The 71391-nt window shown below is 42.4% G+C and overlaps 2 protein-coding genes across 12 annotated transcripts; both read left to right on the plus strand.

The window, feature by feature from the left end:
- The first annotated feature begins 13661 nt into the window (after positions 1-13661).
- RNPC3 (RNA binding region (RNP1, RRM) containing 3) lies at positions 13662-49383 on the plus strand. 10 transcript variants are annotated; one of them, XR_006656853.3, is made up of 17 exons: positions 13662-14009; positions 15877-15924; positions 19830-19948; positions 20831-20914; positions 21311-21422; positions 22485-22553; positions 23633-23775; positions 26592-26717; positions 27773-27924; positions 29849-30010; positions 31069-31163; positions 31262-31320; positions 33136-33268; positions 33966-34037; positions 34901-34944; positions 35533-35615; positions 36386-40152. XR_006656853.3 is itself a non-coding variant. In XM_053914771.2 (15 exons), exons 1-14 carry the CDS (start codon positions 13818-13820, stop codon positions 34023-34025), a joined length of 1554 nt encoding a protein of 517 aa, XP_053770746.1. In that variant the 5' UTR covers positions 13662-13817; the 3' UTR covers positions 34026-34037; positions 34901-40152. The 10 variants fall into 10 exon arrangements, 4 of the variants coding, with proteins under 4 accessions (XP_053770746.1, XP_045059629.2, XP_045059632.2 ...); XR_008425669.2 differs by adding an exon at positions 43009-49383 and having other exon boundaries at positions 34901-37392; XR_008425668.2 differs by having other exon boundaries at positions 34901-37392; positions 37533-40152.
- A 190-nt stretch (positions 49384-49573) lies between these two features.
- LOC112313523 (pancreatic alpha-amylase) lies at positions 49574-58942 on the plus strand. 2 transcript variants are annotated; one of them, XM_024570087.4, is made up of 11 exons: positions 49574-49740; positions 51079-51292; positions 51627-51773; positions 52564-52761; positions 53165-53395; positions 54079-54212; positions 55087-55209; positions 55304-55403; positions 57036-57154; positions 57349-57474; positions 58700-58942. In XM_024570087.4, exons 2-11 carry the CDS (start codon positions 51125-51127, stop codon positions 58902-58904), a joined length of 1551 nt encoding a protein of 516 aa, XP_024425855.2. In that variant the 5' UTR covers positions 49574-49740; positions 51079-51124; the 3' UTR covers positions 58905-58942. The 2 variants fall into 2 exon arrangements, with proteins under 2 accessions (XP_024425855.2, XP_071076079.1); XM_071219978.1 differs by lacking the exon at positions 49574-49740 and adding an exon at positions 49868-49977.
- Positions 58943-71391: the final 12449 nt, after the last annotated feature.

Below are 71391 nucleotides of genomic sequence, written 5' to 3' on the forward strand. Positions count from 1 at the left end.
ACTCTTTAGTTATGCCCTAGTATTAGGGTTCTCCAGAGAAACAGAACCAGTCGGTTGTGTATACAGACAGAGATTTAAGAAATTTGCATTCCTGATTATGGAGGCAGGCAAGCCCCAAATCTGCAGGGTCAGGGTGGGCTGGTAGGCAGGAGGCCCAGGGAAAGCAATGAAGGCTTCTGCTGAAGGGTTCCCTTTTACTCAGGGGAGGTCTGTCTTTTGTTCTAGTCAGCCCTTCCCTTGATTAGATGAGGCCCACCCGCATTATGGAGGGCAATCTGCTTTACTCAGATTTCACCAATTTAAATATTAATCTCACCCCCAAACACCCTCACAGATACACCTAGATTAATGTTCGATCACAAAGCTGGGTGCCACAGCCCAGCCAAACTGACGCATAAAATTAGTCATTGTATCCTTTCTCAGTTGTAACCCACTTTACTGCAACTTATAGTGGCTGGAAGGAGACACCTGGGAGAAAGAGAGTTGAGTGCAATGAGTCACCACCAGGAAGAGACCTGCAGATGCCTGTCCCTGCCTCGACAGCTTCTGCCACGTGGGACAAACTGCGTTCCGGGAACCCCCCCCCACCCCCTTCTCCTACCCTTTAGTCTAGGTGATCTTGTGTTTGGTGCCATTAAGAAGGCAGGGGAGACCGATGGGAGAACCAAGATGGCGGCGTAGGTAGACACACTGCGCCTCCTCGCACAACCAGAACTGACAGAGAATCGAACAGCAAGGGGGACCAACACCAAGGAAACAGAAAATAATCATTCATCCAGACTGGTAGGAGGGGCGGAGACGGCACTGGGGTGGAGAGGACTCGCGTGGCTGTGGCGGGACTGAGACTGGCGGAGTGTGGGACAAATGGCTCAGGCAGTCCGAGCACTAGCAGACCCTGCGGTCCCACATTTGCACAGATAAACCCAGAGGGCCGGACTCAGAGTGGCGGAGAGTGGGGCAGGCAGAGTAGCGGGTAGCACCCCGCGGCACCACATTCGCCCACAGATAAACCGGACGAACGGCGGGCAGAGAAGCAGACCGCTGCGCAACCCAGGGCTCCAGCTCGGGGAAATAAAGCCTCAAACCTCTGATTGAAAGCGCCCCTGGGGGTTGGGGCGGCAGGAGAGACTCCCAGCCTCACAGGAGAGGTTGTTGGAGAGACCCACAGGGGCCTAGAGTCTGCACAGGCCCACTTACTCGGGAACCAGCACCAGAGGGGCCCAGTTTGATTGTGGGTAGCGGAGTGAAAGACTGAAATCCGGAGGAGAGTGAAGCGGGCGCCATTGCTCCCTCTCGGCCCCGCCCCCACGTACAGCATCACAGCGCAGCGACCAGCATTACCCCGCCCTGGTGAACACCTAAGGCTCCGCCCCTTAAAGTAACAGATGCGCCAAGACAAACAAACAAAAAAAATGGCCCAAATGACAGAACACTTCAAAGCTCCAGAAAAAATACAACTAAGCGACGAAGAGATAGCCAACCTATCGGATGCACAGTTCAAAGCACTGGTTATCAATATGCTCACAGACTTGGTTGAATCTATTCGAAAAACAGATGAAAAAATGAAGCCTATGCTAAGAGAAACAAAGGAAAATGTACAGGGAACCAATAGTGATGAGAAGGAAACTGGGACTCAAATCAATGGTATGGACCAGAAGGAAGAAACAAACATTCAACCAGAAAAGAATGAAGAAACAAGAACTTGGAAAAATGAGGAGAGGCTTAGGAACCTCCAGGACACCTTGAAACGTTCCAACATCTGAATTATAGGGGTGCCAGAAGGAGAAGAGGAAGAACAAAAAATTGAAAACTTATTTGAACAAATAATGGAGAACTTCCCCGATCTGGCAAAGGAAATAGACTTCCGGGAAGTCCAGGAAGCTCAGAGAGTCCCAAAGAAGCTGGACCCAAGGAGGAACACAACAAGACACATCATAATTACATTACCCAAGATTAAACGCAAGGACCTACGTCCAAGATTACTATATCCAGCAAAGCTATCATTTAGAATGGAAGGGAGGATAAAGTGCTTCTCAGATAAGGTCAAGTTGAAGAGGCTCATCATCACCAAGCCCTTATTATATGAAATGTTAAAGGGAGTTACCTAAGAAAAAGATCAAAAATAGGAACAGTAAAAATGACACCAAACTCACAGTTATTAACGACCACACATAAAACAAAAACGAGAGCAAACTAGGCAAACAACTAGAACATGAGGGTTGTCAATAAGGGAGTGGGAGGGGGAGAGGGGGGTAAAGGTACAGAGAATAAGTAGCATAGATGATAGGTGGAAAATAGACAGGGGGAGGGTAAAAATAGTGTAGGAAATGTAGAAGCCAAAGAACTTATAAGTATGACCCATGGACATGAACTATGGGTGGGGAATGTGGGAGGGAGGGGGGTGGGCAGGATGGAGTGGAGTGGGGGGGGAAATGGGACAACTGTAATAGCATAATCAATAAATATATTTAAAAAAAAAAAAAAAAAAGAAGGCAGGGGAAATTGGATGATGGGCATAAGTAACCAGCAGTGTTGACGATATGTCTAAACTTCAGTTTCACAATTAATTAGATATGTATGTATGTGTGTGTGATTTTGTGTGCCTGTGCTTGTAGACATGAATAACATATTTAAAAGAAATAATAGTATATGTCATAGCTTAAAATCAATTACTATTGTAACAATCCTTCTGCTATTGTGATATAATACATCTCACTCAAGAATTATTTGCTTTATGTAATAAGGTATACTAGATTCATTCTGATTAAATTTGTAAGCCCTGGAAAATTTCTCTGTGGATATTAAGTAAACCATGTGGTTTATTCATTAATTAGTCACATGAAAACCATCTCTTCACAGATAAGGACCAGCTATTCCTGCAATTGTGCTTGTAACAAACCACCCCACAACTCTGAGGCACAAGTGATTGGCAGCTATCATTTGTCCTTGCTCACACGGCTGTGTGCTGGCTGGAGGCCATCTGATTTAGGTTGAACTTGGCTCTAAGCTATTGGCTATGTCCAAGTCTGCTCTCTCTGCCTGTCCCGGATCAGTGGGAGGACTGGGCTACCTGGGGTGTGCTCTTCTTGCGACAATAACAGAAACACAGGAGGGCAGACTCGACTTCTCCATTACTGTCTAGACCTTCACTCGTGTCATGGCTGCCAACAGTGCACAGACCGTTGCAGACAAATGGCCAAGCCCCAAGCTGAGGGCGCCTTTCCCACCCGGCCCACAGCAAGGGCGTGAATATACATGACTGGTCCAAGGAGGTGACAATTGGGGCCGCTATATCAATCTACCCTGAACTCACATTGCCCCGCTCCAAAGCGAACCTAATTTCACATTGTGTATTAGACTCATTCCTATAAATTGATTCATTTACTCTGTATTTACTTGGCTCTGATTACATGTGAGGCACAGATCTTTTTTATTTCAAAAATTTTTAAGATACATCTCCTGCTCTATGGAAAAGAAAAGTTGTTTGGTGAAAGATTACAGTGAAGTCAAAAGCAGTTATATGATAACAGGGTGAATTCAGCCATAAAGATATGGAGAGCTGAACGGAGATAAGAAGAGGCATCTATTTCAGCTTAGAGAAAAGGGGAGAGTATTGGGAAGACCTCGTGGAAGAAATGTTTTGAAAAGCTCTGAAATAAAACGGGGCGGGGGGCGGGGGCAGATTAAATTGTAAAAGTTATCTTCGATGCGTTAAAATTGCCCAAACAATCCTCAGAGGAATTGTACTCACGTGTCTTCGGGTTTGCTGGGGAGGCTCGCAGTCTCACCCTGGAGCCCGCAGCTGGGCAGGGTCTGTGCTTCTCGTGGGGACCACAGTGGGCTAGAGGGAGCGTCTTCATGAACAAGCACAGGTGTTCTAGCTCCTAAAATCCTATTGGCCGAGGCAAGTCACATGGTGGAGCTCAATATCAAGGAGTAGGGCAGGAAATAGACTCCTTTGCACGTGTGCGGGTAGAATTAAAGGGTTGCAGGGCAATTGATTAGGGAGGCGGGGGGAAAAGTTGAAGCAAATAATTCAGCCTACCTTACAAGCAAAAACACCCCCCAAACCTAATTTCCTACAAATACCAATCTATGTATCTACACTAATATACCTGTGTTGCCATAAATGAAAAAATAAATTAAAAAGATATACACATACGATGTGTATTGAGTCCATACCGTGTGATTCAGTCCATGTTGTGTGATTGGCACTATGGTGTTTGGATACATTAACAAATACGCATTATTAATATACACCCCACTAGTTCTTAGAGCTATGGGGATGGTCACTGATGCCCTGGTCCTTCACGATGACAATGGCAACATTTGTTTAGTCTTTACTTAGCATTGTTATGCCATTTTCTATATTACCACGGAATTAATTTGTGATATAAATATTTGAGTATAGCAAACCATTTCTTAAATTCTCAGTACCAGATTCGGCGGGTTATTTTTTATTGCATTGAACGTAGTCCCATAGGACTCAGTTTTGGCCGGCTTTATTAAAATACAGTGAGCATTCACAGCAACTAATGGGTTTGGTGTCTGTGTGTGATTTAAGTCCCACCAAGAATTAAGGCTTTGCCTTTACATCACAAAGGCAATGTTTCTTTTAATGAGGTGGATTTCTAGGTCTCTCTTCAACAGTCTGATGGTGTATAGGCTGGGTATGGGCTTGAAAACACCTAATAGAAATAAGTAGAGTCATTCCAACAATATTGTTAAATAGTAGTCAGGTGATACAGCTAGTACTGGGACACACTTTGAGAAATATTGATTGTGGGTTTAGCTCAATGGGAAAGAAATCAAAATAGCAGGAAACAGTGGACCAAAAAAAAAAAATAGTGCTCAATTGTTGGCTATTTATTTTTCTGACACGCACTTCGAAGATAAGATTTTTTAAAATAAGGCGCTAAGTGGGTATGTGTAAAGCACCATGGAAATGAGTCAATTAAAATGCAGGATGTTTTTATTTCATTAAAATTTGCGATGACTGTGGATATGTAGTAGAATTTTCCAATTGGAAAAGTCGTAAGTGAGATGCTGTTCAGGCTCTCCTTGGTTTCTACTTAGCACAAGAAAAGACTTCCAATAATTTGCTTTCTCACTCTCCCATCATTAAAATGTTCTTGGGTCTCATGACTGATACCTCTAATTCTAATTCTTTTCCAATGTATCTAATCTGCCCTAAAGAATTAGTACAATAGGATAAGCCAGGAAGGATATCCGGCTTCCTCACTGCCCGCATTCTATGGAAGTGGCCGCCAGCAACATTCTTAAATTGAAACACCTGATGTGAAAATCTGATAAGTGATTACTTGATGAAATATATAAATCCAAACTTGACTGGATATGTCAAATTTAACTACAGGGTTTAGCTTCCAGCAACATTTAAAAGTTACCACAACACAGTAATAACCAAATATTATTTAATTATGGCAAAGTAGATCATTCATTACGATAGTAGTAGCTAGCATTGCTTCAGCTCCCACTAGCTCTTCACATACATTATTTCATTAAATCCTCCCAGAAATTCTTGAGCTTGATATCATAATCATTTTACAGATGAGTGCAGAGAAGTGATTTCTCACGACCACAGAACTAATAAGAGATTTTATGAAATACAATAGCTATTTTCTCTGACTTAATAAACTGTAGTACATGATCTGGCTTAAAATATCCAAGAATAGTTAAAAGCTTTTAGAAACTTCAGAGATAGAAGCAAAAGAAACCTTTCAGCTAGCCTTTCCTTTTGGCTAGAAGTGCAGGAAAAATTACTTTAACGGGCCTTTTGATTATAAGAAGGTAAAGCAGACATCCTCTTCTGGAAGGAAAAGTCTAGAAAGATGAAGAGTTGGGTGTTTTGTATAATATTGCAAATGCTTCCTTTACTGGGACAGGAGGTGCATTAATGTCGAGTGTGTCCTTTAGGAAAGCGGACCTTTGCTACATCTGGATGCTGACGATGTCTCTGAAAACTACTTATTGGGAAGAGATATGATATCTATATGTCTTCCCATTCAAACAGTAACTCCTAAGGGACAGATCAAAACAAGACACTGGACAAAGGCAAGAAGGGAAAACTTGACCTCAGACAGACTGAGAGTGTCTCTGAATGCTGGAGACCAACCTGGGTCGTTTGGCTGGAACTTCCCCATGTGGCTTTGACAGTGGGGACTTGACCAATGGCGATTGACCACTGTGAGGCAGTGCTTCAGTTTGGAAGTGAGGTGGGGGGTCCTGTGTGTTCTTTTTATTATCATTAGGCTCTCGGACATTTATGTTCCATATATTCTTTTGTATCAAGTACTGTGTTTTAAGATATCCTAAATAAGAATAGTAAAGGAATTAATTAAATTCATGCATTGGGATTCCATAAAATATGACATGAAGAGTAATGCATAATCACACAAAAATGTTTGCAATACATTACTAAAAATTACAAACTAATATGAATGATAATACTCAATTTTTATAAATATATGTATAAAATATAGGTAGTATAAGTAATAGATGATCACCTTTCTTACTAAGCAAAGAATAAGAAGGAAAAAAAAGCCTTCAGAGATGAAAAAAATTAACCAAGTTTCTCACTTTTAGCCAATAATATAGTATTTCAAGGCACAAAGGGAAAAATAATATAAAGAAATGCATCACTGTTTTTTAATCTATATTTTTAGTAGTTATTTTCAAAAAATAAGATAATTATACTTTCTAAAAATTAGTATAATAAAACTATTATCGCTGTCTTAAAGAACTATTATTCATTTTTACATGTCCACATTTTGAATATATTTTGGTGAATTTAATTTATCAAAGCATATGCATATATTTAATCAATTTTAATTGATATTTACAAAATTAATTTTCAAAATCCAAAAAGTGTGATCGCTTAGAGGCGATCTAATTTGTAGACTCTTCAACACTTTCATTTCTTCCTGTTATGCCAGGTGCCTGTAGGTAATTTTGCTAAAAAAGGTGAAGCTACTCCAGCACGACAGCATTCAACGTAACCTGTTCTTTTCCCAAAATGGTACATGGCGTGTTGGAAGAGAAGGAAAACGACAGGTGCTTTCCATCCGTGAGTGCCCCGTAATCAGAAAACAGACAAAGTATTGTTCAAGAAGGAAGAATGGAGGGTATAAGATAGAGAGTAATGTGTTCCAGCCAAAATCATAATAGATATTGTGAAGGGGACCCTGTCCCACCTCGTCCCCTGGAGTTGCGTTTGGAATGAGACTACCAAAGCAAGATCTGCTAGGGGAGACAGAGATCTCAGAGGAGGAGAGCCCGAGGTCCTTTCTCCTGGGGCTTTTATTGAGAACAATATGTGCAGGCGTATACAGCATGCATGCAAAGCTCATCAATCAATGTCCAAAGGCCAAAGTTACAGAACACAGATATTATCTATAGATAACAATTGAGGAAACACAGAGATCTGCCTCAGGTCAGGGTCTGTTAGACGTGCTGATGCCAGATGGTCATTAAGGCAGGGCTCGGAGTCTTCTTCCCTGCCTTGAAGTCAAACACCTGGTTATTCATGACCAGGGCTGCCGCAGAGCAAGCTTCAGTGGATGCAATGCATCCTTTAGGCCAGATTTCCCCGGGGAACCCTCAGTGCTAGCGTGGGGTCCTGCCTGCCTCCAGCACTCCCAGTATTCTGGTCAAGAACTTCCAGGCCCTTTTCCAAGGCCTGGCTTGCACAGGGGCTATGATTCCCGATACCACACAAAGTGGTCCCCAACAATTTTGGAAGAGGCAGGTAAAGGGTTTGAGGTTGAAAGTTAGGAAAACTCCCGTTAGTAGTAAATACTAGAAGAGATCTCTCTAAACCTTGTTTTTACTTATCCATAGAAATGACAAATAGCATAACAAGGTGTTAGTGGGGCGACAGAAATGCTGCGTCCTGTGTAAAACAGGAGCGGCTGACCCCCGACAGTGCCCTGCCTGCTCTGGGCGCTCTGCTCTGCCTTGGAGGTGCCTCTGCTGCGCAGCTGCACTCCCTCACTGGGTCCTGCACCAGGTACTGGGGGGAGGCAGAGGAACGGAGCTGTTGCTGTCCTCCTGGGGCTTCTGACCCAGTCTGGGAGCCAGCAAACATTTTTTCTGGAGGCCCTGACTTTCGGTTGGTGCCCACATGGAGCTTCAGGCTCTGGAATCCTGAAACCAAACATCGCCAGGCGGCTTGAGTTTGGCTTCAGCTTGGATGCTCAAGGGATCTTAAGAGCTCTGCAAACATGGAATTGTGTAACTCTCTTTAGCTGTCCCCGTTTGGAAAAATGTTCTGAGGGGAGGAAGGGACAGTTGCAATGGTTGGCCCTTAAGTAAATAGAAGTAAATGAGGAATTTCCAGAAATGAAAGAGCTGAAACTTCAGCGTACCCAGGTGTATGCCTCTCGCCGGTTTTGGTGTTAATGTTTCCAAGATTTGACCCCTAATAAGGAAATGTCAAGGACGAGAGGTGAACGTGTCCAGGCCTCGGGTCTGCCCTTGCTGTGGGTCAGGGGGAGGGCTGGGGAGCCACCTCAGGGTACGCAGGCGACACTCATAGCAGCCCGGCAGTGTTCATTCAGTGTCTGTGGGTGGCTAATTACAAATTTTTAAAAAATAAATAATAAATAAATGAGATAAAAGATGAGCTCCTCAGAAGGGTAGAGCACAGACCGGAATGAAACAGAATAAAACTCAGGGGATTTTTCTTGTTTATGATTGAGCTGTCATATCCCTAGCATTCTACCAGCCTAAACATATTTATATAATATGATATATGATATTGTATATTATATTACTATATCATATATTACATATGACATTTCCCTCATCTTCAGTTGTGGAGGGCCTAGAGCCAGCAACACTTGCCTTGCCTAGGACGCGGCTGCCACCTAGTGGCCGATGCTGGTAACTGCAGAACATGGGACGGCGTCCCGTGCACGCGTACAGGCAGCAATTCCTAGAGTTCCCATTGCGCGCCGGCCCTGGAGGTGCGAGGGTGGGAAACAGCAACATGGTTCCTAAAAATCTGGTGGGGAAGACAAAGACGGACATTACTCGAATAATCACCGATTAAATGTAAAAATAACAAATACAACAGCTCTGTGCCAGGTTAATTCACTTAATACTCATAAGAAGCCTGTGAGGGAGACGGTCTCTTCATTTCACTGGTCAGAAAACCTGGGCACTCCTGCGCGCCAAACTGAAACTTTGGTATAGGCAAACAGGAGAATATAAGATTGGACACTCGCTCGACAGATATTTACTGACATCCTAAAAGGCGCCGGGCGCTGTTGGCCTGCGGATAAAGAAGCATGCCGCGAGACACGAGGAGCACTCTAACCTCCTGGGGCTTATCTCACAAACGCACGCGTGCCCGCAGACACGCATGCACACGTTAGCATTAATGTCACCTCTGGGCTGTTTCAGGCTGAGGGACCAATCAGGCAGGGCGAGTGACCGGGTAAGGCAGGGTGAGGAGGTGCACTACATCATGAGCAGCCCAGGCGGGCTCTCAGGGGGAGGGACCCCGCTTTTCCATCTGGTCTTCACCCCACCTCCCTCCCCCTGCAGCCAGAACCACTGCTGCGAGTGGGCAAGAATCGAAGTAGCAGGTCAAGAGGCCACAGAAGACCCTGGAAAGGTGCTAGACAACAGGATAGGCGTTCAGATTTTATTTCTCCAAGTGTGGTGGGAAACCGATGAACGTTTCAAACAGGGGAGTAACCTGGTCAGATGGAGGTGTTTTAAAGACAGCAGGAATTGCTGGAGGAGAGTGGACGGTGCGGGGTTGGGGAGAGTGGAAGGGAAGGATAGTTATTGGAGGGCTCTTGCAACATTCCAGGTAGGAGAAATATGATGAAGTGTAACAATCTAGCAAATCCACCTTACAGACAACTCAAATACAAAGGAAACTGTGCAGGCCACAACAGAAGGTACAAAGTACACAGGAAATCAAAGGGAAGGTCCCATGTGGATGACAATCAAGATGATCATCATTTAGGCCCTAAATGTCAAACTCATTGTCACTGGGGGCCACATCAGCCTCACGGTTGCGTTCAAAGGGCCGAATGTAATTTTAGGACTGTATACATGTAACTCCTCCTTAACAGTTAAGCAAGAACTCGGCTTTGCTGCCAGGTAGAAACACGGTGCTGGGCCAGATAAAACAAGGTGGAGGGCTGGATTCGGCCCACTGGCCTTGTGTTTGCTGCCTCTGCTTTAGGGAGACGTAGGTGGCAAACCTAAGTGTTCAGGAGCAAGAACAAGGGAGTGTCTGCAAGAAAGAGGAAACAGTTCAACTTCACTATCACAGAAGGCGAGTGGAAGGGTGAAGCATGGATTAGAGCCAAATAGTGGGGGACTCAGTGGATTCGGGAGATAAAACTAACTAACCATTATTTTTTCTTTCTCTCTGCTTTCTTACCCAGCTTCCCGGGAGTCTTCACAACACCCGGGGCCAGGCTGCTTTCTGTCTGTCAAGCTGGTTGATGGGTCCTTTTAAATGTCCTCGAGAATGTGGGGGACAGAAAGTGTTAATCAAAAATGATTAATAAACCTGTGCAAAGAGTACCAAACTGTGGTCCGTCCATAGTCTGACCAACTGAGGCTTATTAATTTGCTACAAGAAGAGCTTCCGTAGCTGCAGAACGGTGGGGTTTTTCACCCAAAGGCAGAGCCAAGATTCTTATTCGTTTGGGGGCAAGGTGGAGTTTAAGTGAAATTTAAATGAAGAGTTCTTTGATAGAGTGAAACAAAAGCAGGGGTGGATTGAGAAGTGGGCTTAAGGTTCCATTCCCTTGGAAACTACAAAGTTAGGACAAATGTGGAGTCTGGTGTCTGAAACCATTATCTGAAACTTAGCAGCTGGGGAGGGAATCGAGGCTGCTTCCCGCTGTGGAAGCTGCCGCATGGCTCAGCTCCCCAGGCGTGTCGAGACATTCCCACTAACACGACTCCAGAAAGCAAAGCTTCTCATAGTCTCTGATTTTAGGGAAAAGTCTTCTCAGTGCTTTGCCACTGGAGCCAATTAACAAAAGAAATTTATTTTTTTGTAGTTTTAAACCACTATAGCTTTTAACATTAATCTTTGATTGATTTTTTATTTTTAAATAATTTATTATAGTTTGTGAAATGAAGAGAGAAAAAAACAACAAAGATCTTTAAGAATCCACAGAATACTACCATTGAATTAAAATACTAATTTAAACATGCTTAAAACACCAAACGTGTGCAATTATGAGTATCCCATCTCTTTTCAAAAATACAAATATATTTAGTCATAGGTCAAGGAAATCAGTTGGATTAGTTTTTGGTACAAGCAAAGCACTGACGGAAGGAGACTGGACTGAGTGGTGAGCGCACAACGGAATATGCAGGTGATGTATCATAAAATTGCGCACCTGAAACGTACATAATGTTATGTGACCGTTACCCCAATAAATATTGAATTTACTAAAACACAATTTTAACACACTAGCTTTGACTAATACAGCGAAGCTGAACTTAAGAAGGCTGTGAAGGAGCTCACCGGTCTTGGGAAGGCATGAGGAGGAGAGCAGAGGAGCTCAGGGAGCTAGAAGTGAGGTTCCTCTACCCTGTCTCTACTTTATTATTATTTTTTTAACCAAAGCACTTTACAAAAGGAAACATTTTATTATCTACGTGTTTTGGTCTGTCTTTACTACTAGAGTGAAGAGTCAAGAGAGAAAGAGTTAATCAACTTGTTCTTCCTCCTCTCCTCAATTCTCAGTATTGGCATGGCCCACGGGTCAATACTGGGTGCCCTTCTCTACCTACAGTATCTCCCAACCCTTGGATATATAGGAAACATTGTATGCATTGATGCTACATATGTATCCAGTGTTGACATTTCTCTACTATGACATACTTACATATTCAACTGCCTACTAGAAACATCGATGCTGTATAGGTACTTGAAGTTCAATATGTGTCCCTCTCCCCCCCGCCCCCAGTCCCTAACCTAGTTTCATACTAGTCACTCTTCTCATGTTGAGCAAGTGCCATCATAATCCACCTGGATGGTGGACAGTTCAGGGCACAAGTCAAAAACCCAGGATTTATCCTTGATCACTCGTCTTCACCTGCGAGCCTAGCATTTCTATTTCCTAAATATACCTCAGTTCTAGTTCCTCCTCTCCACGTCTACTGTGCCCAAACTATTCCAGCAGTGTCCTTTGACTGGGCTACTGCAGAAGCCCAACTGGCCTTCCTGCTTCTGCCCTATTTTTCACACTGCCACCAAGGACAAATTTTCGGACCTAACATTGAGTCATCACACACACATACATACACACACGACCCTTCTAAAAGCAATCCATCCGTTTCCAATGGCGCCTCAGGTAACCAAGGCTCCAAACCAGCCTGCAGGGCTCTCGCGTCTGGCTCTGCACGCCTGACATTTCGTGGGTTGCCCCCACGTTTTCTCCAGTTTTTTTTTCATGCCTTTCTCTCCCCTGCACTCCAACTAACGCTCCCTGAGTGTGGAAATTTGATTTACTGTTTATCGCTATATCTTTAACACCGAATCAAGTAGCCAGTACAGTCATGCATTGCATAATATTTCCATCAGTGGCAGATCCCATATACGACAGTGGAGCCATGATATTATAATGGAGCTGAAAGATTCCTATCATCTAGTTACGTCTTAGCCATCCTAACGTCCTAACGCCCTAGCGCAATGCGTGACTCAGGTGTTTGTGGTGCTGCTGGTGTAAACGCATCTACTGTGCAATCGGTTGGATAAAAGCATAGCACATGCAATTATGTATAGTCCTTGACAATGGTAAGAAATGACTGTGTCACTGGTTTATGTGTTTACTCTACTTTTTTATTATAAAAGCCTCTCTAGGACCCTGGAGGCTTTCCCTGTGCCCAGTGGGGGAGGCCCCTCTGCCTCCTGTTGGGCTGATCTGTTTCACTGCACCCAGAAACTACACGGAGCGGTGGCTCAGAGTGGAAAGAGTCACAGGAGCAGGATCAAGTCCCAGCTCCCCATTTACTGGCTGTGTGCCTTGCACAGTAAAATGGAAAGGTGCACTTACGGTTGTTACGCGGCTACACGTGTGAAGGGCACGTGTGTGTTTGTGTAAATTTATATATATACATATTAGGCTCTCTCTCCCAAAAGGCCAATTCTGTGAAATGAACACTGGCCTGAGCACCTCCCAGGCTGAAGTGGGCAGGATGATTCCAGAACTCAGGTCTGTGTCAGCGCTTCGTTCCTTAAACTGAGTTCCCTGGCCCACGCGGACCCCTCTGAGTTGAAGAGCCTGCTACCTTTAGCTTTACCACCCCACAGTGAGCCCACACCCCTACACGGCACCCCGCTCTCCTTCCAGGGGGCAGAAGGGTTTGGGGAGCCGGGCCCAGAAGGAACCCAGCGGGGGCAGCAGAGGGCGCTCCAGACCGCACCCGCTCGCACATGCGCAGCAGAGACTCCCTCTGTCCCTTGGCTCGCACCCTCTCTCACGGTTGCGGTCTCTCTTATCTGCTGCTCTTTGACGAGGTTTAAAATCCTCTCTCGTGCAAACTTTTGCTTCTAATCCCTTCAGCATCTGCCTGGAATTTTAACCACGTTACTTTCCTATCCCTGCAGATCCGCGTCCTTGAGTCCCAGGTACTGGCCTCCCAAGAAGTGTCACTGGTTCCCGGGGTAAGTCTCGCGAGAAGGCGACCGTGCCGCGCGGTATTTCCGTGTCACCAGAATCCTTAGCGCGAGGCGGAAACCTACTTCTTTATCCCAGTCGGTGTTTCCGTGCAGCTTCTGCACTTGGCGTCCCGGTCGCTGCGCGTCCCAGGCGATGGCGGGCCCCGAACAGCCGCTGCCGATGGCCAGAGGATGCCAGAGCTCGGCTTCACTGTCTCCGCCGCGGGGCGACCGAACCCTTCTCGTAAGGCACCTGCCAGCCGAGCTGACCGCGGAGGAGAAAGAGGACTTGCTCAAGTATTTCGGGGCGCAGTCCGTGCGCGTGCTGTCCGATAAGGGGCGACTGGTAAGGGCGCGCCCGTCCTCAGCCGCCCGCGAGGCGCTGGGCTGCGGAGCCGCTGAGCCGGGGAGGAGCGGTGGGGGCGTCCCTCCTTCTCACCCGCGGCGCCGGCGTGCCGAGGGGACTTGAAGCTGGCTGGCGCCCGGGTTAGTGACAGCTCAGCGACGGGGCGCGGGAGAAAGGCGGGGCGCGAGAGCCGAGCGTGCCTTAGTTCCGTCCCCTTCTCCGACCCAGCTTGGCAATCTCCAAACTACTCCGATTTGGGGGTGGAGGGGGTCGTTTCCTCTTAGACACCGTATCTCAGGAATAGGGAACAAAGGACTTGTGAAAAATCTTTCTGCATTTACAAGCCCGTGTTAACACAGTCCATTCAAGTAGAGCAGAAACTACGATGGTAACTTTGAGTAAACTCGTTACAGTGTTTCTACTTCACTTCTTTTATACCTGAAGATGTTTTAGATGGATTTGTCTGCATTGAAAGAGTCAAGGCGCTGTGAAGTTTCTGCAAGATGGTTTTTCGTGGGGCAAAACATTAATGGTTCTAAAGTCTCCCCAGTGATTCTAATAGGCAGTGAGGATCGAGACTTACTGAAAAAATACCGATTTTGATCCAAGGTGTTTGTACAGTAAGTCCTCAGTGTCGTTGATAGGTTCTGCAACTGTAAGAAAATAACATACAAGGAACGCAGTTTTACCGTAGGCTGATTGATATGAGGAAAGTCCGTATAAGGAAAGGACTTTGAACAAAATGACATTATTCCCAGCAAATATAAACATTCCACGTGATTCAGTTTAAGTACACTTAGTTAGGTCATCTTGGATCAAATTAGACAAAAGTACAATTGTGATACAATTACTCAAGCAATTTTATTCTTTTGAATTTTTATTGCCTTTTTTCCAGTACCATTTAGTCCCCATATACTCCGTCCGCCCTGTCATCACCACACTGTTGTCCATGTCCGTGAGTCCTTTTTCCTTTTTGCTCAGTCTCTGCACCCCCCTACTCCCCCCCATTCCCCTTAGCTGTCATCCTGCTCGCTCTCTCTGAGTCTGTCTCTATTTTCAAGCAACTTTAAATGCTTTGGTAAGTATTGACAACTTTTCCTTGGCATAATAATTCATTTAGTTTTGACTTATGTTTTTCTGACAGTTCTAAAAATATTTACAATTTATATTCAAAAATGGATTTCCCCCATGGAACTCTTGTTACAAAGATAAAGCCCAAAGGAAATATGCTCTCAAGGAATGTTTTTTGTTGTTGTTGAACATTTTAAACTCAGCATTTGGCTCTCTAGAGGAAAGTGTAAGATCTTTAGATGTGTTACAAAATGGGAGATATTTTATATTTTTGGATGGTTAAGGGTGGTCCATTGTGTATAGTAACAGGGTTATTTTTTTAATTTTTATTTTTATTAATTTTGGAGAGAGAGAGGAAGGGAGAAAGAGAGAGAGACATTGATTTGTTGTTCCACTTATATATGCATTCACTGGCTGTTTCTTGTATGTGCCCTGAACGGAGAGCGAACCCACAACCTTGACCTGTCGGAATGATGCTCTAACCAAGTAGGCTGCCCAGCTGGGCCATAGTGGCAGTTTTTAAACTGGAGGTGAAAGTATATGTAAAACGTGCTGTGCGTATAGGTACCTTCATGTGAAAAAGGCTACATAGCTTTTGTCGCAAAGAAGTCTGATCAAAGAAAGATTCAACACCACTGTAATGAAATTAGTAGTAATCAGTTAAAATCATCCAGATTTTTCATCCTTTTCCAAGATTCGTGAATGTGTCAAATACTATTAAGTGGTAAAAGAGCAGACTTCCTTATGAAAAACTGAAATTATATTGGAAATAATTTGTATCTTAATTCTTTTTCAGAAACATACAGCTTTTGCTACTTTTCCTAATGAAAAAACAGCTATAAAGGTATGACTTCTTCTTTACTATTAAAGTTATCACCAATTTTCTATTTAATCAAGGTTCAAAAATAAAACATAATGTTAAACTGTAGCTTTTAAAAGCAAAGGGGTTTTATTTCAAGATTTTGCCTCACAGGCTGTGTTTCGTTTGTCAGTTGGCAGATCTTAACCCAAAGCTTGAAGTGTTTGGACATAAGAATAGTAGATTAACTGGAAATAAAATGAAAATTGAATTGTAATCTCATGTATTTAAAAATAAATTCTAAAGGATATAAAGATTGATAACTTTGTAACTGTTGCAAGGCAAGGTGTGTTAAGTATCAAAGGGAGCGTGGTGTGTTTGTGTTATGTTAAGTCCTGGGGAAGTGAGGGTTTGCAGGGGCCTTTAAAAGTTAGTTGGATTTTGAGAAGGAAGCAAATGGAGCCGACCTTCTAGGTCTGAGATGTGGGGCGTGGGAAGTTGTGAGTAGTTGGAGTTTGAGAAGGAAGCAGAGGGAGCGGGCCTTCCAGGTCTGAGATGTGGGGTGTGGGAAGTTGTAAGTGAGGCAGTAGCTGTGAGCTGAAAGGGAAACAGGGCCACAGAGACCCTGTCTAAATTTGGGAAAGAGAGATCGAATTTCGTCTGGTAGCTGTTCCAAAGGCACTTGATACTTTTGGGCGGCCAATCGTGTGGCCAGGCCTGTGAGAGAGGTCTGGAAGAGTTCCTGTGATGGGTTGGAGGTGGAAAAAGTTCGGAGGCAGAAAGAGCAGGTGGGAAGCCAGATGAGAGAAGTAGTGGCCCAGGCAGGAGGAAGGGCCTGCATGAGCTGGGGAGAGGACAAAGGAAGAAGCAGGGGTGAACTTGGCAGAGGCTGAGCTTGTAGGTCTGTGACCCCTGCAGGTGCAGAGGCTGAAGGAGTGGGAATGCTTTGAGATGTTTGAACTGCGCTACTGGGTTATTATGCCAGCCGACAGGAGGGGCAGGGTTCAGAGCGTGTTTGTAAAGGTGGATAAGGAATTCAAATGCAATTAACTTTGGGGAGATATTTTTAAAACAGTTAAAAATATGGCTCTAGAGCTGAGGTAGGGTCAGAAATGGAGTTTCTTCAACCACATGAAGGGATGTGGGTGCCCAGAAGACTAGCCAGCAGAGGAGGTGAGCTAACCTACTTTTGTCCCACCTGCCTGTTAGTTTATGCACAGAAAAAATTATAGCAGAACTGTGTACCAAATTGTTAGTAAATATCTTTATCTGAGGGTGGGATTATAGAAGACTTTCACGTACGTATTTTTTGATATATAGGAATATTTTGCAGAAACATGTTTTATGTAGCATAAAAATCGTAAGTAAAATATGGCGATAAAAAGCACATCATGTTAGGCCCACGATTCCCTCGGAGGAGAGGACAGGAGCCAGGCAGTGTGTGTGGGAACTGTTTGTAGCAAAGGGAGAAATGAGAAGGTAGGGGGCAGTGATAGGTCTTTAAGCTGGAGTGCATTTGACTGGTTGATTAAAAGAAAGGGAGAGAAATGTTTAAGAGTAAAGTAAATAGCTGAAAGAGATAGGGAATGAGTTAACTTTGAAAATGAAAGACCGTAACTCCTTGAAGAGAAGAGCGTGCGTGATGCCCGTTCTGAGAGGAGGGGAGACGGAGCAGCTAGCTTACACACCTGGCTTCCAGGTGATGAACAGTTAACTGACTGTGAAGACGTTGATTTAGGGGCTTGAAAATCATTGAAACATTTCAAAACTGTGTTTGTGTAATGAAGGAGTCCATTAAGGATGCATAAAGATGGTCGAACAAGATGTAGTCCCAGCTAAGGCCTACGGTTCCATTGTTCCACACTCTTGAGTGCCTGCTGTGCGCTGGGTGCTGCGTAGGTCCTGGGCCGCCCAGTGAGCGGCAGTTTCATGCCCTCGTGGGGGACCACACTCCCAAAGGGAGACGGACCTGAATGGTAAATCGTGTGCCGTTGCAGAGAATGACACACGCTGTGAAAAGAAGAGGAAGGCAGTGGGGTCGGAGGGCTGGTGGGGGCTGGGTGCACCCCATGTCGTTAGGGTCAGGGTCACGTTCAGGCAGCAGGGCCTGTCTGGGAAAGTGCGTTCCCAGCAGGGGGGCAGCCAGGACCGTGTGGCTGAAGCAGACAGAAGGAGGGAGGTCACTGGGTTGGAGGTCACAGAGGAAATGTGTGTCATGTACGTAGGTACAATCGTGGCTCTGGCGCTCACTCCGAGTGAAATGGGAAGTCCCTGGGTTGTTTTGAGGGAGCAGTAATGCAGTAGGACATGAGGATTTAGCAGGACCACTTTGGCTGTGGAGCTGAGACCAGACAGGAAGTAGAAACAGGGACCTCTGTTACAGGATTGTTGAGTAATTCAGTCCTGAGATAATGAGTGGTTGTAGCAGCGGATACGGGGAGAAGTGGTTAGATGCAGGATGTTTGAGGAAGGTAGAGGCAGGCAGGATTTCTCTGTGCTTGAATGTGCAACCTGCAGAGCTGTTAAAGGTGACTCCAAGACTTTAGGCATGAGTAAGTGGAAGAATGGAGTTCTAGCGACTGAAGTGGGGAAGGTTCCGGTGGAGAACCTTTGGGGGGCAGGGAGAGAAGGTGAGCTGTTCCATTTCAGAAGATTTCATTTTCAGGTGTCTGCCAGGTGATGGGTCAGGGGGAGCTATGCAGCAGTTCACATGTATGTTCCTGGACTTCAGGACAGGTTTGGGCTGAAGTTATGAATGGATCATCAGTGTAGGCAGGGTGTTTAAATTGAAGGTGCTGATTTAGGTCACCAAGAAATTGGGTAGAGGACCAGTAACAGAGCTCTGGAGTATGCCAATATTAAGAGTTTGAGAAGGCACAAGCCAGAGAATTTGAGGAGTAGAAACCGGTGAAAGAAAACTGTAGGAAAGTATGGTGTTTAGGCAGCAAATGAAGAACATGTAGCAGGAGGGAGACATCAGCTGTGTTAAATGCAGTAAAATGAAGGCTGACCATTGACCGCTTACTAGGCAGTGCAGAATTCGTGTTGTCTGTGACAGGCAGTGTCAGTGGGCTGACGGGTTACGCCTGAGCCAGAGTGGGATGAGTTTGCGACTGGGTGGGCGGAGAGGGGTTTTTTTCGATAGAGGGCTTGGCGATGCTTCAGGGGGAGCGGTGGTAAATAGGGTCACTAGCTGACGAAAAGAACAGAATGGGGGCCACTGGAGCGTGTTGTACACTGATGTGGCTGATCCCGTGGAGGACAGAGGATTAGCAGTGGAGGTAAGAATAGCCCCGCACCGTCCTAGAAAGTAGAGGAGAGACTCCTGAGTGGGTGACAGAGGGTGGGATTTAGTATCCATGTCAAGCCACTGGATAAAGAAAAAAAACATGGAGAGTTAATATCGCGGTCACAGCTGGAAGGTAGAACGTGTGGATGCAAATGCTGGTAGATGGGGGTTAGGGTGAGAATCAGAAGTTCTCATCGCTCACTTGAGTTTTCTCAAAGCAGGAAGCAAGGCCCTAGGCTAAAAGAGCGGGGCAGGGGTATGGTGAGGCTGAGGAACGCAGAGAGATGGGTAGAAAAAGTGAACTAAGAATGCCCGTGTAACATGTAATTGTGTGGCCTCGTTCAGGTCCACCCCCAGATTTGTGGTTCTGGTTGTGAGTTTAAAGTGAGACTCAGCAGATTCATCGTGCTCATTTTTCTAACCATCTTCAGCTGCCTGGGAATAGGCAGAGTTGGACTGAACCCAATTTCAGTTTTGCTCAGTGGCAGGAAGCAGTGCTCAGTAAGCAGTACAGGCCTGGCAGCCTGAGGTTAGGAATGGGTGGGAAATGGCCCAGGAAGCTGTGACAACCTTGGCAGCGCCCGTGTGTAATGCAGACGGTCTCTAACCAGTACTTTGTGGTGCAGTTACCGAATTTTTCACTCTCTTATTCCAACTGAAGGCACTGACGAGACTCCACCAGCTGAAACTTTTAGGTCATACTTTAGTTGTTGAATTTGCAAAAGAGCAAGATCAAGTTCATTCCCCGTGTCCCTCTTCAGGCACTGAAAAAAAGAAAAGGTAAGTAGATGTTAGGCTTTTCTAACATTTCAAAGTGTTTTTTAATCAGTTGTGTTGCTATTGGATTGTTTTCAGACTAACAAGTAAAACATTTGAAACAATGCTAGATCTCTCTCTAATTGAATCTAGTACATTAAGACAGTGTATTTATTTTTGTTACTAATTGTGCATTAGGAGTTGATTTAATAATAGGAATCAATGTGAAGTGGAAAGAAAATGGGGTTAAAAGCATTGAACTTGAAGTGGGGGAAGGTCACCGGTATAAAGCCTGTGCTGTGTTACAGAGAGCGGGTGTCACGAGAAGGCCGGCCTTTGAAACCAAAGGCTGGAGTTTGGTTCCCAGCTGTAACTCTCGGTAGTTACAGAACCTTTACAAACTCGCTTTATACCCACGGTTTGCGAGGACTAGTCGCTGGACCAGCTGCATCCTCCAGGGTCTTGACTGGGGTACAAATTCTTGGGCCTTAACCCAGTCCTGCAGCTTTAGAAATTGGGGGGGGGGGTAGGGGGTGGGTAGGGCCCCAGAAGCCTGAGCTTTAACCGACGCTTTAGGTAATTTCGGGGCACATAAAGCCTTGCGAGTACAACTGCTGGGTGCGAAGTAAACCTCAGGGGTCCCTAGGGTCTGAGATCTCTCACACCACCTTCCGAGGGTGGCAGGGAGAGCACGTGAAAACGCTGCGTGCCTTGTACAGTGTCTGCCGTAGAGTGGCGTCCAGTGCAGTCGGTTCTCCCGTCCTTTTTATCACTGGTGTGTGCTTGACGTTTTGTTTGTTACGGCGCTGTTTCCTTAAGGCCAGGTGTGAAAAGAGCATGTTTTCTCGGTTCCCACTTTTTCTCCCTACTTCTAATGATAAGGTGAACTTGGACTCTGTGTTCTAGGCCTGATGACCCTGAGGAGGAAGAAAAAGAAAAGAGGGAACTTGGTTGTTTAACTGTAGAAAATGGAATTGCACCAAGCCACGGGTGAGCCTTTGTTGTTCCTATTTTATTGTTCTTTTGGTGTGTGGCACCGGTGGGTTTATGTGTGTGTGTTGCAAATAATATACTTTTAAAGGGATATGTTGTTGTGTATATTATTAATTTGTTGGTTAAACATTTTGAGCTACAAGAATTTGTCACTGAATTTGCCTCCGTTAAAATATTCAGAGCTGTAAGATGTGGCCTGATAAGAAGTATCTTGTTTTTCTTTAATGGAGTCAGAAGGCAAGTTTCTTTTTAAATCTCCTTACTTGGGTCTATTCTGTACAAAGCAGATCTAGAGTACTGAATCATTGGAGCAACTTTACATGTTATCAGATGACCTAAAACAAGTTGTTGATATGAAACTCGGTAAAACATTATCATTTTAAATATTTTTAGGCTGACCTTTCCCCTAAATTCATGCCTCAAGTACATGTACCCCCCGCCGTCAAGCACGATCCTCGCAAACATAGTGAACGCCTTGGCCAGCGTGCCCAAGTTCTACGTGCAGGTGAGAGAGCAAAGCTGGCGTCGTCGGGCTCAATGCTCGTGTGCCGTGGTGTGCTGTTTTTCATGCCGACCCTGCTGCTTTTTCAGGTGGTATTACATTCATTAGACTAACTCCTACAGGCAGTGATACTACGGTATTTTAAAGGTGTCGTAGTCGTTTCACGCTCCTGTAACTAAGTCCGTAGACCAGGTGGCTTACAGACAACAGGAGGTTGTTTCTCACAGGGCCGCAGTCTGGAAGTTCGAGTCCCGGGGGCCAGCATGGCTGGGTTCGGGGCCTCTTCTGGCTGCAGACGGCCTTTTCGCTTTGTGTCCTCACACGGCCAGAAAGGGGTGAGAGGGTCCTCAGGGGTCCCTTTCATGAGGGACACTAATCCCATTCCTGGGGCTCTACCATATGACCTAATTTCTTCCCAAAGACCCCTGTCTCCTAACCAGCCCATGGGGGGTCAGGGTTTAATATATGAGTTTGGGCGGAGGGTCACACATTCCATCTATCTCCAGTGATAATGAAATGTTGCTACATCCAAGTGAAGGCTTTTATGACTACAGCATAAGCAAACCATTATGTTTAGTGTTAATACTAATCAACATAAGGTAACTTGGGAAATGTAATTTCTGGTCATTCTTTGTTACTTTAGCACACACCTTTAGGTGGCGGTTCTTCCGTAAAGGAAAGACACAGTGGGCTCCTGGCAAGTGCTGGGAGGTGTGGATTGCAACAGGATACCTTTTGAAGGGCAGCATATAGATACTATTTGTTTTCTTATTTTACTTCTCTGTATTTACACATTCACAGTAATCAAGGGGAAAATGATATTTCAGAAGACTTTACATTTAATAAGGGGGGTGACATCTGGAGAGGTGACAAACATTTTGGGAAGGCCAGTTCCCCGAGAGGCCCGGGGCCTTGTCCCAGCCCGGGCCTGGGCAGTGAAGGAGCGCGGTCCACAGCCGCCACGCTGAAGTGATCAGCAGTGTGATGGGGGCGTTTTTAAGTACACAGTTGTGTGAGGTGAATCACCACTTTTCTAAGTGATTTTAAACGTTTTCTCACTTTAAGGTGCTTCATCTTATGAATAAAATGAATTTGCCCACACCTTTCGGACCAATCACTGCGAGACCTCCCATGGTAAGAAAGCTCTTAGAATTTTCAAGACTCAAAATGTCTCTGCCACAGGCGGGGTTACTGAGGCTACACCTTACAAATGCTGTTCCAGAGACTGGTAGTGTGCCCTGAAAACAGGGTGCGTGCGTAAGGTTAGTGTGACAGCGTAACGGTGGACTGGAGACCCGGGAGGGAGGCAGGGAGGGAGCCAGAGCGAGGCCCCAGCCCCGCCTGCGCTGTGTGGCCCTCTCACCCAGACACGGTGACGTCCTGTGAGGTAGGCACGTGGGAGAAACGCAAGATCTGAACTTCCCCTTGTTCCAGTTTCCTTGCCTGGAGAGCCTCACTTGCAGAAGAAGGTTGCTAGTTTTTTATTAGACTTCACTGTGCAGACTTACCAGTTATTTAGATAACAGGCTTTGTCTGCTCTTGAGTAATCTAGTTGTTGTTTGCCATAGTACGTTTTTAGGTAATACCCGTGAAGCAGTAGCTGAGAGCTAACGTGTGAATAGAAAACGTGCCCTCCCGTTGAGTGTTGTGGGTCGGCTGCTTCTCTCACGTGTGTACCTTCAGCTTCCTAACTGTGCCCTGCACCCCCAGCACCGCAGCGCCCGCACACTGCGGGGGCAGGAGGGAAGATGAGGCTGGCTGCAGGAACAAGTGAACGCAAGGCTCGGGCACTTCGCACAAAGTGTTAGCTCTTGCTCATGTCAAGTCCATTCCAGAAACAGGGCAAGGGCAGAACGGTGTCCTGCTCTACTGAGTCACTGGGGGAGCCCTAAGCTGGCCCACTGCGTGCATTCCCAGGTTGAAGGGCTCATTGCCACGCAGCCTGCAGATCCAGAAGGGAGAGAATTATGTGCACCCCCGGCTGACACCCAGGTCCCCTGTGCACTCTAACTGCCAGGGACGTTCGGGGAGTTCATCTGTCCAGGGCCCGGGGGAGGAAACCCATGTCTGCCTCAGCTGGTCGTCCGCCACTGCGGGGGCCACACGTGTGGAAGGGTGTCCCGAGGTGCAGAGATGAGAGTCCTGCGTCCGAACAAAGTGGCCTTCCTATGCTGCAGACATCACGGGGCGTTTCTGTTGTTGTTGTTGTTCAGTATGAAGACTACATGCCGTTGCACGCCCCTCTGCCCCCGGCCTCTCCCCGGCCACCGGAGGAGCCCCCTTTGCCAGACGAGGACGAGGAGCTGTCTAGCATGGAGTCGGAGTACGAGAGCAGCGACGAGGAAGACCGGCAGAGGTCCGCAATTTCAAGTATTTGTGTAGATTCCAAAAAGCACAAACTATTGGAAAGAAATTTTCTTGCTCCTCTTAATTTTACGAGAATTCTTTGTAACTCAACATTAGAGTTTGTGCACCCAGCCCCAGCCCCCCCAGCATGTAGTAGTGATAGATTAAGGCCTGAGACTAGGTATCAAGATACAAGGAAACATTGTTGGATTATGAGTGGTTTTCAGATTTATGACTATGGTATCAGAAAGTGCAATTGGTCCTCGTTGTTTGTGGATTTGCCCACTCGCTAACATCTATCTGTGACTCCAAAGTCAATGGTTGCGGTGCTTTTCTGGTCTTTGGAGGACGTGGGCGGGCACAGAACGGTGGCAGTTTTGAGTTGTCTGACGCTCACTTTCCTAGATGAGGTAGAACAGCTGGCCCTCTGCCTTCCTGCCTCAGCTCTCGTTCTGTAAACAAGGGTCCTTCTCATGGTCTGTCTAGTACCATGTGTTCCCCACCTTTGTGCTGCTGGTTTGGTGACGTTGCCATTTAAAACGGTCCCCAAGCGTAGTGTTGAAGTGCTGCCTAATGTTTCCAAGATCAAGGATGCTGTGACGGGCCCTGTGGAGAGAAGGTGTGTTAGGTTAGTGTGTTCAGGCAGCAGGTGCTGGTGCCTGAGAGGTCAGTGGCAGAGCATTAACCATCTGTGTTAAGCAAGGTGTGTTTGCACAGAACATGCATCACACAGGGCGTGTGTGGGTCAGCTGATGAAACGCCAGGAGCAGAGGCTTGCAGGGACCTAACCCTGAACTTCCCTAGGGCCGGCGAGTCATCGTTTGTGGAGATTTCGTAGAATATAAACATATCAAATAGCAAGAGTAAGAATACTAGACCAGAAAGAGGATACATACAATATTCACATTTTTTCAGCTTATTCCCCTGGAGTTTATTCACCTCAGAAAATTTTCTAGAACAATTCTGTAGGATTTCATTTAAAGAACTATTACAAAACTACTGCAAATGAATTATTTTTTAGTTAGCGCTCTAGATGACCTACATGTGTCATTTAGGGTTCTGGTCAAGAGCAATAGGTTGTTCATACGCTCAGCTATGTAATCCATGGCATAGCCTGGAAAAGGGGTCGCCAGCATTTTCTTTCTAGGGCCAGAGAGCTCCGTCATGGTGGGAAGGCAGCCACAGACATGTCCCGAACGAGTGAACGGGCCTCTGCTCCAGAGCACTTCCTGCTCACAGAAACGGGCCGCTTGGCTTGGTTTGGTCCTGGGGCCGTAATGCGCCAGCCCCTGGCCTGGAGGCCTGGGCAGGGGGGCAGGAGATGGGGATGTCAGGGCGCTCCACACAGAAGGCAGGTGCAGGAGTAGTGGCTGGCCTGCGTCAGAACCCACGCAGGAGTCTGGGCGACACAGACAATCAGCAGTTTCATTATGATTGCGTCAACTTTCACCAAGTAGCAGCTCAGTATGTGTCCTCTTTCTAGGGCAAGGGCAGACCGACGTGGGCGCTGCTGGGATTACCCAGTAGGAGTGCCTGGAGCATCTGTCTTGAGGAGAGACTTTCAGGAAGGCCCAGAGTTGCGGACAGGCTGTAATTTGCTGTTACCACAGAAAGAACAGTGCGGTGTGCCGCACTGGGTTATTGTCCTCTGTAAATTTTACTTTGTGCTAAAATAATGGCAGTAAATACAAAGGCTGTGTGAGGACTGGTCCACCTTTTTGTTTGTTTCTGTGCCATTATGTTTATGGAGCCTGCGAAGAACCACGTCTTTGCACGAACCAATCTCTTGTTTCATGTTTCCCTGTCATCTTCTGGAAATGTAGAAAAACGATGGTATTTATCTATTCAGCAAATACCTGTTGGTTACCACGTTTCCGCCTGGCGCTGTTGTTGAGACTTCATGTAGTTTGGACGAGCCATTTATGAACACAGACGTTTGTGTTGTACACCTGGACGTCCTCATGGAAGTTTTGGTTAACCGTGGTTGTTAAGGTGTTAAGTGTACAGCATGTGCTTACATTTTTCCTTGCGTAGGACAAAAGGTCCTCCTTCTCTGCATTTTATTGTGTGTATGTTTGCTTTGCTTTTAAATTGCACCCACATGACTCTGGAGAGGTAGCGTTGTGACTAGTGGTTTTTGAGCTTCTGCTCTGTGGAAACAAGTGTTCTGCCCTGTGCAAGATAGGAGATGCCTGGATAAGGTCTATTCTAAATAGTACTCGTGGTGGAGATAAACTTTGTACAAAGTATCAGTTGTCTCTCGGTGATTGTTACTTATAACCTGCTTCAGAGTTAGGGTTTGAACACTTTGTCCTCAAGTAAGTTACTTGGTTCTACAATGATTTGCAACAATTATTTACAAATCCTTTTAAATAAAAACACTTCACTCCAGGTTCCCTTTAATAATTAGAGTATGAATCACAATATTTCTAGTGTGTTTGTAAGGCCTTTGGAGGGCCGTCCAGGAAAGAGCAGTGAAGTTGCCCAGATTGTATTAGTGTGTCCTGCTCACCTGTTTGCATCCTGTTCTGCCATTTTGGAGGGCAGCTAATAAGTTTATAGTAAAACTTATCCTTAAAAAGTAAATTAAGTAAGTTCCCACTTCCTTCAAACTAAGAAGAAGGTTGAGCAAGGAGATTTAGAACCTATTCTTTTGTCAGATGTAGTACATCTTAATTGATTGCTTAGGAATTACGATTACAGCATGCGAATTATTTTGTAATTTTTAAACCCAGATGCAAATTTAAGGTGAATGGAAACAGTGGTGAATAGTTATGCCTCTACATAAGGAAATACACATTTTTTCCTTTCCCTTCCCCAATGCAGAATGGCCAAACTAATGGAATTAGCAAATCATCAGCCCAAAAGGCCAAGACCAATAAAGCAGCGCCGTGTGAGAAAAAAGCGAAAAATAAAGGACATGTTGAACATACCTGCCTCTGTCTCACACAGGTAATGGTTTTGGGTGCTGGAGTAAGGGCTGGGTATGTACTTGCCTGCCCGCTTCGTTCCCATCGTCTAAAACAATTACGGCAGAAACTTTACTTCTGTTTGCCATGGAATCTGATGTATTTTCATATCTTAATCAGATAAAATTACTATTAACTGCAATTTTAATGTCATTTAACTTTTCTACAATGTAACTTTCCCTTGAATTTGTAAGTAACTTCATGAATTGAGAAAGGAGCTTGTTAAAATTAGGTTTTTTTATTTTTAAGGGAATGAATTTTTAATCCTTGTTTGTTTGTTTTTATTCCATCCTAAGTATTTCTCCTGCCTCTGTTGTCTTGGCAGCAGTCCCATGCCCCTCATCGCTGTGGGAGCCCTGAGCAGCTAACATAACATAACGTGACCCAAATTAAATGTCCTAGTAGCTACAGTAAAAGGGTAAAAAGACACCGATGAAATTAATTTTAATGATCATTTTATTTTACCCATTATATGTTTTACCCATTACATATATTTCACCCATTATATATATTACTCAGCATGCAATTAATATAAAACATTATTAATGTTTTACATTTTTTGTGCAATGTTAACAAAGTCTGGAGTATATTTTATCCTTAGAGCATATTTTAATTTGGACAGCAACATTTTAAGCGTTCACTAGCTACTCTGTTGAACAGCTTTATCATATAGTATATGAATACACTGCCTAAAAAGGTTTATATTAAATGTAGAATGGGCTTTTTTTGCATGTCGTCAAATAACCTTCAGTTCTGTCTTTGTCACTTACTGAGTGACTTGACGCAGTTTCTTAACATCTGTCCAGTCTCCTTGTCCATCTAAACTGGGATGGAACAGCACCGATAGCAGAACGCTTGCTAGGGTTTCCCGGAGTACTAGACGGAGGGTTTGCTTGGTGTGATGCCCTTAGTGTGAGTGCTTTCCAGTGTTAGCTTCCAGAATGCACAGCAAAGAGGAAGTGACGTTTCCCTTGGGATCCCACCTGTGGTTACAAAGTAAGGCCGCTGTTACAAAGTAACCCTGCTGTTCCCACACAGCAGCGTGCACCCGGTGCTGTCCCCGTCAGATGTGTTCGATCAGCCACAGCCGGTGGGGAGCAAAAAAATCGAATTCCATATAAATACCGACATGCCGGCTGCATTAAAGAAAGATTTAGAACAGGAGCAACATTGTGAAGAACAGAATCGTGGTGAGCATGTTCTGGTTCTTTAATATTGCTATGTACACATTCTTCTCACTCCGCGTTTTGTGTTAGAATTAATTTGTGTGTAATGTGTTAGTATTTGTCTTAGTATTTAGTATCTGTCTTGGTATCTGTGAGCTGTTTAAAATATGCAGTTAGGCGTTCCTCAGTATCAGGGACTATCATCTGTTTTGAACTTTTTTTTATGAAATTAAAACTGGTACTCGGTTACTAATGAGAGCGTCACTTGCATTTTGCTGCTGCTGAACTCCAGGGCGAGATGTAGTCTAGCTTGTACTGATGTTTACACTGACCATATAATAGAAGGAGTTCTTGTGTTGGCTTTTTATTGCTTGTTAAATGCAGTGCTCAGTGGTTTTATTAGTATAATGGTTTTGTTAGTATTATTGGTTAGAAAACAGCAGTGTGACTATCTTGTGAGTTGTCGATTTTATGTAAATTTTTAAAAATCTAAACATGGAAGATTGTTTACCAAGATACTGTTTAAAGATAATTTATTGAAATCACATATTTTTCCTGCTTATTTTAGACATTAATTCGATAATACAAGGGCATTCCTTTGTTCTTTAAATCTTTTATTTAAATTTTGGAAATAATACAAGATTATAGAAAATATAATTGAAACAGGGGGGCGTGTAAAGTAAAATTTTTTAAAGTTAACACTTCACACTCCACTGTGCCCTATTCCACTACTTGGAAATAACCACTGTTAACAGTTGTGTGTATGGGGGTCCTTCCGGACCTCACCCGTTTGCACAGGACTTGTCATCCAGGCAGGGTCGACTCCTGGGGAGCGCAGAGCACAGCGGGCTGTGTGCGAGGCCCTGGAGGGCAAGTTAGACATGGTCACTGCTCTTTTGGAGTCTACAGTGTGGCGGGGGTAGCTTGTTAGGTCAGAGCTTTACCGCATGTGTTTTACTTGTTTATGCCTCTGTGACCCTCCCCAACTCCTTCTGCCAAGCCAGATTAACTTTTCCTGAAGCTAATATTCATGCTTCATTAGTCAAATCCATTAAATGTGGTTATCTGAAACAAAAAATTTATGATGTTTTTAATTTTCCTAATTGAATGAGTAATTTCTTAAGTATGAAAATAATTATTTTTCTTAACTTCCTGTATGATGAAGATTAAGATTGAGTATTTTTTTTTCTGTTTGGGAGTGGAGGTTTAATGGATTTTTTAGTATATTCGAATAGGAGCGTCTTATTTTATGATGCTTATGCAGCAGTCATGTTTGAGAAGGTTGATAATTGTTGCCCAGTATTCTGGTGTAGTCCTATGAAATCTTTATGCCCTTCTATAAATAACCCAGAATGACCACATCCCCATTAGCAGAATGCCTTTTGTAATTATGTAATTCTTTAATGAATTGCAGGTTTTTCACACAGGTATTAATAGTTCTTAGTGGGTAGGTTAAACAAGATATTGAGTATTGTCCCGCCCCCTCCGCCAACACACATTCTACCTCTTTATCACCAACTACATGTTTCATTGGATGCCCTTCTGGTACCTCAGACGAAATATAAACTCAATTCAGGGGGGCAAAGGTAGGTTCGCAGTGTGCTGCGACCCTCTTGAATTAATAAAGCTACCGTAATAATCATAACCTGCATGTCTTCTTCCATATGAAGAACTGTAAACCTATATTGCCCTCCCTGTACGTAGAAAATGAGTTCATTTCCTCCCCACGTCCCGGGCCCCCAAAATGCACCACGAAGCAACTGCGGGCTGTTTGCTGTCATCTGTGCTGTCCTCATGTCACGGGCAGAGTTGAAGGGTCACAGTGGGAACCACGTGGCCTGTGAACCCTGAAACTTTATGCTCTGAACCTGTATAGTTACAGCCCACCCACCCCTAAGACTGTTGGGAAGGGAAGGGTTTAATGGCTGTTGTTGACGTTGACTCTTAGATTCGCCTGCTGCTGAAGTGGATGCATCCAGTGTAGGGTTTGGAAAAATCTTCCCCAAACCTAACGTGAACGTCGAAGAGGAAAGTAAAGAAGACTCTGATGAGATGCCCTCGGAATGTATTTCTAGGAGGGAGCTGGAAAAGGGCAGAATTTCTAGAGAAGGTAATTTCACGAAGGAAACAAGCACTTACTCCATTTTGCATTTCTTCCCACCCTTCAGAAACAAAAGTGCAGATCTCTCCCTGCTCCTTACCTATGGGCACAGACTTCGGAACGTCCCTCGGCTAACGTTTTTAATCTGCCGCTTTTCGGTTTTAACACCCAGGCTTCATGGGGAGGAAAGTTTCTGTCAGTACGTTTCCAGTTCACGTTTGGAAACACTGTTGTTTTTTCCTGAAGCTTTTCTGTGACATTGTAAGCAAGTCCCTGCGGCTGGCAGTCTGGAGATAGCCGTTCCAGTTGATAGGCCAGCACAGCCCGGGGTCTGAGACTCAGGCAAAGCCCTTGTTTGTTTAAAACCAGTAATTGTAACTATTTGGTGATTGGAGGTCTGTATTTAAGGATTTCATATCTTAACATGATAGTTTTTTACTTCCAAACGACTTTTTCCTTTTTTTGTATATATATTATGGGAAGGTATGTAGGAGCTTTAGATTGACACAGAACACCTTATAACTTTTCTTACAATAATGGGAAATAGGTTTCTACCAGGCGTTTTTGCATAGAACATCTCGTTGTTGGGAACAGATTACTGACACTAAGGAGCAGGAGTAGTGGAGGGATTCAGGAGCTGTGTTGTTCTGAACTACTTGACTATGATGTGTGAGTACCCATTCTTATGTTTGAATATGCTGGTGCCTAGTGATTTGGGAAATTCACTTTAAGCAAAGCAAGTATACCAACAATTGATAACATTAATTTAGTTTAGCCTTTTTTAGTAAAGTAACTCATCTTAAGAGGAACTTTAAATAGATACTTTATTGGATAAATTTTAGTTATTTTAGATGCCTGAAAATTTTACACCTTATTTCCTCTTATCAATTTAGATTTTTAGTGGGTATTTTTATCCCATTAGTAACATTATTTTTAATTTTTATGATTTTAACATTTTCATAATGCTTACTTTGTCTATTTAACAGTTATATTTTAATGTTATAGGTTTTTTAAAAAAATTGATAAAAATATCTTAACTTTATATCTTTGTTTTGTTTTTGAATAAGAAATGGAAACACTTTCGGTTTTCAGAAGTTATGAACCTGGGGAACCAAACTGTAGAATTTATGTAAAGAATTTAGCTAGACATGTTCAAGAAAAGGTAGGTTGAAATTTACAAATAAATTTTATTATTTTATTTTTTTATTATTATTTTTTTGCTGGACTTCCTTATTTGTTTTTTTCTTCTTGAAATTCTAGGACCTTAAGTTTATTTTTGGAAGATATGTTGACTTTTCGTCAGAAACACAACGAATAATGTAAGTGGCAGTGATATTATCAGCTTTTTTCCTTAATTGGTTAGGAACCAACCCCCTTGTTATCCCAACTTTTCCCTGTGGTTGCAAACAGGAGTCAGCAGGCCACATGGTACCTGTTGCAACAACTCACTTCCGTCTTTGTAGCATGTAAGCAGCATAAACAGCACGCACCCAGACATTCGTGGCTGAGTCCAGGTGAAACTTCACGCAATAGCCCGATCATGAATTCCAGCCACAGCAGGGGTTACCACGTGCCAGCCTGCATAAAAATGACCCGAAGAGCTGGGCAAACAGTTTTCTGGGTCCGTCCCCAGAGCCTGGTTTTCTGGGTTGAGGCAGGGCCCACGCACGTGTATTCCTAAAAAGCTCATGGGTCGTGCCGAAGCCGCTAGCACAGAGGTCGCACACGGGAAACTGCTGTTCTGACTCATCAGTAGTAGCAGCAGCCAGGCAAACTGTGCTAGATTCTCACCTGGCAGTGAGTTTTACAAACACTGCGTTAATAAGCAAGGCTCCCAGTTTTCTGAGAGTGAGAGAGGGGGATCTGATTGGTAATGACACAGAAGCTAATGTTTGGAGTTAGAATGTTATTCTTTGAAATTTCGTAGTAACTCTTAACTGTGTAAGACCCTTCGCCACGTAATTAGCAGTAGGGAGAAAGGTGAGGCGAGAGACTTTGCAGTGAAGGTAGGAGGGAGGAGTGGCTCACAACTAGTTCATTTTGTTTTAAACTCCCTGTGCAGGCAGTACTGTTAACGTCTTGTCTGGCCTGTGTCCTTTTGGATAGGCACGCACAGGTCCTGTAATTCTCCAGAACACCCATTAGTGGGGACACCCCTTCTCATCCGGATGTCGTCTGTTTTTTCTGGCCATGCAAAATACTGGTCCTTGTTGTTGCCTCAGAATATGATTATAAGAAAAACGGCCTTTAATGTACATAAATCTATACAAATATGTATATGCATTCTTCTCCTCTATTTCTAGTGTTGCCTGTAATTACACTTTGACGGGGAAAAAATTCTATATTGAGAAGGCTATACACGACAAAATGATAAATGTTTCCCACAAGACTACTTATGCAAATTTTTAAAATTTTTACTGCATTTTTAATGCTTTATAAAATGCTTTTGCCTAGTCCTACAGACTATCTAAATGGCAGGCAATAGTTACAAGTTACAGCCTGGTTTTTCTACGGAGTCTTGAAATATAGTTTTGTCTCAAAAATGCTGGAAACCTGTGGAGCAGTAGAACACTACCGTCGGAATGGAGAGCTGCGGTGTGTGTTTCTGTCTTTGACCTGAGCTGCATGTGGGACCGTGGAGAGTCTCTGCCCCTTAGGCGTGGCTCTGGCGCCGTGTGGGCACTGTCCCTCCTGCTCTGGAAGCCCCTCGCATTCCTCTGCTGCTTATCAGCCCTTCTCTTCCTGGTCGTGGAGTTGCTTTTTGCCACCTGAGAAGGTAGTAGTGAATTGGCTGCATGAAATTTTTTAAAAATAGAGATATGAAATAAAAACGTAAGAAATTTGCTTTTATAGTTGCTGGTAATAAAATTTTTAAATCACAACTACATGTAAAACAGCGAAAAAAGGCAGAAGTGCATCCTCAAACTTACCTTACCTACTTACAGAGTCAGTTTTAGAACTGAATACAAAGTACAATCTTAGGAAGCTTGAGCAGTTACTTTGCTGTTAGATTGTATAGCTGTTTTTTCCTCTGAAATATCAAAACTGTAAGTCATTCAACACATTTGCATTTATTTCATCAGAATTGTTTGACCGTCCTTGAATCAAAACCTCTCTTTGTCCCTGACCCCCAGGTTTGACATACGCCTGATGAAAGAAGGCCGCATGAAAGGGCAGGCTTTCGTTGGGCTTCCGAACGAGAAGGCGGCAGCAAAAGCCTTAAAGGAAGCGAATGGATATGTTCTTTTTGGAAAACCGATGGTGGTTGTATCCTTCAAACCAATCTGTCTGAAAGACTGTAGTTCCTAGGAGAAGGGTGTAGTTGACACTGATTTTTGTTATCCTTAAGAAAACTCAACAGCTGGCATTCTAACTTGAGGCAATTACACACCTACTTAGTTCAGTCAGATGAGTGTTCTTTCGATTTTCATTGAAAAATAAAGGAATCTCAGCAGCATGAGGTTATTAAAAGTTAGCCAAGTCTAAACGTTCACTTATGTAGCTCAGAACGATGTATTCATGCCAAGCTTGAGACTATAAAATCCAGAAATACATTCAGAATCATTAAAGAAAGATGTGGTTCGTCGTAGTTTTACTTCGTAGTTTAGCGTGTTGTGATTCATATTTGTATTTGAGAATTTTAATAACCACAATTACATGATTTATTAACCGTCTACCTTTAGTAGTTAATATAGTTTGCAAACTAGAGACCAGCAGGGTCGATGGAGGAGCGAAGGTCTAGGTGTAAAATATACTAGCTGGAGAGAAAAGGTAAATTTTGCGTCTCCCCCACCTTAGGGCCCGCAGGTAGATAAATATTTGACAGATGTCTGAGAGTAGAAAAATAAATTAAAAAGATGCATTCAAAAACTGTACTCCTACAGTAAATTAGAAAGTTCTTGATAATTCTTTAGAAAAGATTACTTTCATGATTGTGAAGAAATCCTTAATGCTTAAATATTAGCAATTTGCTCGATCTGCTAGACCAAAACAAGATTCTAAAGAAGGAAGAAGAAAGTGTTAAAAATCGGTAAAGGTAAGTGTGGATATAAATTGATAAAAGGAGAAGACTTGTTTGAGCCAAAAGTTAGGAAGAATAAAACCCTAATGGAGGAATAATTCAAGTGTCTCCTAAGGTTTTTACCGGGTCAGGCAGATCCATCTGTCTGTCTGTGTCTGTCTAACTATGCCGTTAATTCCCATTGAACTTCAGAGCTGTAACCACCGAAAGAAGCCCATTTGTATGTAAAAGTTGCCTTTGGAGAGCGCAGTTTACACAGGGAATGTGTCAGATTGCTAAATTCCCCCACCCCACCCAGAGTGTCTGCGTCGGTGGTCCGGGGGTGAGGACCTGCGGGCACCGCCCCTCCAGGTTTTCCGGTGACAGTCAGCCGCGCCCGGACAGGTTGGTCACCCTCGGTGGGGCCTGCGAATTTGCATTGCTAGTTACTAATTGAACACTTCTAAGAAATCTGTACGTGTGTTTTGTGGAATGGAGTCTTTTGTCTCCTAAGCGTGTCCAACTTTAAAGTTGTGTAACGCTGACTGATTTAGGAAAGGTGAATGAAATACATATTTTGTGTTTTCTACTTAAAATCTTTCTGCCTGTGTATACTGGAAGAACATGAAGTAAATGGGTCAAAATTACTGGTGTTAAGCTGAAAAAATTACATAGCTTTGGAGAAAATCTTGCTTAATGTTTATTCCTTTTGTGAGATCCCTCCAATATTTGAATTTTGTTTTAAAGGATCTATATTAGTTCAGTCAGAAGTCTCACAGATACCTTAGTGAAACAGTTAAAGATAAACAGCTTTCAGTGTGTGTTTTAAAGAACATTTATTTGTAAACTCAATGTGGAAATGAGAAGAAAGTAAACTGCTTTCTGCTGTTCTCCCTTAGAAGCATTCCTGCGCAAATACTGCCGTAATTCTGTCACACAAAGTGTATCCTTTCTAGTTGTATCCTTTTGGGGGCAGTACTTTCTGGTTTTTGTTTTTCTTAAATATTTTGTCCCTTCCACCCACCCATCGATCCAGATTGAGCAATATTTTTTTACAATTGCAAAGAAATATTGCTAAATATCACTGCCGATTAAGCAAATCTTATATGGGTTTTTTAGATTTGTTGCTAAATTTTCAATGCTATCTTTTAGCTTACATATTTTTGTCAGGGAAAGTTAGTGAATCAGGTCAGTTTGTTTACTTGTAGAATGTATGCACTTACTTTGGTACAGAATTTAGTCTTTTTCTTCATTTATGTACTTTCTAGGCCTAATTCAGTATCCCATGTGTTCTGTTTCATGACATACCTGGTTTAGGAATTCTCTGTAATGTGTTGTAAAATTCGGTTGGGGGAAGGTTTTTTTCCCTTTAAAAAGTACGGATATTTATAGTAGAATAACCGGATTCCTGTGTAAATTCCAACTGAAGAGTAGCAGACCTCACATAGGAGGTGTGATTATGGGAATCTCTGTTGAGATAAGTAGCAAGTAGGAGTATTTTTTCCTCTTTCTTTTTCTAAACCAAACCAAGCAAAAGGAAGAAGAAAGAGTAGCAGAGGTGGAAGACAGAACAGTGACCCAGGGTAGCTCATTAAGTGGGAAGAAACGGTCCCGGTGGGTATAATAGAAGAACAGCGGGGTCCAGGCTGGTTCACGGCCAGAATCACCCAGAGCTGGTTCTCAGTCTTGGCGGCACATTCAAATGACCTGGGAAGCTTTTAAAAAATACTGATTAAAAAGTAAAACAAAAAGATACACTATAAAACGTCCTGAAGCCTGGGCTCCTCCCCCAGAGTCTTGACTTACCGATCTGGCACACAACAAACACTGGTTGAGAGCCATGGAGGAAGGGTTTTAGACATAAAGGTTCCTGAACTCCATCCTAGAACAAATAAGTCGGAATCTCTGGGGGTGGGACAAAGAATCTAATTTGACAAGGTTGCCTCGGTGTAGTAAGGGCTGGCCAGTTTGGATACTTCTTTGTGAGGTTAAATTGGTTTGGTGCCTAATTCCAACCTAGCCATCCCGCCTTTTATAAGTGGGAAACAAAGGTCGGTGTCTCTACATTTACAAACCCTGCTCTTATCAGTGCTGTGAAAACAATTCAAACACCTGTCAAAACCATTCTTTCCCTAAGAGTACAAAAAATTATAAATATTGAAATTGCTATTATTTTTTTCCAATGGGGACAGTTAAATAGTACATCTTTTTAATGTTGTAAATCAGCTTCTGTGGGGGTTTTTTTTAGACAAATAAAATTTAATGCTGACATGATTCACTAATTTTCTAAATATAAATATTTTATTTTAGCTTTGGGTTATTTTGAAACTGATGAACGGTTTTATAATCACGATTATTTTTAATGAACTTTTATGGTATTTTAGGTTCCTTTTGAATTCCGTGTCTTTCCTGTGTTTTCCACCTTTGAGAAGAAATTGACCATCCGGGCTGTGGAACCGTGCGTAACAGCTTTTAAAGTGTATTTAAAAATTAAGCCTATATTCACTTAAATTAGTTTATTGGAGATGTATTATGTGCATTTTAATCAGCTTCATATATAATAAATTATTTTCTTTCTAAGAAAATGATGTTCTTAATTTTTAATGTGTTTTATACTGCTGGGAGAGTATAATTTGATAATTACATAAATTTATTATAGTAATTTTACATTAAATTTAAATTTTTAATAGTACAGATAATGCCCTTTTTTTATTCTTACCTGTATACTAGTGTGCTTACTTGAAAAATTTTTTAAAAAGTTATCTTATTTCTATTAATTCTTTTAGAAGTTTTGTTCTGTTTTTGTTTTGTCCTGGGTTTCGTTTGTTTGTTTGTTTGTTTTTAGTAGTGGGGGGATTTTTCCCAGTTCAGGAAATTTGTATTGTTGTCCTACTTTCGTTTTTGGTTTTTGTGCCCTCACTATCTATCAGAATATCACTCGGAAGGTGCAAATGTTTCCCGTATAAAATTTTCTCCTCCTTTAGTGGAATTAGTTGCACGTGTGTGTAAGTGGGGGCCCCTGTTATACAGGTGGAGCTCACAGACATGACGAGCTGGGGCCAGAGCACTGCAGTAAAGCTGGTCGCACACATTTTGTGGAATTCCCAGTGCGTATCAGAGTTATGTCTGTACCATACAGTAGTCTGTTGGGATGTGGTAGTGGTATAGCTAACAAAATCCATGTGCTTACCTTAATTTAAAAATACTCTGTTGCTAAAAGATGCTACCGTCACTTGAGCCTCCAGCAAGTCAGTTCTCTTGTTGGCGGAGGGCCTTGCCTCCGTGTCCGTGCTTGCTGACCGAGCAGGCTGCTGGTTGCTGACGGCTGCTGCCAGTTTCTTAGAACAAGACAGCAGTGCAGTCGGCTGCGTCAGTTGCCTCTTCCTTTCAGGTAGGTTTCTTTGTAGCTTGTGATGTTGTTTGACAGCATTTTTCCCCACAGTAGAACCTTTTGACAAATTCCTTTCAAACTCTTTGGCTTTTGAACTAAGTTTAAGTTATATTTTAAATCTTTGGTTGTCTTTTCAACAGTCTTCACCAGGAGTAGATTCCATCTCAAGAAACCACTGTCTTTGCTCATTCATAAGAAGCAACTCCTCATCTGTTAAAAGTTTTATCTTCAGGCTCCACTTCTAGTTCTAGTTCTCTTGATTTCTGCCCCGTCAGCACTCACTTCCTCCACTGAAGTCCCAAACCCGTCAAGGTCATCCGTGAGGGCTGGAATCAACTCTTTGAAACTCCCATTAATGTTGATATTATTACCTCTTTTCATGAAGCACAAATGTTCTTAGTGGCATCTAAAATGGTGAATCCTTTCCAGAAGGTTTTCAATGAACCATCCCTGATCCATCACAGGAATCACTCTCTCTGGCAGCTAGAGCTTTATGAAATGTATTTCTGAAATAATAAGGCGTGAAAGTCAAAATTACTCCTCGATTCATGGGCTGCAGCATAGATGTTGTGTTAGCAGAAATGCAAACGACATTAACTTCATTGTGCATCTCCATCGGTCCTCTTGGGTGACCAGGTGCATTGTCAATGAGCTATAACATTTTGAAAAGAATCTTTTTTACTGAGCAGTAGGTCTTAACAGTAGGCTTAAAATATTCAGTAAACTTTGTTGTAAACAGATGTGCTGTTGTTCCATTTATAGAACACAGGCAGAGTAGATGTAGCATAACTCCTAAGGACCCTTGGGTCTTTGGAATAGTAAGTGAGCACTGGCTTCAACTTACAGTCACCAGCTGTATTAGCCCCTAACGAGAGTCAGCCTTTCCTTTGATGCTGTGAAGCCAGAAAATGACTTGTCTCCAGTTCCGAAAGCCCTAGATGGCATCCTCTTCCGATATCAGGCTGTTTCATCTACACTGAAACCTGTTGTTTAATACAGCCACCCCCATTAATTATCTTAGCTAGGTCTTCTGGATAGCTTGCTGCTGCTTCTCCATCTGCACTTTTGATTCACCTTGCACTTTGACGTTGGGGAGACAGCTTCTTTCCTTAAACCTCATAAATCAACCTCTGCTAGCTTTGAGCTCTCCTTCTGCAGCCTCCTCACCTCTCTCAGCCTTCATAGAATTGAAGAGAGTCAGGGCCTTGCTCTGGGTTAGGCTTTGGCTTTGCAGAACACTGTGGCTCTTCTATGCAGACCACTAAACCTTTCTCCATATCAGCACTAAGGCTGGTGCACTTTCTTACCATTTGGGATTGGCCCTGCGCATTCCCTTCAAGAACGTGTCCTTTGCGTTCACAACGTGGCTGTTTGCTGCAACAGGCCTGGCTTGGCTTTGGAGATGCTGCCTTCACTGAGCTTAATCTTTTCTAGCTTTCAACTTAAAGCGAGACGTGTGACTCTCCCTTGCGCTTGAACATTCAGAGGCCATTGCAGTGTTACTCACCGGCCTGTTTTCAGTATTGCTGTGTTTTGGGGGAGCAGGGAAGCATGAGGGGAGACAGAGACGGCTGGTTGGTGGAGCAGTCAGAATGGATATAGTGTATAATGTATAAATTATTACCGCCTTATCGTTGTTTTCCAACTGTGCCTTCCTCGCGGGCTGGGGTGAGTATGAAGCAAGTGAGACATCTAGAGTGTTTCCCTTCAGGGGACACTCTCAGGATAAAGCAGGTGTCCCTCGCCTCACCTTAGTCATGGCCCTGCCTCCCGTTAGTAACGTGGACGGCGTCAGCAGAACCCAGATGGGTCAGTCATCAAACACTGGGCGGCAGCACTCAGGTTGCTGTTTGAGATGATTTGGAAAGTATCTGCTGTGCAAATGAGACTCCTTCAAAACTGTATCGAGAGGCACTAAGGCTTTCCGAGAAAGTAAGGGAAAAGGACACCTCCTACCCACCGCAGACTCGAAAGGCCTGTACTAGGTGCTCAGATGTAGTAACTGTTTGCTTTTCACTACCGTGTAAGAAAATGTTTCCCATTGTGAGTAATGGCGGCTTTTAATAAACTTCAACTCTACGTCAAAAGATACTCCCTTACTTTTAATTTCCTAACCTAATGCCTATGAAACAAAAGTAGTGTCCTCAGTAGGAGAGTTCAGTAGACATGAGAGCTGACCAGTGTATTAGACACATGTATCAGACACATAGGAGAGAGAACTGATGATTCTTGGGAGGAATGGAGTTCCTGCCCCGAGAACGTAAGCTGCTGACATGCGCGGGAGCAAGCTGCAGTACGGGAATAGCACTCACAGGAAGGGCAGGGGGGATCTCGAGCAAACAGCCACCACCTGCCAGTGTGGAAACTGCTGGAAAGATAGCCCCTGTACCTTCAGCAAACTAAACTCAGATGCCAGAGGGGAAGTTAGGGGATAGACAAGACTTTAGAACATCTGTGATTAATAGACAAACATTCTAAGGGCATTATATCTATTAAAAATGCATATCAGAAGTGAGAAGAGGGTATTTGATAACACAAGAAGATATTTTAATTTTTAAAATAATGACATAGCGCCAGTATACCACTTACATAGTAGTTAATATACCAGGATCTTTGAAAATTCAAGAATTCAAGAAGAAAATATGAGCCACAGGTGACTGTATCACATGAAACATTTCAGAGCTTAGGAAAACATACAAAAGTCGCACCGTGAGCTATTTTTATTGAGACATGGCTCACTGGAAGGAGAAGGTGAGAGGGAAGGAGTTGGGAGCTGGGTGGGGGGTGGGGGGCGTCCTGTTTGTATTGTATTTTTCTTTCAAAAAGGTACTTGAAGGGTATTTTGGCAAAATGTTAACATCTCTTCAATCTGGGTTGTAAGACATGGAGTCTTTTAAGTTACGTTTTTCTGTATGACAAACACAACCAATGACAATAAAACCATATGGTGGAACACCTCTAACCCCCTTTCTCAGCTGTCTTTATTATTGCCCCTCCCAAAGCAGCATTTGTAGACATTTTAAATCAAGCTGTACGAATGTTTACAATCACAATATACTGTGTGTCTGTTTTTACACTGTGTGTGCCTGTCCTGTGCATAAAGGAGAAAGATTTTTCTTCCTTCCCTGACCCGGGAACTAAACAGCCACCAGTCATTTGGAAAACAAATGATTCGGTACCATTAAACATAGCAAATCATGCAAAGTGTATTCTTTGACCTTACCTGAATTAAACTGCATATCAGTAACAGAAAATCTTGAAAAAAATCTTATAAATTCCTGGATATTAAATAACAGATTTTAAAATAATGCATAGATAAAAAAAAAACCACAGGATTCTTAAGGGAATTGAGAAAATAATTGAATTTGAATGGAAATGGAAATACAACATAAAAACTGTGGCATACAGCTACAGGAGTGTTTAAAGGGGATTTGATAATATTAGGAAAGAATAAAAGTCATAGATTGGTGATTTACATTCTACCTCAAGGAACTAGAAAAAGAAGAACAAATTAAATCCAGAGCAAGCAGGAAAAGGAAATCATGGAAATAAGTACAAACCAATAACTTGTACACAGAAAACAGAAAACGTCATGGTAAACAAAACTAGTTCCATAAAATCAGTAAAATTGAGGAAATTCTAGTCAGATTACTAAGAAAAACAAAAGATCCCCCAAAGTGTAAGAATATAGTAATGGAATATTTGGAACAAATTTGTTTTCATAACTTTGACAACATCAATGAAAGGGACCAGTTTCTTGAAACTGACAAACTACCAAAGCTTATTCGAGAAGGAGGTGACTTAAAACAGGCCTATATATTTAATAAATTTACTTAGTAATTAAAAATTTTTCTGCAAAGAAAACTTAATGGCTAGGTAGTTTCACTGATGAATTCTGCCAAATGCTAAATGTAAACCAACTGTTTTATTGGAAGAGAACACTTCCAAATTAATTTTATGAGTCCTGTATTACCTTGATACTAAAATGAGACACAGTACAAGAAAACAACATGTCACTGCTTTCTCATGAGTATAGATGCAAAAATCCTCAACAAAATATTAAATTGGTCCAGCAGTGTGTAAAAGAAGGATTATACATCATGGTCAAATGAAGTTTATCTTGGGGAATTCAGATTAGTTCAGATTCTGAAAATCCACTGTAATCTATCATGTTAACAGAGTAAAGAAGAAAAAGCATAAATGAAGGAAAAGCATTTGACAGAATTAAACATCCATTCATAAAAACTCACTAAAGTAGGCACAGAAAAGAGCTTCCTTAATCCGGTGAAGAATGTCCACTAAACCTTTAGCTCTCCTAATACTTAAAGGTTAAAGGCTGAACTTTCTCCTAGGATTGAAAAAAGGCAAGGAAGCATATGTTCCCCACTCGTTCTCAACATCTCTGCATAAACCAAGAAAGAGAAAAGCCATACAATTTGGAAATGAAGAAATAAAATTGTCCCAATTCAGAGATGCCACGTAGGAAATCCCAAGGAATTGAAAGGTTCCTACAACTAACAACTGAGTTAAACGAGGCTGCAAAGTTAAAAGTAAAGGTGCAGAAATCAATTATATACCCATATACTAGCACTAAGCAACTATTATTTTGAAATTTGTCTAGAAATACCATTTGCAATAGTACCAAAACTGAAATAATTAGGTATAAATCTACCAAAAATATGTACTAAAACTCTGTGGTGAAAACCATCAATTTTTGGTAATAAAAGATGAAAACAAATGGAAAGAGATAACATGTGCGTGGATCAAACGACTCATGAGTCAAGATGTCAGCTCTTCCCAAACTGACTTACTCCCATTCAAAACTTGTATTTTGTTGATACTGCCAAACTGATTCAGATTTACCGCATTTTTCAGACTGTATGACACACTTCCACCCACCTCATTTGGGAGGAAAATGGGGGTGCGTCTTATCGTCCGAATGTAGCTTATCTGGCTCATGGGGTGGGCAGTGGAGCGGGGTCACAGGAGGCAGGAGCAGGACCACATTTTTTTGCCTCAAAATTTTTTTTTCCCTATTTTCCTCCTCTAAAACCTAGGTGCGTCTTATGGTCTGCTACGTCATGTAGTCTGAAAAATACAGTATTTGGAAAAGGAACGGAGCTAGAAAAACTAGCACAATTTTGAAAGAAACAAAAAAAACTGGATGACTTAGACTACCTAATTCTAATCCTCATTGTAAAGCTAGAGTAATCAGAATAGTGTGGTTTGGGCACAGGAATAGAGAAATAGATCATTGAAACAGAAAAGTCCAGAAACAGACGCACATGTATGGTAAATTAATTTTTCACAAAGGTGAGTTGGCAGTTTAGTGGACTAAGCATAGTCATTTTAGCATATGCTAGACTAGTTGGACACCTGTATTTAAAACAAACCCAAAAAACTCAATGCATTTCTTAAACCTTACACAAAAATGCATTCAAAAATGGATCATAGGCCCAATTGTAAAGCTATAAACTCAGAAAAAGAGTCGGATAAAACCTGTATGACCTTGCTTAGACGAGAAGTTCTTACATACAATACCAGAAGTTTGGTCCATTAAAACAAAGAAAAAGATAAATGGGACTTCATCAAATAAAAATATCCTTTGTTTTTCAGAAGACTCTACTAGGAACATGAAAAGGCAAGCCGCAGACTTGGAAAAATCTTTGCAAAGCATAATTTGACAAAGACTGTATCCAGAATATGTGAAGAACTTTCAAAACTCAATAAAAAGAAAACAAAACACACCTCCCCTAGAAAAGGAACAGTGAATATGAAGACACTTCATCAAAGATGTACAGAGGCAAACAAGCCTGTTGTAAGGTGCACAGCGTTAGCCATGAGACAGATGCAAAACAGAGCCGCAGCAAGGTCGCACTGCACACCTATTAGAACGGCTTAAATGGATGCTGGTGGCACCATGACTTGTCCAAGATGTGGACTCACCATGCTCTCACATATTGCTTATGGGAGTAGAAATTTGTACTTCTGCTCTGCAGAAGAGTTTGGGGAATTTTGTTACAAAGTTAAACATACACTTACACGTGACCTAGCCAGCACATGTCTAAACATTTATCCAAGTGGAACAAGCAAAAAAACGTTCACACAAAAACCTGTGCATGAGGATCCTAGGGACATGCTGGGTGGGAAGCACCAGGAATTCCTCTACCTCACTAGACAGCAACTGCACTGTTAGAAACTGCCTGTTGTATTCTGGAACTCTGGAGGCCCAGGAAGGCTTGTGAATTCCAGGGGAAGGCTTGGGCAGTAAATTGCAGTTAAGTTCATTCAGTTTCAGCTCCTAGCATAGTAGGAGCTATCCATGCCCCACCCCCAGCCATGTGGTAGGCCACTGCGCATGTGTACCCAGGGCAGCTTGCACGCAGCTGGTGGGAGTCAGGATAGGCAGAAAGCACCTTGACCTGTACGTGTTGGGGCCCTGTGCTCTGACAGCTGGTTGCTGCTTCTGATCAGAGGTGCAGAGAGGTGGGCAGCCATGCATGGTGGTTGTACCTCCCATTGTAAGCCCACCTCCCCCTGCTTAGCCTTTTCCTGCCCCTCTTTGTTTTTTTCTTTTTCTCCTTTTGGGAGCCAGCATTGAGGACAGTACATTACAAAACAAGTGTACATATGGGGAAAAGTGGAAATGTACCATGTATGCGAAGGGAAAGGCTCAAAACAGATCTGAGAAGACCTTAGGTTTTATACTTCAGGCTGATGCACAGCATACAATAATCAAAACACAAGAACTATTGAAAAACCAGCAAACCCTGGGAAGGCAGAGGATCTGAGTTTCAGAGTTACCGTGTTATTAAGTTCAAGTGTCCAGTTTTCAGCAACAGCAAAAGACAGACATGCAAAGAAACTGGGAAGTACGGCTCACTGGAAGGGAAAGAAAAAAAAACTGTCCCTGAGAAAGACCTGATGGCAGACATACTAGACAAAGAAGGTTATTTAAAAAAAAAAAGTATGAACAAAATAGAAATATCAATAATAAAGAGAAAACTTACCAAGACACCAAAGGGATTCTGGAGCTGAGAAGTACAGTACAATAACTAACATGAAAAATTTACTAGAGGGATTCCAAGGAAGATTTGAGTGGGCAGAAGAAACAATCAGCAAACTGGGAGGTAGGACAATGGAAGTTACTGAGTCTGAGGAACAGAAAGAAAAAAGATGGAAGAAAGCAAAGCTAAGGGACCTGTGGGCTGCCATCGAGCTGACCGCATAGACTCTGGAAGTCTCCGGTGGGGGGAGAGAAAGAGGCAGAGGATACTTGAAGAAATAACGGCTGAAAGCTGCCCAAATCTGGTAACAGTTGTGATTGTAAACATCCAAGGAGCTCAACAAATCCCAAATAGATGAATTCAGAGACCCACACTGACGTGCATTGTACTCAGATGTTTAAAAGAGAGAATCTTGAAAGCAGCAAGCAAGAGAGAAGTGAATTGCCACATACAAAGGACCCTCAGTAATATTAGCAGCAGAGTTCTCATCAGAAACCTTGAAGCTCAGAAGGCAGTAAGCTAATATATGCAAAGTGCCAAAAGAGAAACAAAAACCTCAACTAGGAATCATATGTGGTAAAACCATTCTTCTAAAGTGGGAGAGAAATAAGACATTCCCAGAAAAACAAACCTGAGGGAGTTGCTTCCAACGAGGCCTACCCTGGAAGAAATGCTTAAGGGACTCTTGCAGGGTGAAATGAACGGACACTAGACAGGGACTCAAAGCCACATGGGGAAATACAGATCTCAACAAAGGGAATACATATGTGGGCAATTACAAAAGCTAGCATTACTGTAACAGTTTATAAGCGCAATTCTTCTCTACGTTATTTAAGAGTAATGCATTTAAAATAATTATGTGTGGGGGCACACACACACAATTATTGTGCCCCCACACATAATTAGTACACAAAGATGTATTTTGGGGACTTCAAAAATGAAAAGGAGTGGGAACAGAACTGTAATGCAGGTTTGTATGCTCTTGATGTGAAGCTGGCATAAGTTCCAAATACAGTGTTATATTTCTAGGATGTGAACCCCATGGTGACTACAGAGAAAGCAGCTACAGAATATCCACAGAAGGAAATGAGAAAGTAAACATTTCACAGCAAAAAATCAACTAAACACAAGACACTAAACCAGGAAATGAGGGACCCACAAGCTATAATGCATATAGAAAAATGAGCAAAATGGCTGAGATAAGTCCTTCCCCTTCCGCTATTACTTTAAGTGTAAATGAGCTCATCTTCAGTTAAACGCAGAGATTAGGAGACTGAATAAAAACGTATGATCCAACTTTATGCTGTCTACAAGACTCAGTTCCAAAGACAAGTAGATTTTAAAGGAAAGAGAAAAAAATATTACATGCAAGTAGTTAGCAAAAGAAATGGTGGGCATACAGACAAAATACATTCTACATCGAAAAGGATGCAAGGGAAAAGGACATTCGATATTGATACAAGTTTCAATAGAGCAAACGTATGTAACAATTAGAAACATTGAGGCACCTAGTGACCATTAAAGTGTGTGAAGCAAAAAATGGACAACATTGAAGGGAAAAATAAGTAATTCTACAATGATAGTTGGAAACTTCAGCACCCCACTTGTGATAAGGGATCAAATGGGACAGAAGATAAGTAAGGAAATAGAGGACGTAACACAAAAAACCAACTAGGTCTAACAGACATGTGCAGAACACACTACAACAACAGCACACATTCTCACCACGTGCACGTGGGCGTTCTCCAGGACAGACTCTATCAGGACACAAATTAAGTTACAATAGATTTTTAAAAAGATATACAGAATATCTTCTCAGATCGCAGTGGGATTACATTAGAAATCAGTAACATAGGAGAGCCGTAAATTCCCATTCCCATTGAAATTAAACCATGATTCTTGAATAACCAATGGGTCAAAGAAGAAATCACATGGGAAATTAGAAAATAGAGACGACTGAAAGCAAAAACAATGTACAAAATGGGGTGCATTGAAAGTGGTGTGAAGGGGAGAATTTATAATTACTTAGAAACAGTGAAGATCTTAAATCAATAACCTACTTTGCAACTTAAGGAACGAGAAAAAGAACAAAGTAAACCAAAAGTTAGCAGAAGAAAGGAGATAAAGATTAGAAGTAAATGAAATAGAGAACAGAAAATAATAGAGAAAATCAATGAAACCAGTTGTTTCAAAGAAACCAGCAAAGGCAAACCTTTAGCTAGATGGGCAAGAAGACTCAAGTTACTAAAATCAGAAATGGAAGTGGAAAAATACTGCATATTTTACAGAAGTAAAAAGAATGATAAAATAGTAAAATGAGGAACTGTACACCAATTAATTAGATAACTAGATGAAATTGACAAGTTCATAGAAATACATGATCAACTAAAACTAAATTACAAAGCAATAAGAATTCTGAATAAACCTACAACTAGTAAGGAGATTGTATCAGCAACCAAAAATCTAACAGCAAAGAAAAGCCCTGGACCTGATGACTTTACTCTGGAATTCTAGCAAACATGTAAGGAAGCCATAATACCAGTCCTTCTTGAATATTTTCCCCAAACTTGAAGTGGAGGGAACCCTTCCTGACTCATGCTATGAGACCAACATCACAAAGCCGAGAAACAGTACAGACCAATATGTCTCTTATGATTATTTATGCAAAAATCCTTGTCAAAGAACTAGCAAACTGAATTCAACAGCATATTTCAAAAGGTTTATACATCACGTTCAAGTGGGATCTATTTCTGGAATGCAAGGATGGCTCAACATATGAAGATTTATCAATGTAACACCCCATTTAAAACAACGAAGGACAAAGCAACAGGGTCCTCTCAACTGACAGAGAAAATGCATTTGACACGTGCAACACCCTTTCATGATGAAAATACTCAACAAATGCACATAGAAGGAGACTTTAAACATAATGAAAGCTATATGTGAAAAGCCCACAGTGAATCATCAAGTTAATTATCACATCCGTCTTTTCACATATTTACCTTTAAGTTCTCTCTCAGCACATTTCAATGACACAATAGCATTAACTACGGTCACCTTGAGATACTAGATCCTCGGACCTTGCCCATTTGGTAACTAAAAGTTTGTATCCTTGTACCAAACTTGCCATGTTTTCCCCATCCCCTAGTCCCTGGAGATCACTTTTCTCCTACCTGGCTATAAGCTGCACGTTTTTTATTTTTATTTTTTTAGATTGCACATATTCTCCATCTCCTGTGAGTGTCCGCCCAGTTGTGCACACTCCAGGCTCCGCTCCTCCCTCTCTGGGCAACTCACCCGGATCCTCAGCTCCTACAAGCACTTTGCACCTACTTCAGATGCACACGTGGGTGGAGGACCCCCAGGTGTCCTGGCGTAAATGTGCAGACAGGCACTTGGGTTCAGTTATCTCTGTCCAATGAGTTGCAGATGAAGGAGGAGCGAAGGAGGGTGCGACTCCTGCCCTGTGGTGCTGACGGCACAGTCCTGTCACTGTCCAGTGGTTATTTGTGTGATGCAAATGCTTCTAGTCTCATTCCTAGCTCTCATGTTCCTATCAATAAAATTAAGATTAGATTTAGGTAAGTCGTTCCAAATGACAGAATGAAACCAGAACAATGTATTAATGGTAGATTTTTTAAAACAAAATGAAATTTTATAACTTTTGTATTAAAATTTTTTTTAATTTTTAAACAAAATTTTAAAGATTTTATTTATTTATTCTTAGAGAGAGGGAAGGGGAGGGGGAGAAACATCAGTGTGTGGTTGCCTCTCACATGGCCCCCACCGGAGACCTGACCTGCAACCTCAGTCATGTACCCTGACTGGGAATCAAACCGGTGACCCTTTGGCTCACAGGCCGTGCTCAGTCCACTGAACTACACCAGCCAGAAGAAATAGCTTTATATATTTCTTTGAAATGTTAGTGATTATTTAGAGCTGAACTCTGGAAATCAGTGGACTAGTTTATTCTAACAGTCTCTTTCAATGTCGATATTCTTTGTCCCTGTGGGTTATTCTACTCTTGACTTCCCACATCCCAAGAGAAAGCAAATGTCATATTGAATGTGTTTTGAATCAAAGAGCTTATGCGCTTTAACAGTCACGGGGCCTCAGAGCAAACCATTGCTGTGCGTGCATTTCATTGCCAAAGCACATCGCGTGGACACTCCCGAATTCAACGGGGCAGGCGTGTATATTTCACCTGCAGGGGCGAGTACTGAATATTTAGGAACAACAAAACATTCGGTGGGTGCATGTAAGATCCAGAATAAAAACTAACTAGGCAAAATTAATTTTGTTAGAGCGAACATTTGAAAGACAAAAAATAAGAGACTAACCCTCACTATTTCTTCAGTCTTTCAAACATATTAGCAAAACAAAGTTTCCAGATTCCAAATTATCTTCAGAGGCAATATTTGATTATATTTTCATAACAATCCAGGGACAGAGACTGCGAGGACTGGGTAGTGGTTTAGAGCTCACTATGGCGTCAAAGTGCTTGCTTTTGACTTTCAGTATCAACATTTACAAACATTTGACCATGGACACGTGGCATTACTTAGCTTCTCCTGCCTCAGACTCCTCCTTTTGAAACTGTGTACAGCCATAACCATATCTTGCATTTAAGTATTGTCAGAACTCAAAGTGGGAATACATAGAAATGGCACACAGCAACCCTCCATGCATGTTGCTAATTGTTTTTAGTTACTTTTGGATTTTTATCATATCAACAATACTATTATTCTCATTTTCTCAGTGAGGATCTAAAAGTAATCTATAGACTTAATGGTTTTACAGTTCACACGGTCGATGGCAAAGCTTGGATTCAAAGTTGGTTTCTTGCTGAAGAGACTTTGTTTCCATTCTAATCCCTCTCATGTTCCCCAATAATTTCACACAATTATGTTCTCATCTGTCCAGGTCATTGAGGTTATTTTAGCAAACTTTTTTCCCCAATGGATTCATCTAAATGGCCCGGAAAACAAGGAGTTGTTGGGATGGGGAGAGGACATTGAGAGAGAGACAGGCAGGCAGGCGAAGAGAAAGCAAAGCCAGATGGTGCAGAGCAATCAGAAGCCGTGGCAGGGCTGCACACCGAGGGGGGAGGGGGAGACGGACTGAGCTGATGTCATTGTGAAGCTCGGGTTAGACTTTGTACGAATTGGATTCGGGAATGCAACACCTGCTGGAAGGAAGGGGGTTCCAGGAAATCTGTGAAGTCTTACATGCAGCTTCCCCTAACCCCCAACTGAAGAGAAAGAACGTTTTTTAAAACTTCATAATTGAAAAAGACTGAACTGAAGGTTTGAGAGATTGCTGATTTAAAGAAGTTGAGGTGGTAAGTTATTTTAATGTGGAGTTTTTTTGAGTATCATACAATCCCTTTCCCACTTTTGTCTCTTGTGTTGAAATAAGTGGGTTTTGTCATATGATACGATGTAGTGCAAAGTTTCACCACCTATTTTAGGTTTGGTGACAAGTCAGGTTTCAGCTGCCAGCAGGACAGAGTGTACTGTTTATACTTGAAATGCATCTGAACCTTCACTCAAAGTGTTTCTCTCGGTTCAGAAACCTGGTAGGCAAACTTGATTATCTGCCTTCTTTCTTCAAACACTCATTGTGTGACTTATTAACCTGAGCTCAGGTCCCTTTTTTTTGTTTTGTTTTCATTTTTTGGGGGTAGGAGAGAGTGCTCATAGGCTTCAGGGGGGGCTTTTTAAGAAAATTGTACATGAGGTTCAATGTGAAATTTAGAGGGATTATGGCTTTTTTCAGTAAAAGAAAGCACTGCCTTCACCAAGTATAGTAATGCGGCCACCTAAAGCTCTAGAATATTGATAACTGGAAAATAGAACAAAACAAAAACACCCGGAGGGAAATGTAAGTGATCAAATAACAGACATTGATGTGAAACTGAAAGTATTCCTATTAAAACTTTAACAACAGTTCCACTAAATCACTCGCTGTGAAGATACTTATGAAGCATCTAGACTAACAACAAATGACAAGAGCAGCTAACTTGTCTCCTCTTGGTCAAGATTAATTCATTGGCATGTTAAAAAAATGATTCGAGTCTGCCGGAGATGTGAGGCTGTTTGGGATGAGGATAAAGAAAGAAAAAACGCGCGCACAACCGCTCTAGCCATTGCATTAAGCCCATGCTTTCCTGGAGGGGAAATTCGTGGACGTTCAAATTCCAAGCACTTTCTTAAGTCGCAATGCACAGATTTTAGTAACTGAAGATTTGGGCTGGGAGTGAAAAACAGAACTAAACTAAACGTCCTATTTCTTTTTGGAGTTGAGACATTACAAATGTTTGCAAATAGGTGGTGAAGGCAATAATTTGACTATGAATGTAGTTGGCTCTGTTTGTGATTTTCCTTCTATCCTTGAAGGACTTCAGAAATAAAATCTAATCCTAAATAAATAATACATGATTAAGGACTCTCTTTTTATGTATATGAAAGGCCAGATGTTTAGAAAGGTTAACATTCCCTCAATAAGGAAAACATTAAGCGCTAGAAGGTCATCTAGATTATTTTCCTGGAAGATTTTAGGCTCCTTCTTTACCTGTTCACACTATTATTGATAGTGCTTTTCAGATTATGAATAAACATCCTGTGTTCTGCGTATTCATGCATGTTCACACTGACTGTGTAAAATGTGCTTCTGACAGGGATATAAATAGCCGCTGGAAAGAACACTGACAACTGCAAAGCAAAATGAAGTTCTTTCTCTTGCTTTCGGCCATGGGGCTCTGCTGGGCCCAGTATGCCCCGAACACCAAGCCCGGACGGACCTCCATCGTTCATCTGTTCGAGTGGCGCTGGGTCGATATTGCCCTTGAATGTGAGCGATACTTAGCTCCCAAAGGATTTGGAGGGGTTCAGGTGGGTGCTGTTCACAGGATGAATTGTGGGGTTTGCTGGGCTTGAGTGAATGGCAGGGTCCGTGAGAGGCGGGGGCATTGCACTTCACACATCAGTACTCTAAGTAAGGAGTTTCGTAGGAAGACACAAACTTTGGTATTGTTGGCAGCTTTTACGTTTTGTTTCTGCTATACTCTTCCTTCAGTAGGATATTTCTCACATACTGTTAATAATAGTAAATACATGTAGCAATTTACACAGAGTCAGAAATAATTTTAAATCTTGATTATTTTCTAGAATATCCAATCATACAAAGTAAGCCGTAATTTGATACCTGTGATTATTTTGTTTGTAGATCTCTCCACCCAATGAAAATGTTATAATCAATCACCCTTCAAGACCTTGGTGGGAAAGATACCAGCCAATCAGCTACAAGTTGTGTACGAGATCAGGGAACGAAGAGGAATTCAGAGACATGGTGACTCGATGTAACAACGTCGGTGTAAGGAACTTCGTTTCCTTTGAAAGCACTGTGTAGACAGATGGCTTGTCTCTCCTGCTGCTTGCTCCTTTTGAGCAGAGCATGTTCCATATGCTTCATTTTACTTTCTACTTGAGCTATAACTAAAACTTCATTGTTGCTTATTGTCCAGTTTTGTAAGTCTTTGTATATGTGCCGTTTATCTACTAAAAATGCAAGTCCCAGTTTAAAGCAATCTTACTTGTAAAGCAAGTATCAACTTTTAACCTTTATAATGATACATTTTCCGGAGAGTACTTTCCAGTTAGAAATGGGAAATTCCAGTTACAATGTTAGCTGTCACTTTTATGTGACGTGTGTCTCTATCCGTAATTCTCAAGTCTTCCTCCCCATGGGTTTTTGATGATAAATAGATATAATTTCTTTGATGAGGAGCATAATGAGAGATGATAGTAGAGTCTGGCTGCTTTCTGAGGATGAGCCATGGAGATTTCAAAAATCAGTAATCTCTTGTCTCAATGTATTCTTACCCCCCCCCCCAAATAAAGGCTCTTCGCATGTTTTCATAGTTATGGTAGTTTCCGGTTCAGTTTCTGGTGCTGTTAATCTACCATATATGTGAACATTTGGCCACGTGACTAGAGTGCATGCAGGGAGGTCTTCACCTGGATTTCCCTTCACACTTGACTCTCGGTCCTCTTAAAGTCCCAAGCAGTTGGAGCGTTACGGTCATGCTGTAAACTGTAGTCACTAATATCGCAGATGTCTGCCTCTCTACGAACCATCCTGAAGTGGAAGCGCTGCCTTTCAGGTCCATGTCTACGTGGACGCCGTGATCAATCACATGTGTGGGAACGGTGTGGGAGCGGGAACCAGCAGCACTTGCGGGAGCTACTTCAACCCTGGAGCCAGGGACTTCCCCGCAGTGCCCTTCTCTGGGTGGGACTTCAATGATGGCAAATGCAGAACCGGCAGCGGAGACATCGAGAACTACAGTGACCCCTACCAGGTAACTGTACAAACCGGTGTTCGAGTAAAGGGCTCTCTACACCTTTCACTGTCTACGGAGAGCTTATCCATCTCCACTGAAATGCTAGCTGAGATTCCCTAAGAAAACGGGATTGCAGGTATGACTGTTTAAAAATAAGAAACGCACATCAATATTTAAAACACTTTCCTCAGTTTCATCTCTCCCAATTAAAAAGCCCATCTCCTTTACTTCCTACATTCTCCATTTTCGTAATAGAAAATGTTTCCCAGGTAGGTCCAGACTAGAATGTCCATGTCCCCAGAGCCCAGCGCAAAGAAGACACTATAGAAACACCAGTGAATGAATAAATGAGTGACTGACCACATGATTCTCAGGGGAACGCGATGTGCATGCATCCCCCGCCAAATTTCTGCCCCAACAGGTCAGAGACTGTCGCCTGGTTGGTCTCCTTGATCTTGCGCTGGAGAAGGACTACGTGCGCTCCAAGGTCGCCGAGTACCTGAACCACCTCGTTGACCTGGGCGTGGCAGGGTTCAGAATCGACGCCTCCAAGCACATGTGGCCTGGAGACATGAAGGCAGTTCTGGGGCAGCTGCATCCTCTGAACACAACCTGGTTCCCGGAAGGAAGTAAACCCTTCATTTACCAGGAGGTAGGTCGACCCGTCTATTAGCCTATACAAGATCGCCTAACTCAGTAGGAAATAGACGGCAGATTTAATGAGAAATATAACTTCTGTAGGCTAATCACTGGACCATTTGTGTAGTACAGGAATCAGCTGGTAGAACAGCATGCTCTCATCTTTCACTCGGAGGCGGTTCTTCATCAAACTCTCTCGTTGTTACAAGGGGTCTCAAGGAAGGACGTGCAGAGAATTTATTTAGGCTGCAAATGTCTCCTTGCCATGCCCCGTCTCCCCGGAGACCATTTCAGGGGAAACGCAGTAACACAGCCGTTGTCTGTGCCCGGCTCTCTGGGTTTAAATCTCACCTGCAGCAGTTAGCTGTGTTGTTGCTGGCCAACCTCCCTACGCAGAACTTATTTCGTGTGAGGGAAGGGGATAGTGGTAATAGCCGTGTCTGTGTTTTCGTCAGAAAATTAGATGAGTTAATACTTATTTATGTGCGAGACCGGACGAGGCTGGCGCTCCCGCAGGACAGCAGGTTGCCCGGTCGGGGCACTTGTCACGTGGTCGAAAATAGGAATCTTGGCGTAGGGAGAGTGGCGTGGGGCATTTCAAATAGCACGGATGGTTTCGAGCCATTTGCTATGTCATGCTCACTCGTGGGTTAAAATTCTAAGCTAAAGTGGTGTTTTCCCCTGTATTCCTTCTAGGTGATCGATCTGGGTGGCGAGCCGATCAAAAGCAGCGAGTACTTTGAAAACGGCCGTGTGACAGAGTTCAAGTACGGCGTGAAACTGGGCACAGTTCTGCGCAGGTGGAATGGAGAGAAGATGGCCTACCTGAAGTACGTGAAATATGGTCTGTCTTCTGAATCACGTCGCACACTTGTTATATATCGTATCACCCCAGTAGGAGTTGTCTCATTAAGACCTTACTTAGACCACTATCGAGGAGTCGGGTGCCAATAACAAGTGGTGTCGTTCCCCAAACTCGAATTGATCGTTGTCATTATTCAGAATGTCAGTCGCAGGGAGGTGTATCTAGAAACCCAGAACACAGCCTGGAGGCTGTGATTTGTGTGTCCCGTGCTCGCACCGGGTGTGACTGTTGCCAAATCGCCTGTGAGGTCCAGGTTGTTGTTCAAGCCACTCTACCATTTATAAAGCCCCACCACGTGGGTGTACTGTCGAGTTTACATGTGTTATACCAATTCACTCCAGATTTTAAAATAGCGATATTATAAAAGTACAATATTGAAGCCTTGCCTTAACCCGGTTCCCCGTTCTGATGTGGGTGTGGCCCTCCTGACGTCCATCTAAATTATACCGAACTAAAACTTCTGAAAGGACTTTTTTTAATAGCAGGAATACCTCTAACATGAATGTAATAAAGCAATTCATGCATGTATATATCTCTGTATGTTTATACATGGAATGTATTTGCAGAAAATACAGCTATATCTACTATCGTGTACACACAGGGGTGGGCACACATAGGTTACAGTTGTTTATATAGAAAGAATACAAATAAATAATACCATAGTTAATAAATAATAATACAAATATAAACTCACGCCTGTACACCTACGTGTGCCCGTCCCTGTGTATATAACAGACCTTGCAGAAAAGTCCTTTCAGTAGAGAATTTCAGGCGGGGACTCCAGGCTGGAAGACACGCATGTGCAGGTTCCGCTAATGGGCACCTGTGTGTTTGCGCAGGAGCTGGGGCGAAGGCTGGGGCTTCATGCCGTCTGACCGCGCGCTCGTCTTTGTGGACAACCACGACAACCAGCGCGGACACGGGGCCGGAGGGGCGTCGGTCCTCACCTTCTGGGACTCTCGGTCAGAAGCGGTTTTCCATTGTATCCCCACCTAGCTTTTAGGCACCCTAAAAACGTTGTTCTCTGTTATGACGATACCATTTTGTGACTTTCAGACTGTACAAGATGGGCGTGGCGTTCATGCTCGCCCACCCTTACGGGTTCACACGGGTGATGTCGAGCTTCCGTTGGCCCAGGTATTTTGAGAACGGAAAAGTAAGTTTTGGCGTTGTATGAAATACTTGTTTCTCAAGAAAAGGAAGGCAGTTTTGTTCTGACTTCCCATGATACCAATACATGTATGAGTCATTGATGGGATATATTGGTGTAAGCCTGATGCAGGGTTTGTGGCAATGCAGCAGCTATTAAAAAACTAACATTTATGGTCTCTGTCGTCAACTGGTATGTAAGCTACTTCAGAAATAGGAGAAACATACCTCCTTACTTCCCCAAAATATTCAAAAAAGAGGATACAGTGAGTATAGTATGTTCCTCTCATCAGTACCTCCTTTACAGCGCTGGTATGTGAATGACAAAGGAATACTTCAAGGAACTTAAAACAGTACCTGTCCATAGCAATGTAAATACTGGTTATATACTTCAAAAAAAAGTTCTGTGGAAGGGAAAAACAGTATCTAGTTGAACTGAGGTTAAATAGGCAAAGCATTTTACAAGAAAGAAAATATATGTATTAAAGAACATAAATTTACAGACTATCTTGGGGAAGATTAGTACAGGGCAAAATCTTCGGGAAAGGCATTACTCTGAGTAAAAATGTTTAAAAAGAAACTGCAAAATAAAGTTTTAAATGTATTTAGAAAATTAGTGGAAACTTTTCTTTTTAAAGTGAAGATTTCAGCTGTAGCATCATATAGCGACTTCACAGCTAAAGGAGAAAATCCTCTTCCCTACAAATCGGACAGATATTTATCTAGTTTCTCCCGGATTCCTTTCACTTTGAGAAGCCCCCTGCTCTGTACAGAAACTCACTCATTCTATTGTTAGACAGGTTTACTATTCAGATGTCCCTATGTATGGAGCCAACTTCTGCAGATTTCCACTAAGTGGTCTTATTTCTGATGTCAGGAGTCACGGACCACGTCCATTTCCATTTTTCCTGTAACATTTCCACTTTTCTGATACTTCTGCATGCTCCAAAATCTTAGCTTTGTCCACTGTTTGTCACATGACCTGATTTTTAAGACACACAGTGAGAATCTTCCTGGGCATAATCTGTATGTTTCCTAGGTTTATCTTACGAAGTACCAGTTGGGGAAACACAATTTTAAACCTCTGCTCAAGTGAGGAGAGAGTATGGTGATGTCTTGTTTGATGCATTTATCCAAAAGGAAGAATGAAGGGCACCATTCTTAGATCTGTTTAGCAGTTATCACATTCAAGACACTTTTGCATATATTATTTAATTTTATAGCATCTAAATAATATCCCTATTTTACAGAAGAAGAAAATAAGGCACAGAGAAGTTATGTATATTGGCTGAGTTTTCTTAGTAGTAAAATGTTCTAATCCTGCCGTTGCTGATGCTAAACTCCTGGCTATGTCAGTGATATCGCACTACCCACAGTGATGTGAGAAGCCATTGCAATTTCTGGGAAAGAAAACGAGAGGGTAAAACAAATTCCCTTTGACATGCGGCGCCAGAAAACGAGAAGCTAGAGGGAAGTTGAGGAGGACTCGGTGGAGGGCTTTCCTGAAGGAGCTGGATTTTAAGTGCAGACAGACACTCCAGGGCACACACAGGACAGATTGGGTGCGGTGTATTGGGGAAGGAAGAGGCAAAACTACTTAATATTACAAGTCTGAGCATTTTTAATTCTTTCTATTAAGGATATTAATGATTGGGTCGGTCCACCAAATAATAATGGAGTAATTAAAGAAGTGACTATTAATCCAGACACTACTTGTGGCAACGACTGGGTCTGTGAGCATCGTTGGCGTCAGATAAGGTGGGACGACCTTTTTAAGGATGTTCTCTAGATTGGGGGTGGAAGGTGGGGGGGTGGGGGGAAATGGTGGTGGGAAGATGGAGACAACTGCACTGGAACAAAAATTTTTTAAAAAGGAAAAAAATAAACTTTTTTCACCTTCTATTTTAAACTGCTGACGTACTCACAGCAGTTGCACCGTATTTCGTTTTTAGGAACATGGTTATGTTTCGTAATGTAGTCGATGGCCAGCCCTTCACAAACTGGTGGGACAATGGAAGCAACCAAGTAGCCTTTGGAAGAGGCAACAGAGGGTTCATCGTCTTTAACAACGACGACTGGTAAGCAGATGTCAATTACAATTGTATTTCATGCTAACGTGTGCTGGGTTTATCCTTTTCTCTCGCCGCTCGTTTGCTTTTTTATATCTGAAAAATTCCTTAGTTAGTGGATCAACAACATAGAGATCAGAAAAGGAGCTGGAAAGGAAACAACAGCTCTTACACTTTCAGCCTCCTCTTGATAAGGGGTTTCTGTGCTGAGCAGAGGGAGTTCTGTGCACCTTGCGATCACATGCCTCACGTCTGCTCACGTGCCCACCTCACACGAAATACAGCCGTTCGTACACACGTTGTGAAGTCACTAGAAGAAGCTGTCCTACTGGCCCTCTTTTATTTAAATACAGAAGTGGAAAACTAGAGCGTCGGAACCGAAATGCCTTCTTTCTCTAGCTCTTTCTCTCAACTGCTCTTCCGCCAGTTTCTTTGGTCTTTGTCTTCACTCCTCTCTCTCTCTGTGACAGTATCTTTTTTGAAGCACATGTGTAAAGAGTATGTATCTTATGGTAAACAATGTTTTTAGGGGAGTTTTAAGTTTCCATCTGAGACCAGAACTATGGCTCAGGAGACCTCTCTGCAGGCAGTCGGAATGTCTCTGCCCAGGGACGACTTCCCCTCATACTTAGCTCATCCGAGCCTAAATTGTGTCTTACTGACAAAACAAAATTAATCCAATGTATCTCTCCTGCTGAAAGAATCCATGAGTAGTCCTTCAGTTTCTGCCTTTATGTTTGGGAGAGCCAACATAAGTGTATGAGACAGCTTTACATTTCAAACTAGGTGCTTCTTCAAAGAAATGTTAGGTTATTTGTATCTCCAGCCCGAATTCATTTTAGCCTCTTGAAAACATGAGAGTTTTTTGAAGAAATAATCAAATTTAAAAAGTTTAAAGTAACTTGCAATTTCTTCAGTTCAGATGGGGCACACTGACAATATCTGTGTCTACCACAGGAAGCACTTTTATCTCGCGGGGCAGGATAACTCCACTCTTTGCCGATAGTCTACACCCCTGGTTTTCTGTCGTGTTCACTAGCGACGAGCAAGTTGCTAAGTCTTCTGCAAGACTGCTTTTGTTCCTGAGAAAACTACTGCCTTCCACCGGAGAGGTCTTTGTGGGTGGATCTTCTCCTCCTGGAGCCCCTGACTATTACGGTTCTGCCGTGTGATTTAGAGGTATTCTTGCCTTGAATTGTCGACTTCAGGTGAAATCTTAGCTTTTGTTTTACAGGCCATTATCTTTGACTTTGCAAACGGGCCTTCCTGCTGGCACGTACTGTGATGTTATTTCTGGAGATAAAATCGACGACGACCAGTGCACAGGAATTAAAGTCTATGTTTCTCACGACGGCAACGCCCACTTTTCTGTCAGTGACTCTGCCGAGGATCCGTTTATCGCAATTCATGCTGAATCTAAACTGCACAATTTGAATTAAACACGTACGTACCCCGAGAAATAACCAAGTGTATGTCTTTTTTTTACATTGATAAATTCTTATAATTCAGTCATTTTTGGTAACACTGTAGTAAATAATCGACTTGAAAACTCAGAAGAGCATAAAAAATCACATAATTTTACACTTATAAAATAATTACAGTCGACATTTTGTTATATTTTAGAAGACTCATATTAACCTATTTGTCAGAGTTGGGGGGCCTGGTGAAAATGGTGAAGGGAATGGGTGAAAAAAATTCATGGACATGGACAACAACATGGTGATTAGGAGGGGGGGTCGGGGAGTCAGAGGAGGGACAAGGGGGACAAATGGTGATGGAAGCAGACTTGACTTTGGGTGGAGAACATACAATACAATGTACAGATGACGTATTGTAGAATTGTACACCTGAAACCTACATAATTTTATTAACCAATGTGACCCCAATCAATTCAATAATTTTTAAAAAATAAATAAACGAACTAATTAAGAAAAGAGATTTCTAAGAACTCCGACAGGCACCTTGATAAACACATTTGTTGACAACACCAGCTGCCCAGCTACGGGTCACTAATGTATGACTGTCTTTATTTCTTCCACGCCGTGTTTCTAGCAGTTAGGGATAGCTGACTTAATGATGATTCCTGTAAAAATTAGTATCATTTGGGTGGTTTTAACAATGTGAAAGCCCTTTTACAGCAAATACATTTAAAAATAAACTAAACTTAAAGTATGCAATCTGTAATTCTAATTATATGGAACTCACAGGAATCTTTTTTTCTTTCTGTGCGTCCTTTTCTCCTTTTCTTTCTGTATGGAATAGTTTTAACTAGATGCCGTCCAGCTTTTTGTTCTACCACTTAACCCTCACTATGGACGGATGTTTACTTAGGGCTCTCCGGATACCGTGACCAGGGTTTCCTCCTGAGTCTCTAGCTATTCATTCTCCTCCTCCCTGACATTAAATGTGGGATTTGTTCCTCCTCCTCCACATCATCAAAAACATTTGTTATTAATCCAATGCACTTCTCTACCTTTATCTGACTTCACAACAGGATTTAAAATGCTGAGCCTCTCCCTCCTCCTCTATTCCGTGGGCTTCTGTGACTCCCTCCTCTTAGCCTCCCTTTTTTCCTCACTGATTGCCCTTTTCCCACATTTTTACTGGCTCTCACCTTCGGTTTGACATGAGGACGCATTTGGATCTATAATTACCCTGCTTTACTCGCTCAGTCGATTGGACCTTTAGTCTCAGGACACTGTTTGGCACATGTTACGTAAGAGCTCAATGATTTTCTGTAAAATAAATCGAGATAATGAGAGGAAGGAAAGAAACATAGATCATTTTTGAGGAGAGAATTATTAGTAAAGATGTGGCCTGGGAATAGAAATAGTTTTATTCTCTCTCTGATTCTTCCCAAGATTGATTCATTCTTGGTTAACCCTGATTTCTCAGGTCAGAAATGTCGTGGGATCTCAATAGAGGCAAAAAAGTATTTGACAAAATTCAACAACCTTTCATGGTAGAAAATCAAAAAATTAACTATAGAAGGAATGTATTTCAGCATAGTAAAGGACTTTTATGACAGCCCACAGCTAATATTATATTTAATAGTAAAAAGCTAAAGGGTTTTTTTTTTAAGAGTAGGAACACGACAAGCATTCCTGCTCTCACCACTTCTATTTGACACAGTACTGGAAGTCCTAGCAAGATCAATCAGGCAAGACAAAGGGATAAAAAGCATCCAAATCAGAAAGAAACAAGTAATACTGACTCTGTTTCCAGATGACATGATCTTATCATGGAAACTCCTAAAGACTCAAGTAAAAAAGTGTTAGAGCTGATGATAAAATTTAGTTTAAACTGTAAGATACAAAATCAACGTGTAAAAGTTGGTTTTGTTTCTATACACTAACATTGAACTATCAGAATGAGAAGTTAAGAAAGCAATTGTATTTACTATAGCATAAAAATAAAGTACTTAGGAATAAATTTAACCAAAGAGGTGAAGGATTTATACACTGAAACTATAAGACAATCATGAAAGGAATTGAAGAAGATACAAATAAATGGAAAGGTACCCTGTGTTCTTGTTATTAGAAGAATTAATATTGTTAAAAATGTCCATACTACACAAAGCAATCTATAGATTCAATGCAGTCTCTATCAAAATTCCAGTAGCATCTTTCACTGGAAAAAAAAATCCAAACATTCATATGGAACTAAAAAAGACCCAGAATAGCCAAGGTAAACTTGAGAAAACAAAACTGGAGACATCACACTGCCTTATTTCAAACTATATAACAAAGCTATAGTAATGAAAACAGTATGGTGCTGGCATAAAACAGACACACAGAACAATGGAACAGAATAGAGAGAAATAAACCTACATATATACAGTCAGCTAGTCTTTGACAAGAGTGCCAAGAACATGCAATGGGGGAAGGCTCTTCCAGACATGGTGCTGCAAAAACTGGATATGCACAGGGAAGAGAATAAAACTGGACTCTCTCCCACAGCACTCACAACAGTTGAATGAAGTGCATCAAAGACCTAAATGTAGAACCTGAAACCATAAAGCTCCTAGAAGAAAAAGGGAAAAAAGCCTCATAACATTGGTCTTGGATTTCGTAGATAGTACACCAAAACCACAGACAAAAAAAAGCAGAAATAAACAAGTGGGACAGCATCAACTAAAAATCTTCTGCACACCAAAGGAATCATTCCACAAAATAAGAAAACAACCTATGGGATGGGTGAAAATATTTGGAAACCACGCATCTGAAAAGAGGTTAATATCCAAAATACATAAGGAACTTCTAAGACCCAATACCAAAAACCCAGTCCATTTAAAAAATGGGCAAAGCCTCCTAATAGTCATTTTTCCTACGAAGACATATAAATGGCCCATAGGAACGTAGAACGGTGCTCGACATCACTAATTGTCAGGGTTACTCCAATCAAAGCCACAACAAGACATTACTTTACACCTGTTGGGATATTTATTATTAATGAAGATAAGTGATGGATGTTGGTGAGTTTGTGAAGATAAGGAGCCTATGCACACTGCTGGTGGGAATGTAAGTTGGCACAGCCATTATGGAAAACAGTATGGAGGTTTCTCAAACAATGAGGAGAACCATGTGATCCATCAGCGCCACTCCTGGTTATACACTTGAAGGAAATCACATCTTGGGTTGATATCTGCACTCTCATATCCACTGCAACACTATTCACAATAGTCAAGATAAGGTTAGTGCGCCTAGATGCTGGGCCAATTTTTGATAGGGTAACAACCTAAAGGTCGATGGATGAGTGGATAAAGAAAATATATATAATGGAATATTATTCAGCCACACAAAGGAAGGCCGTTCTGCCTTTATGAGAACATGTAAGAACCTGGAGTGTATTATGCTAGGTGAAATAGCCAGCTGAAAACTGATGCGTACTGTGGTATTATTTATATGTGGAATCTATATTAAATACAAGTCGAACTCACAGAAACAGTAGAAGTGGTGGTTGTCAGGGCCTGGGGGTGGGGAAATAGAGAGACGTGGGACAAAGGGAAGATGAATAAGTTCTGAGGATCTAATGCACAGCAAAGTGACTAGAGTTAACAGTAAGGTGTTGTCCACTGGAAATTTGCTAATAGCACATCCTACTAGTTCTCACGAAAATGTCAATTATATGAAGGGATGGGTGTTTAATGAACTTGATCTTGGCAATAATTTCACGATGTGTATGCATATTATATCATCACATTGTAGACTTGAAATATATACAGTGTTATCTGTCAATTACTTCTCAATAAAGCTAGAGAAAAAAATCATGGGGAAGTCAAATATTTTTTTTTTAGATTTCTTTTTTTTTTAATTGCTATTCAATTACAGTTGTGTGCCTTTTCTCCCCATCCCTCCACCCCACGGCTGGGGTGGGGTGGAGGGATGGGGAGAAAAGGCACACAACTGTAATTGAATAGGAACATAATCAATAGAAGAAAAAAGGAAACAAAATATAACCAGAGACATTGAAGTTAAGAACAATCTAACAATGGGCAGGGGGGAGTGAGGAGAGGAAGTCAAATATTTTGGCAAGATACGATCATGCTTTCTGGATTTTTAAGCCATAAGAGGTCATTATTTTGGTAAGCTGTGCCCTTAGTAAGTCAACCAATTGTTCTTAAGGCAGAGAAAATGATGTCACCTGGTTGGGATGTAATAAATTTGAACTCCATTTATACTGGGTCCAGCAGAAGAGATGCCTGCTTGTGTGTGGTTGGTAGGGTAATAACATGGGTGTAATATCTGATAGTTTTAATGTGAACATGTCACCTAAAATGTATATGGTGTGCTTGAGTGTGATATTGTTATGTTACAGAATCACATGTTTATGATTTTGTAATAAAAAGGGTCGTTCTTTGTGCTTTCAGTTTGCTCTTATATATAACTTGTTTCTTCCTTTAGATGTTTCACTTTACTACAGAAGCAATCCTGCCTATAAACACTGGGCTGTTTCTTTTCTCGTGGAGGAGAGGAGAGCTATTTGTGTTGAAAAATCATCATTGCTATTATTAGACTTTCCCTTTCAAGTCAAAGCTGAGTCACGAACCTCTGCATAGGTGACTGGTCACAGAATGATTGGGACGTTTGCTCGGTGTCCTTCCAGAGTAACCTCAATATTATGATTATTAGTATCATTGTTATTACCCTTCAACTTCCAAATAAGGTGCACGTATGCACTGGGCCAATTTTTGATGTTTCCAAAAAGACACTTATGATTAATAAACCAAACTTCGAAAGAGATCACCTTCTGTGGTAAAGAGAGGTAAATAAGACTGTTTTTGTAAAGGATAGAAAAATCTCTACTTATTTAAACCAAACTGTTTTGAACATTTGCATTTTGCATTTAAGGATCTATCAAAGCAAATTCCTTCCAACTCGAAAGTGACTAGAAAAAATTTTAGGGTCTTAATTCAGGGCTAGTTTAACTGAATCTCAATTTTCCTTCTATTTTGTTTGCCCCTGCTAATGTCCTAAAAAACACAAAACAAAAAACTAGATATAAAGGAGGGGAGTGGGGGGAAGCTGGATACATTAGATGTAGCTTAAAATTTGTTGAAGTAAATCACAAGGTTTTAGAAGAAATTCTTTAAGAATGTCAATAAAAACAATACGTCTTAAAAAAACAGAAGGGAAGTGATATATTAAAAGACCTTTAAAGGTCTTTCACACGAAATTGAACAGATGGGCAAATACAATCTGTCTGCTCTTTTTCCCCTTGAACATAAACTCTGGGAAAAGAAAAAAATGAAGTGTGGTTTAGAACCACTTACATAATCTGTTTTTAGGGAGAAATAGATGAGTTAAAAAGATTTAGGTACAAAGAATATCACTTCCATTGGAGTAAAAGGTACAATTTATTATTCCCCTCTAATTCCAAATCTGCAAGTCCAATGCACTATCTTTTGACACTTTTGAAGATGGTTTTCAATCAAGAAACAATTATATTTTCATAATCAATTCAGTCAATGAACATCTTTGAATCACCTCCCTGAACCTCAGTGTTCTCATCTGTGAAATGAAAATAGTATCTTTTTGGTCTGGGGTATTAAATGAGAAGTTGCATACGCGTATAACATACTAACTGCTATTTCTGGTTACACGCATACTTCCCTTCCTCAATAAAGACGTGTCTCTCATTCTAATGCCGAGGGCTAGCAATTTGGTATTTCTCCTAAAATCTAATTGAAAGAAAAAGAAAAAAATCACAAAGCATTGGAATTGGAACAGAAGGGAACATTCTCCTCTACTTTGAAATCTTGCCAGTTCAGCCTGTGTGCCATTAGCTGGACGTTAGTTAACAGAAAATCCCTCTTGACGTTAGTGTTTCTAGTTCAGTTCTAGGTCACGGATCTGCAGGGATGCCGCCGGCGGCGGGGATTTCGGTCTCAGCTTTGTGTGCTTCGATCTTACATATGCCATAGGGCCACAGGTGAAAAGGAGTAGGGAGATCTGTGTGTTACAACGAACACGCACACCGATCAACCTGACACGGATTTGTCAAGGCCGCTGCACGGGTACTGCGAGACACGTCACCCCTGTGCCAGTACAAAATAGAGTTGGGAAAACTGAATGGAACTCTATGATACGTTAATGAAAACAGGAACAGAGTCAAAGTTATGCAAATGAAGTATGGATCGTAAGTGGTTTGAATTTGAAGGAGGGAGATCGTGCGTGTCTGGGAAAGATTTGTGGGGAAGGAAGGTCTGACATGGAGGAGGAGGAGGACCTCTAAGGAACGGGAAAGAGGGAGGGGCGTTCCAGACGGAGAAAAGTTCTGACTGGAGGAAGAACAGAGGAGGGGGGAGACCGTGAAGCTGCCTAGACCCATCCACTAGTGAGGCTGGAGGCGGGGCTTATGGAACACTAGTGGAAATAAGGTTGGAAAGGTAGAACAAAACTAACCAGCAAAATAAGTTTTCTGTCCAGGCCTTTCTATTAGGTCTGATATAGTGACACCAGCCATGGTATTTCTGAATAGAAAGGATATTACTATCCATGCAGGATAAACATAGGTTCCCACTGGGAAGTTCCAGGAACTACCATTACTCATGTCGATGCTCAAACAGACTCAGTTTGCTAGGTTTTGGTTGGCGAGCATGACCCTTACAGTTGGCTCTCCGCCTCCCCCAGCCCCCTGCTGTGAGGTTTAAATGGGGCTGGACTGCACCCCGTCTGGGAGGATGCGTGCAGATCTGCCAGCCTTCCATCACGTCCGATGGCAGGAAGCCCCCCAACCTGTCAGTCCTCACCCCAGGCTCGCTGAAATAACTTCACCATTGTCACGCTGCAATAATTGATGGTGAGTGACAACTCGCGTCCTGCTCACTCTCTGTACACGATTGGGGATGGCACTAATAGAACTATATCCCTTGATGTAACTGTCACTCAAGTGACATCTCAAGAGTAGGAGAAAGTGAAACGAAGCGCCTTGGTGTGCCAGGAGCTCACAGTTTCGGTCACGTTGCTGCTGGCTTTGTAGAAGTAAGCACAGACATAAAAGGTTTTCCTATCGCATTATGTGTATTAATGTATTTTTAAATTAAACTATACAATTATATCCAGCAAAATTCTCTTTCAATGAAAATAAACCTTTTAAAATTTTCAGTGGAGAGTAAAGGCATCATTTGGTACAAAGTATTTTATGCCTTTTTTTTCTAAAGATACCAAAACATTATATTTGGATCCATGTAACAAGAACAGCTTAAAAATTAAAAAGGTTTATATATCAGTAGAAATTTTTCTGAGAAAGAAAATGGTTTTGGCAAAGTATAGTTCTACAGAGGTTTACTTTTAGAGGTAGTATATGAGAACAATTTTAGTGTGCAGGCTTAGAGCTCTGGCCGGCGTGGCTCAGTCAGTTGGAGCATTATCCCATAGACGGAAAGGTTGCGGGTTCAATCCCTGGTCAGTGCACAAACCCAGGTTTTGGGTTCAATCTCTGGTCAGGGTGTGTACAGGAAGGCAACCAATCGATATATATATCTCTCTCAGATCTCTCTCTCTCTTTCTCTCTCTCTCTCTCTCAGCAATGAAAAAAATGTCCTCTGGGGAGGATAAAAAAAAAAAAATTGACGCTAGGCTGTAAGTTGAAGTCACATCAGATTCATTTTCTTCACTCAGTCACGGACTGCTCAAGCTATGTTCTTTATTACAGTTCAAGGCAGAAATGCATGGGTCTGAGTCTAATCACGGAAGAGCATTCAGAGCGTTTGCTTGCCGGTATGTGCGTTGCTCAAATCGAGACACTCGGAAACACACTCTGTCTACTCTGACAGGAGGCATTGCAAAGTCACACAGAAGAATGTATAGTGCACACTTCTTTAACGTTGACAAACGAAGAATTTGAAATGATAATCCAAACAAAAACATCAAAGGCAAGTAGTAATAGCACAAAGCAGACTCAGCCTTTACGATGGGCCCTTCAGGACAAACACGGTGTAAGGGAATCAGCAATACATCAGACAGCGTGCTTACGTGCACGTGCGTGCTTCTTACTGCCATAAGTCTAAGACTGCGTGGTTCCCTCTGAGGTAAGTATTACAATTAGCAGTAACTCAGCGATTCTATCTCCTCGGCCCACGAGTGAGAGTTTTTCAGTACGTGGATGTGATGAATACCTACTGTTTATCTTGTCAAGCATCCTTTTCTCCTTTACTGGTAACGGTTCGTCACTTTCCCATTAAGAAACCACCCAGAGACCACGTTTCTCCCAAGCTGTCAGGTCCCGTGGACTTTGCGTCTCACTTCCTGGGCAGGCACGTGGGCTGTGCTGGGGCATCAGGACGTTCCAGTCCCCTGGCACAGCGTCTGGGTCACAGATAGGCGTGCACACCAAGCCAGACCCCTGAAGAGCCGGCCTTGGGTCTTTGGTTTGCACTGTTGGCAAAGACGCTGTGAAACTATTGGGTAAGAAGTGTTTGCTTTTCTCTCCGAGTTTGCTTACCGGGCAGAAACTAAACCTGACGCTGTGTGTGAGCAGCTTTGCTGCTGCTGCCTGGGGAGAAAGGCGGCCTGAGAATGAGGCCAGGACATCGGAAGGCAGAGCAGGTCTTGATGATTCTCTGATCTCCCAATTTCAGCCTGATTCCCATCTGTCTCCCTCACCTCCTACCTACAACACAGTGAACACCAGTTATCACTGTGCTCGAGCCCGCTGGACTGTTTGTCCCTTCGAATCCGAAGCATTAACACTAATGCCCGTGGCTTCTTTTTGTTCTGCAGTCCTTTGCTGAAATTCTTCTCGGGACTCACCTGTCAAATCACGTTGCTGGCATACAGGTTCCCTCCGGTTTCAAGGGTTGTCTACTTCCATGTGACCTTAATTTTTCACCATATCCTGGACTCATGACTTATTTGTTACTTTTCCTGAGGGTGCAGACTTGCTGAATAGAATCAGTTCCTGCCCCAATCTGCCCGCTTCCTCAGTTAGGCGTTCTCCCTCCCAGACCTCAGGGAACCGTGTCCCGACTTTCACACGCTGCATTGTGTGTCTCAGACTGTGACTATTCCTATTACTGTGGCGTTGACTGATTGCCTTTGAAGTCTTCCAAATTCTCCGTCTGGAGGACTTGATGCCATCTCTCGGGCAGGAACATATTGTTCTGAGCTGAGGGGCACCTACCATTCTCTTCCTTTGATGCATGATGGCTTCCTCAGTGATTGTTGAGTTAGCACGTGAACCACCCCCCCGCCCTTGCCCTCAGCTGATGATGCTGATTCTCCTTATGAAAAGACCACGCTTCCATGCCAAAGCCATTAGTAGGGCTCCTGCACTTACTGATGGACAAAACTGTTGAAGCGCCCAAGTCTTGTTGTATTTGGGAAGAGTCTCTTTCTCCCAACCAAGATATGTTGCGTAAATCTCAGATCAGTGTTGCCTTTTAATTCAAGTGTATCGCAGAGTTTCTGTTTATGTGTAGAGTTTCCTTGTCGGGTCATTAACCATCAGTTTAGGGAACCTGCCCATAAAACATCTGGGACACAGAGGCAATAATAGCTCTCAGAATCACTCCTTTCTAATCTTTGACTAAATTTTGCCTTTTTTATTGTATGAGTTATTTCCTCTGGTTTTCCTGATTTCTTGGGGGAAAAGAGAGGTCTTGCCCCTTGCAGTTCACCATTGATTGAATTCTGCCATTTTTACAGCTTCTGATCACACTGAGAATCCCACCACAAAACAATGGGACATTTCTAATTGTATATATTGGGCTCATGGGTTGGGCATTGAACTTACACAGTGAATTCTAAAGAACAACTTCACTGTCTCATCACAAAAACAAATATATCATTGCAGGTTGAGATATAGAAGCTTAACACTAAAATACCCTGAAAGCAAGCAGAAACTCTTCAAAATTCTCAATGAGTCCGTCATTCGCCATTAGAAGTTAGAGAGCTGCTGGAATTACTTCGACCATCACACCTAGTCTTTGCTTCCTTTTCTGACCAGGTGAGATTGTTGCTTTGGATTCACGTGAGCACCTAACCCTGCTCCAAGACCTCTACTCTACCTACATACAAATAATTCCGCTGTGAATTGACTTGTGTGACTTCGCTACTCTAACGAACTCATTAGGGCAGCAGTAGAATTACTGCAATACTTAAATGCATCAATGCTTATATTTGGAAATATACTTCCACTCAATGCTGTGTTCATTATTGTCGCTCGAAACCTCATCTGAACCCAAAGCCTTCCACAATGACACTGCTTTCTATGATAAGACCCATCATTTCCAAAATGTTGTTCTTATGAGGTCCCACGTGAAAGGTAACTAAGTGAGGAGAGGTTTTACGGTGAAACCCTGTCACTGGGAGTCTCGCTCTTGTCACCTATGGCAGGACAGTGGACTGGACGAGTTAAAGTACGGAAGTCTCACACCTGACCAGGTGCTTTGTGTCCTAATGGAGCAGAGGCCACAGAATTGCCTTCTCTACATTGAGTGGCTTATTGTAGCTGATATTCTGTGGTCGTATGTATTATTAATATCTATTAACCTCAGAATAAAATGCTCCATTGAAATTGAAGAGGGATGTTGGGACTCTGGGAAAGAAGATTGCTTTTCCAGATACAATGAGATGTAAAATCAATTTCTGTTTCCTGGTGGTACGTTTTATGAGAACTGGGTGTTACTTTAGGAATTCTGGGCAATTCTGTCTTGGGCTCTTATAGTCTGTCAGTGTCAGACCTCTCTGTAATTTACTTTGGGATATTTCTCTCTCTCTTTTTTTGACAAGTGTTATATTGCTGAAGATTTGCTATTCCCCTTCCAATACGTCGCAGTCATACCTCATTTTGTTGCGCTCCGCTTTCCCGAGCTGCACAGACAGACACCGGGGTTTTCAGGAATTGAAGGCGAGACCCCTCCACCCGCAAATAGATTATGACTCACCATATAATAGGCTACGATATTTTTCCACTGCAGCCTTGATATGAATTAAATTCCTTATTGTTGCCATTAGGTTTGACACTGTAGGTATGGATTAAAAATAGTTCAAAGCAAATTTAGTTATCTTTTTTCTTTATTTTTATAGTTGTCAATTACATAATTTCAGAATCCAAAATAATTATTTAAAATGTCATCGTTTGCTTTTTAAAGCTTCTTACATATTTTCCAAGTTTATATAGGGTCCTTGTTGATTCTAAAATTAAAACAAAACTGATTCTTTTACCAAAATCAAATATATGAGTTTGAAGCTAATCTTTTTTGTGTAAACTTCTTCCAATCACAGAAATTTTAGTTACAGCAGTAGAAGTCCTTTTAAAAACTCTTCTATTTTCTTATGTTTGGTGATGATGAAGTTATTTCCAGTCCCCTCCCCTCCCTGATGAAAACAGAAAATAACAAGAACAAAAACCATAAGAAAAAGTCCCCTTCATCTCTAATAAAACTATAAAGTTTTCAGCCCAAATAATAAACTATAAGGACCAGCACAGAAATACCACTAGAGTGGAATTGGGACTAATTACAGAGGAAATAGCACCCACAGATTTTTATTTTTTAGGGCAAAAACTTCCTAGAAAATGGTTAGCTCTGATCATAAAGAAGGACTCAAAGGTTCCTTTCTTTAGTGGGCAGGGGGGTGTGGTGGGCGTTGGAACTATGGGATAGGAACAAATCCGATTCCACAATGGGAACACCGAAAAGCTGCAAAATCAACAATAAATAAAACCAACCAACCAAACAAACAAACCCTGTCTCTTCCAGAAGAAGTTAGTACGCGTTGCAAGGAGTAGCAAGAAATACGTTTGATGACAAGCTCGACACTTGTACGAAGTCCGCGAAGGGGTGTAAAGAGGCAATGAAAGCAGATCGCCCGCAATCCATCCATTCTCTTCACGGTCGGACACCCCAGGAGAAAGAACAGAAGGGCGGCGAGCTGGTCTGATCTCCTTGTCAGCTGGGCTTCGGGGTTACGGTGTGTGGTCGGAAAGAAACTTTATTGCTGGAATGCCCGTGCTAGAGCGTCCCTGGTACGGGGGATGTATAAAACACAGAACCCCGACCATCCGATTATACGTGGCAGCTTGGAGGAATAAAATGGACGCTCTGACGCCACAAAGGAAATTTGCAACACAAAAGCCGCCAGATGGCGCTGTCCCGGCTCCCAAGACCACCTCAATCGTCCCGTCACACAACCACGGCCTGGACTGGATCCAGGGATCTACTCCTAGTTATAATGAGTAACAATCGGAAAGGAAACTACCTCTGGCACAGGTGAAGCAGTTATTTAAAAAAGGAAGGTAAGGTAAACAAGCTACAGATGAAAAATTCCAGCAGTACAAGATCGATAGCATTCTTAAAAACCACCAGACATCAATGAAAAAACATTTAAAAACATTATTGACAATAAACAACAAAACTAAGGTGCCTAAGAATAAGACTAATAGAATTGGAAATGGATACTATAAGAACAATTCTAAAATGTT

Source organism: Desmodus rotundus, chromosome 12 (genome assembly GCF_022682495.2).
Source record: "Desmodus rotundus isolate HL8 chromosome 12, HLdesRot8A.1, whole genome shotgun sequence".
Taxonomy (NCBI): Eukaryota; Metazoa; Chordata; class Mammalia; order Chiroptera; family Phyllostomidae; genus Desmodus; species Desmodus rotundus.

Bases quoted from the DNA above. Each gene is read 5' to 3' on its own strand.
- RNPC3 (XM_053914771.2), top strand. From the start codon at position 13,818: ATGGCGGGCCCCGAACAGCCGCTGCCGATGGCCAGAGGATGCCAGAGC. The intron at 19,949-20,830 runs GTAAGTAGATGT...TCTGTGTTCTAG, and splicing joins GGCACTGAAAAAAAGAAAAG to GCCTGATGACCCTGAGGAGG. The intron at 33,269-33,965 runs GTATCCTTCAAA...CTTAAATATTAG, and splicing joins TTGGAAAACCGATGGTGGTT to CAATTTGCTCGATCTGCTAG.
- LOC112313523 (XM_024570087.4), top strand. From the start codon at position 51,125: ATGAAGTTCTTTCTCTTGCTTTCGGCCATGGGGCTCTGCTGGGCCCAG. The intron at 51,774-52,563 runs GTAAGGAACTTC...GCTGCCTTTCAG, and splicing joins CTCGATGTAACAACGTCGGT to GTCCATGTCTACGTGGACGC. The intron at 54,213-55,086 runs GTACGTGAAATA...GTGTTTGCGCAG, and splicing joins GAGAAGATGGCCTACCTGAA to GAGCTGGGGCGAAGGCTGGG.